Raw genomic sequence first — 72089 nt, 5'->3', positions numbered from 1 at the left:
TTTCTGTATTGGACCTTCGAAATGGCTATTACCAGATTGGCATGGCTGAGCAAGACAAGGAGAAAACGGCCTTTATCTGCCCCCTAGGGTTCTTCCAGTTTGAGCGTATGCCCCAAGGCATAACAGGAGCCCCGGCTACCTTTCAGAGGTTAATGGAAAAGGCTGTCGGGGACATGAACCTCCTGCAATGTCTAGTATACCTGGATGATCTAATAGTGTTCGGCCGGACACTAGAGGAACATGAGGAACGTCTCCTCAAGGTATTGGACCGACTACAAGAATATGGTCTGAAGGTCTCTATTAATAAGTGTCAGTTTTGTCAACCTCAGGTCAAGTATGTCGGGCACGTTGTGTCTGCTTCAGGAATTGCTACTGACCCAGACAAGATCAAAGCAGTCCTTAACTGGGAGCAGCCTACAGATCTAAAGAGCCTTCAGTCGTTTTTGGGTTTCTGTGGTTACTACAGGCGATTCATTGCCAACTACTCATCCATTGTGAGACCCCTGACAGACTTAACCAAAGGCTACCCTCCGGTTAAAAAGGGACAGAAAGCAGTTAATTCCCACTCGGTCTACCTCAAAAAATCTGAACCCTTTGGGGACAGGTGGACTTTGGCCTGTACTACTGCTTTTAAGAAAATAATACAGTGCCTTACAACTGCACCAGTCCTGGCCTTTGCAGATCCAACTAAGCCCTACATATTGCATGTAGACGCCAGCTTTGATGGGTTAGGTGCTGTGCTCAATCAGGAACATCCAGAAGGCTTGCGTCCTGTAGCCTTTGCCAGTAGAAAGCTGAGAAACTCTGAGAGAAATTATCCGGTTCATCAACTCGAGTTCCTCGCACTCAAGTGGGCTGTGGTCGACAAGTTGCACGATTACTTGTACGGAGCCAAGTTCACTGTGAGAACCGACAACAACCCACTGACCTATGTCCTTACGACGGCCAAACTTAGTGCTGCAGGTCATAGATGGCTGGCTGCACTGTCTACCTATGATTTTGGCATACAGTACCGACCAGGTAGGGAGAATATTGATGCAGACCTGCTGTCCAGAAATGCCAACTCTGAAGAGGAGGGATGGATACCTCCATCTGGAGTGAAAGCCCTGTGCAAAACTGTAAATGTTACTGGGTTTTCTGGGAACATGCGTTGTGTGGATCAACTGGGTGTGTCCCCATCTGCCATTCCTGATCTGTATGTGTACCCCATCTCTCTTGGTGAGAATCCATTGCAGCAGTTCAGCATAACAGACCTACAAAACGAACAAGACTCAGACGAAGCTATTGGGAAGATCAAAAATGAGATAAAATCTGGGAATTGGCCCTGTAGCTTTCAGACTGAACATCAGGAGGCCATTCTGCTACAGCGAGAGAAAGAAAAGTTGCAGACAAAGAATGGACTGATGTACAGGAGGATTATAAGGCCTACTGGAAAGGAAGTGTTCCAGTTGGTGCTTCCTCCGAAACATCGCATGCAAGTATTAAAGCAGTTGCATGATGAGTTTGGGCATCTCGGTATTGAAAAAAACCACGGAGTTAGTGCGGGATCGGTTCTATTGGCCGAAGATGGCTCATGACATTGAGCATTATGTCAAGACTTGTGGGGTTTGTGTGGCTCACAAGACCTTGCCTTGCAGAGCAAGTCCCCTACACCAGATCACAAGTCGAGGCCCATTAGACTTGGTCTGTATTGACTTCTTGTCCATCGAGCCAGATTCTCGTGGGGTGGCCAATGTTCTAGTTATTACCGACCATTTTACTCGATATGCTCAGGCCGTACCCACTAGCAACCAAAGAGCTACTACAGTCGCTAAAGTGCTGCTAGAAAAGTTCTTTGTGCACTATGGCTTGCCACGCCGAATCCACTCTGACCAAGGGCGTGATTTTGAGAGTTCGTTGATCAAAGAGCTCCTTAATATGCTGGGGATAAAGAAATCAAGAACTACACCCTATCATCCCCAAGGGGATCCCCAGCCAGAGCGCTTTAATCGTACTCTCTTGTCTATGTTGGGCACCCTTGCACCAAAGGACAAACAAAAATGGAGTCAGCATGTGGCCTCTATGGTTCATGCGTATAACTGTACTCGGAACGAGGCCACGGGATATTCACCATACTTCCTGATGTTTGGCCGGGAGGCTCGTCTGCCTGTGGATGTGTGTTTTGGTCTGTCTCAAGCTGGAGAAGAAGACGTTAAACATCATCAGTATGTGGACAAACTGAGAAAAGAGCTACGTCATGCTTGCCATCTTGCAATGGAGGCTTCCGACAAAAACCATCTGAAAAACAAAAGAAGCTATGATGGCAGGGTACGAGCTCAGAACCTGGAGGACGGAGATCGGGTTCTTATTCGAGCCTTGGGAATCTCTGGAAAACACAAGTTAAAGGGGAAGTGGAATCCGCAACCTTATGTGGTTGTTGGAAAGCTCCCTAATTTACCTGTGTATCGTGTAAAACCGGAAAGTGGACATGGGGTAGTAAAGACCCTGCACAGAGATCATCTGCTACCAATAGGGGTTCTGGTGAGAATTCCTGACCTCACTGAAAGAAGCTGCTTGGCTAGGAGACCTTCCTCCAGGTCTACTGACGTATCTAAACCCAAGTATGAGGTGCAGCATTCAGCAGAGGAGGCAAGAAATGAGGATTCTGAAGATGATGAAGACGTCCCTCGGCAGTTCTGCAGAGGAGTGGTCCAAGATGCCTGGTTAACACGTCCTCCAGCTGTCCAGTTATTGGCTAATGACAGTCCTGTGGTCATCACTGAAGGAGATCATGGGGGACCAACTATGTCCTGCGATGAGGAGGGATTGCTTGACCACGACGCAGTTGTAGAAGAGGACACGGGTGATATGCTTTCGTCAGAAGACCCTGTGGCGGAAACAGGGCTCAAGGTGGGAGTCGTCCCAACATCTGGTGTGCCTCATGATGAAGTTAACTCTACCAGTGTTCCTGCTACTAAACGACTGGTTAAGCCTGTCCTCCGTCTGAGCTACGATACCCCGGGACAACCTACGGACAAGCCATTGGTCATTGTGCACAGGGGAGTGAGGATATACATAACCGCAGATCCTGAGTAAGATCTTACTGTTGTTTGTCTTCAGCCTTGCAATGTCCCAGTTCATAGAGTAGCTAGCTGCAACGTTGAGAGTTGGTCGCAGGCAGAATTGTCTGATGGGGACATCTGGACATTTAACCCAGGGAGGGTGTAACCTGTTGAGTTCTCAGCTAGGAGAGTTTCTCAATTTTTCTTTTAACACATATAGTTGTCTGATGGGGACATCTGGACATTTAACCCAGGGAGGGTGTAACCTGTTGGGTTCTCAGCTAGGAGAGTTTCTCAACTCTTTTAACACATAGAGAGTTGTCTGATGGGGACATCCAGACATTTGGCACGGGGAGGGTGTAACCCTCTGGGTTCCCAGAAATGTGTGTTATTGTTGTTTTAAAAAGGACAAGGTTAACACATTCAATGTATGTAAAGTAATATCTTAAAGTAAGGTATAATAATGCTCAAGATTTATGATGGTGTTCTGTTTCTTTAACAGAGAACAATATGGTATAGTTTATATGGAGAGTACACTTCAACACGAGGTGTGACAGACAAGGGTGCTGTGTGTGTACATTTGCTATTGGGCGGTTGCTATTGGACGGTTGCTATTCTCCTGTAAGCTGATTGGCTGGGGAGGAAAAAGAAGGAGGGAGGACTGAGGAGGGAGACGAGAGAAGGAGTCGGCGAGCAGGCGCGGTGAGGTGTTGCTGGAACTTTGAGGAGAGTGGCGCGAGAAAAAAAAGGCTGGTTCACCTGGGCAACCACCGAGTGGCTGGGCAACCGTCTAAGGACAGCTGTTTGGACCAAGGACGACGCGTTCAGTCGGCCGAAGGGTTGCCAAGGAGACGGTGAACCCAGAGCGACTGCTGTCCATGCATGGTTCGACTGCTGTCGGGAGTTGGATTTTTTTTTTCCTTGTCTCCGTGGATACAGAGTGCGGGGTTCGACTGCTGTCCGGAGACAGGAGGAGCTGGGAACTTACCTTCGTCCGTTGCTGTGGGGTTGAGGACCCTGGGGTGAGTGGAATCAACAACAGGCCTGCAACGGGGGTGTTTGTGACTATTCTGCCGGCATTTATTGTTTTTTTTTCGTTTGGTGGGCCCACCAATTAAACAGTGCCAGTTATAGTATGCACCTTCATACAAATAAGAACTGTTATGTGTTTAGCAGGTTATAAATAAGTTACCTCTGAGTTATCGAGGTGTTTAACACAGAAGGAGAGTCCCTATTTATCCAACCGTAGGTGGATAAATTCTTTTGTGTTTCATTTGTCATTTGTGTTAATATTTGTAAGGGTAACTAACACACATTTTGGTCTAAATACAGTTCCCTCAGTGAAGCCTGGGGTACAGTTAATTTCTATTCTTGAGTTTGTGAATAAATTCTGTATCTTTTATCAGGTGTCTTTATTTCTGGGTCAGACATAATCAGTTTCACTGGCTGGGCCATGGGGTATTACAGTTAGCTTTAAGAACCAGGAGCGTTAAATCTAGTATAGATGACAGAAAGCGCTACACAAGTTTTTCAGCCAAGGCATTTTCTGTTAATTTAACAGTACGTCTCTGAGTTTCCCCACCAATATCCATTTGTTCAGTCTCAGTATTTTTGTTCATTTCCATGGTGCCAAGGTCCACTTGGAAGACAAACGCGCAAAAAAGCTACTAAATGAGCCTTACACACAAAGAGGCAATGCCCAATATTATTATTTAAACAACGCAATTACCAATGCACTGGTTTTAATGTGTGCACACAAAAAGAATAATAATGTACATCAAAGGTGTAGCGCTACACATACCTCGTTGGGCGCCTGTTGACAGTCCGTTATCCAATTCACAACGACTTTCAAAGACCCAGGTATCCACACAGCAATATTCTGTAAAATATAAACATCAAATAAACTTAATGCTAAAGTTGTATTATTATAAATGTATCTGATTTCTTCCTTCATAAATAATAGGGCCAGAGAGATAAAAGTCAAACACATAATTTTGTAATATTGTTTATTACTGTGCCTGATGGTTGTTGAACATCAGTTTTTTTATCGAAATAATACTAAGTGATGTGGAGTCTCAATCTTTCAAAAAGGACATATTAGCATTTTTTAGTATTCCTTATAACAATTCAAGTGTAGTTCAGCCGAAGTAGAAACCAGTGACTTTTGTGTTGTGCGAAATCAGACTTGCAGATTTGATCAGAAAGCATCTTTCTGGGCAAAAACACCAGTAAATGTTTAGAGTTTCTGAATAGAAGACGTGTCCAAAATAAGGAGTAAAATCAAAGCTGCGGCTCTGCTGGATAAAATTAACCCTGGGAATCGTACTCCTAGAGGGAGTATGATAGACTTGTTTTTGCTCCTGCATTGTCTCCTGAGCAATTATGAGAAGCAGGTAGACTCGATATAAAATCGGTGGTCCCTGTGTCCAGGTGCGGTCCCAGCCTGTTTGATGCCCTGGGCAAAAAACCCAACCCCCACCACCACAGACAAATGAAAGATACTGAAATATTATTTTAAATTATTGCATCACAACATAAAAAAACATTAATTCTGTGTAAGTTAAAAGTATAAAATACAAAAAAGAATTAAATAATACAATACATACATTAAATAATTAAATAGAATAAAAAAATAAGTAATTTTGTAAATTGTACCAATACGAAAATATATATGGAATTATATGTTCTATTGGACTTTGATAAAGATATACATTTCACTGCACATCTGGAGGAAAGCCTGAACTTTTTTCTGAAACAATTTACAGTTTTTCACATTTTAGAAAATATGAATTGCTCATTGCTGTGATAACAAAGCCCAAAAGAGCAAATTCATGTCCAAAAACATACCAAAAAATAAATAAAAAATACAACTGCCCACTCATGAACGATACAATCGACTTTAGAGAAAGACAAGACCAAAGTTGCTTATAATAAGCGGACTATGTAACACTGAAGCTCACATTATTGTATGTCTATTTTAATAAAAGCCAAGTAAACCTAGCCTACTTGCAAACATGCTGCAGTCGCTGCTATCAAGATTCAAGTTTTTGCTCCTTGCCACAGAGGAAATGTGAAGAGCACATAGGTGTCTGATTCCATAGTAAAGTCCTCTCGGTTACATGCTCATATCCAACACTGTTGTTTCCCTCCATATGGTTAAAACGACCATATTGCAAGTTATTCGGGCACAAACAAGTAAACAATTCAAGGTTGCCGCGGTTACTGAAGCAACGTGGGGTCATCCGAACACCCCCCACCCCGTCCTCCCCCCTTCTGTCACAACCTGTCAGTCAGGCAAAATCGTTAGAAAGCTACATGCACTGCTGCAGGCACAGGGCGCCAAATACCCACAGGTGGAGTGGTTCATTAGGTGCAGTGAACATTGCCAGTCGGAGGGGCGTGCTTCAGTGGCGCAGTGGTTAGCGCGCACATTTTCCTTTGCCGCATGTCTCTCCCCCTCTCTCGTACCCACTTTACTGTCAGCCCACTGTCTGAAAAATGAGCCACTAGCCACTCAAACAAAACAAAAAAAAACATTGCCAGTCGTGGAGAATCTCACGCCGCCCTGGGCGTCTACCCAGGTTGCCCATATCAGAAGTTGCCGCTGCCCTGCTGTGATTAATAGTCTATTTGTGACGGATAATGGTGCCAAAATTGTCAATTTATAAAAACCTGAGTAGCAAGACAGGAAGTGTAAAGCGGATCCGGTATACTTACAAAATAATGGAGGGAGGGGAAGGGCTGTCTGGATGCAGTTTGGATTGCAGCTGTTTGGCGCATTCTGCAATGAAAGGACAGAGAGGACAAGGAAGCCGGCTTTAAGCGCAGCATAGAGACAACTGTCCTCTGCCGCTATCTGGCTGTTGGCTGTTTTTATCAATGCAGAAGATCTCTGATGTCTTTTAAATAAAGTAGATGTTGGCTCAGACACAAGTTTGTTGGCTGGTGCAGATGTTGTTCACTCTACGAAGGAGGAACCAATGTTTTTTATGAACATTGGTCTGTGGTCCACCCATCAGCTCCACCTCCTTTCATCAAGCTGCAAGAGCTCGATTCAAACCTCAGTTTCTCTTGACTAGAAACACTCAGTGTGCCTAAATTAGAGTAAGAGTTTCCCTCTAACCCTGACGAAGGTCTGGGCTAATTATTCAAGTTAAACTGTTCCCTGCTGTTACTCAGGATTATATAAACCTCTGGTTAAACTCATTGAGGAGCGGAATAAGGAAATGGCTGCTTCTCTCTTTGTGCCCCTAATCTGGACTCTGCTGGTTTTCAGCTTCTTCATGACTGCTTCTGCAGGTAAGTTTGATCTCTGACAATAAGATGGAATAATGTGTTTCCATGTGAGATGATGTGATTTAAAACGGGTTTAACTGGTTGATTTAGTCATTTGGAAAAAAAAGTATCTTGTTTTTGTTTGTATGGAGGATGAAAAGCACTGTTGCCATGCATCAAGTAGGTCCTAGGTTCAAATCCCACCATGTTCAGATGGCTGAGTTTGTATGTTTTTGCATGCATGCATGGGTTCATGCACCAGGACAGACCTGAACATTTGAGGCCGTAGCCACAATGTTTTTAGGACCATAGGTAGGCACTCAAATCTATATGCTGTGTGCAATTATGTACCTTATGTATTACCTTTATCTATGACCATGGTGTATTATAGTTTATAAATTCAACAATATATTGCATCAGTTTATTTATTATACATGTACAGTATAGCTTACTGATCTCAACAAATCATTTAGTATCTGGAACAGAACAAAGATATATTTTACATTATGATTAAAACAAGTTGTCAGGATCAACAAGTTATTTAAACTTAAAAGCATTTCCACCACTGTCTGTCAGACGAGGGAAATGAGCAGGGCCGCCATTTGACAGCTTCGTCGCCTACAGCCTCAGCTTCCTCTTAAATGTGTGGACATCGTCATAACTGACAACTTTTCTGCTGCCTTGCACCATTTGGTTCAGATTATTTTAGTGCTGTGGAACATCCGACATAAGTGCAAGGTTCTGCAGCCTTTCTGGAGATTAAAACTCCAATATTGGCTTGCTCTTTTTTTGAATGCTTCAATTTCCTCCCACAAATCAAAGAAACATTTCAGTATCAGACCGGAATTCAGTGTGGTAATGCAGGCTAAAAAGAATGTCTTCATCATTAGGAGAAGGATGTCAATCTGACAGTGATCCAGAGATCTGGATATCAATGAATAAATGCAGCCAGTTGAGCTGCATCTGAAACACTTTTATCAATGGCAACTGAAAATGCCATAAATTTAACTTTATGCGTCATTTATCAATCTAAATGTGCAGAATGTTGTAAAATCCTATCCCCCACGGAGTTTCTTGATAGGTATATGTTGACAAAGCCTCTTGCTTTACAGAGCACATGATTTCTGCAGCTTTCAGCATGTTTTCACAAACTCAATGGTTTTGATGCCAGTACTGTTTCACTTCCAAATAGGTGGCTAGTTTTCACTGCTGGATCCATGATGTTTCAGCTATGAATAAGAAACGACTGCTGTCTTCTCCGACATAGTTTGATAGTGCTATGATCTTATTAATACACATTAATATTCAACATTAATGTCGGCTTAATGGTGTTTTGTACAACTTTACGATTAACCCATCAAGCGATCGTTCACTATAGCGCCCCCAGCTTTTCAAAAGAATAATCGCATTAATAAAATCAAACGTTTTAAAGTTATAAAATTTACTGAGCATGTCATTCTTTAAAATGTTACTTTATCAAATAATGTTTTCCTTTACTCAGGATTTGCATTGTGAATAGGTTGAAACTCATCCCAAAGCTAATTTAACTTTATTCCAGATTAATTTAGATCTGCAGTGAACCAGGATTCACTGAATCATTCTGATCAACTATTTATTTGTCTTTTTTAGGGCTGGGCAACGATTAAAATATTTAATCGCGATTAATCGCCCTGATTAATCGCGATTAATCGCGATTAATCGCATTGTATTTACAAACTCCAAGAATGAATTCAAAAGTAGTGTAAAGAGCACTTTTATTTTAATGTTCTGCTGCCATATGAACAAAAGTGTTGTAACATTTGTAGCACTTATTTTATACTGGATATTTTCAACCCATCTATTGAATTTAGTGCACTAGTTGATCTTTTCTTCATAAGAGAACAGAAAGCACTGCAGCCAAAATATGGCCTTTTTTGACCTGCTAGCCAGTCCCTAAGCTTGATGTATCATGAAACTGTTGACCTTTTGGGTTTTGTGGTTTTTATTTATTATTACAATTAAATAATAATAATAATAATAATAATAATAATAATAATAATAATAATAATAATAATGTTATGTTCGCTAATCCACCTCTTATATATTTCAATCCTTATGTCATTTTGTCTGTGTTGTGTGCACCTGCCTGTTGCTTTAATCCTATAAATTTCCCCGTCGTGGGATAAAAAAAGGATTAGCTAATGTTATCTTATCTTAAATAACACTTTTTAATATATGTACTGGGTTCTTTCTAGGTCTTAATTACATGTTATGTGTGGGCTCCAGTAACATCCATCCATCCATCCATCCATCCACTGATCTACCTGGATGTTCCCTGGAGGACTGAAACGCCTCAGTCAGAGACGTCTGTGGGTCTGTCGGGGCAATGACAGAAGTTTCGTCTCCTCTCTCCGTTTCTGGGGCTCGACGTTTTCATGTTTTTTCACGTGCTTAGATAAATTTGTTGTGTTTCCACTGAAATAAACCGGCTTTTTACAAAACATACAGCTTGATTTCATTTACGGTATTAAAATAAAGCCAAACGGTGCTACTTCCCCTGTTCATGTTTTTTCGCTGCTGCGGTCTCTCTCAGCTGTTTGTGTATTAAGTTTGTGTGAGAGCTGAGTGCGCGGGCCAGGCTGAGCCTGCGTGCTGATTGGCTGGCGCCGCTGAGCCATGTACGAGAGGGGAGGGGGAGCGGGAGAGTTCTGCCGTGACAGCGCGCTGCAGTCAGCGCGCCTGCTGACTGACACTGACTGAAAGCATGTGAGCAACATGCGTTAATGCGCGATAAAATAAATATCGCCGGTAATAGTCTAATGAATTAACGCGAAATTAACGCGTTAACTTGCCCAGCCCTAGTCTTTTTGTTTGTTTGTTTGTACATAGTTCCTTAGCTTTCTTAGCTTCTACATAGTGATGTTCTCTGAATTCTTGAACTTGAAGAGAAGTTGTCACTCAATTATTGTACACGTTTGCAGAGTTTACAGTTAAAAGATCACCAGTGATTGAATCCTCTCTTTCAACTATTGTCTTAATATCAGCTTATTATTTTGTCTTCAAACGCCTTTTATTTCTCCCTATCGAGCTGCCGCTGACATACAGCTGTTGACATCCATAGCCAATCAGTGAACAGCAGTCTGCATGTCTGCCCTGATCGATGTTAATCATGCTGTGTTTCCTTTACCTGGGAACTGAAAAGCTTAGAGGGATGTAATCTCAGAGTGTTGCAGTTTCCTGCTTGTCCAAGCTCAGTTCATATATAACCAATGAGACCACTGTTACAAGAATAGCCACCACAAAACCACAGTTCTACACTGTCTTTTGTGGATATAAGTACAAATGGAGAGCAGCATCAGTTCTACCCCAGAGAAAGACTCAAAAAGACAAAAAAGGGAACACTCACACAACAGGCTGAGTAAAGTGAAGCTGGTAGAAAAGGAGCAGCAGACTTGCTCCAATCAATCAGCCAGAGATGGAAGCAGAGACTTCTGGGTCTTCTCTGGTCTGAAACATGATGAAAGCCTGCTGAGACCTGATTCTGCTCGGATTTCATCTATTACCAAAATCATTACAATCGTTTTAAATCAACATTTATGTCAATATCTAAAGCAGAATTAGACAATAAATCCTTCTTCTAGTGAATGTTCAGAGCTCCTCTCTAACCTCTCTGCTCTGTGTTGTTTTCTCTCCTGCAGGTCAGGGAATCATCACAGCAGAACCAGGAGACAACGTCATTCTACCATGTAGACCAGCTGAGAACAAAGATTTTATAGTTGTAGAGTGGAGGAGAACTGGTCCGGGGTCAGGTCAGAAAGTTCTTCTGTACAAGGACAGTCAGTTTGATCCAGAGGGTCAGTCTCCATCCTTTAGGAACCGGGTGGATCTGCTGGATGTGGAGAATAGAGACGTGTCTTTGGTTCTGAAGGACGTGACGACTGATGATACAGGAAGATATGAGTGTCTAGTCGTCTTCAAACTCATAGTCATCGACTATGATGTAGTACACGCTAACCTCATCAGCATCATTGACCTGAGAGTTAAACCAAGTGAGTCTGTCTGTGGATCAGAAGCTCCTGCAGCTTCCTGGTTGTTGATGGAGAGAAAACAGATCAGATGTTGGTGTTTTCTGAGCTGTTTCTTAAGGTCTGCAGCTTCTGAGCTTTAGATCGATGGAAAAAATCACCAGTGATTCATGTTCTTCAGATCCCACAGAACTTAGATTTGATGGTTTATTTTTCACCTAAACCTGTTTTAGAAACTCGTCAGGCACAAAAAACACTGAAGTTATCACAGATGAATAGAAAACAATCATTACAATAAAAATGTCAAAAATGTTAATCAGCTGTTTCTAATTACCATCTACAATAAAACAAATAACCAGCTCAAACAAGTATCATCAATCCACTATACAGGGCTGCTGGTGTCTATCTCCAGTGGTCATTGGAGATGGGGGGGGGGTACACCAATGTGGATTCCTCACTGGGGCATTACAGAGACACACAGTACTAACACTAACACCTGAAGTAAATGCACTGATCTTATAGCGTTTTTCCAGTCATGCTGACCACTCAAGGCACTGTACACTAGAGCCACTTTCACCAAAGTTCTCTCACTAACACATTCATACACCAGTACGAAGCTCGGTGGGCAACTTGGGGTTAAGTGCCTTGCTCAGGGGCACATGTAACAAGGGGAAGCTGTAATCAAACTCCCAACCTTCCGATTGTAAGACAACTACTCAATCCATCAAGCCACAGTCATTTTAAAGTATCCACTTAACCTAACTGTGGTGTCTGTACATAACGAGGTGAAGAAGACGTTTTATTAATTTAATGCTGTGACTTTAATGCATGACAGTTTTAACATGGGGGCTACAGCAGTCTGTCTGTATGAAAACCATAGAACTCCACCTACTAAGTACAGTGGCCCTGTAGGGTCAAACTGAATGCAAAATATTACAGCATTAATATGTCTGACAGATCCTGGAAAGGCCATGAAAACATTTAAAAACAAAATAATTTTGAAATCAATGTGAATGTGAACCAGTAGCCAATGAATTGCTGCTAAATGTCTCATTTTCTGGTAGCAGTTAAAAGAAGAGTAGCAGCATTCTTTACTTCATCTGATGTCCACATTCAATTTTCTGTCTCGCATTTTGATTTAAAAAGCCTCGTCTCTGCTGCGCTCCTTTACCATGTCACAACAACAACCCGTCCCTTATTGGTTGATGTGAATTGACAGAAAAGTTCAAATTTTTGACCTCTAATGAAAGCGATTGCGACCTGTCCAGTTTGTACCCCGCCTCTCGCCCAGTGAATGCTGGAGATAGGCACCAGCATCCCTTGTGACCCCATGAGGAATAAGCGTGACAGAAAATGGATGGATGGATGAAAGTGATTGCAGATTCTGCTTTGCTGGTTTTTCCCTAATTCCACCAATCTCATTGCTGTGAAAACACGTCCTTTGCATCACGGACTGCTGCATCGCCCTGCTCATGATGTAATGCTTGGAGTGGAGATGAACCTGGTATTCAGCCAAATACAGTAGCAAATGCTTTTAACGGGGTTTATTAACAGAGGAGGTGATGAGTGGGAATCAGGCAGACAGAAAAGGATCCAACATGTAGTGGCTAAATGTCCGTGCTTAAAATGTTGACCATTTCTTTCTTTTGATGAATGCAAATAACCACTCAGTCAGACATAATGAACGAGTCTAAGCATGTTAAAGTTTGAACGACGGTAGAAAACAGTGTGTTCGCCCCGTCTTTATTTCCAGTAAGTAAAACACACATCAGTTTGTTTTTTTTATATTCCAGTAACGCGCGAGCTTCGCAACGTCATCACTCAGCGTCAGTTCCTATCGACTATCTATTCAAGATAATTTTAATCATTAAACTGAATGCATATTAAACTAAAAGGAAATTATAAACATAATAAATCAGTAATAGTTATAATGCAATCCTAAATATTCTATGATATGCAAATACTAAACATATCCAAAAATATTAACTAAATATGAGCATAAATTACTGAATAGAAAAATGGCACCAACACAACATATGGTACAGGCGGACATCCAGGCAACACTTGACAAGTAACAAGCATACTGAGATAAGGCAAAAACAGACAGAACAGGTTAGCTGATGGACAGAATCAAGGTGCTGGGAGGCTCTTACCAATGGTTAGAGAAGAGAGACCCGAAATGGCAACAAGTGACGAACCGACGGGGAGCAGAGAACTAAAGCAGGTTTAAATAGGTGGACCGACAGGTGAGCGGAATAAAACTAATTAATCAAGGACAGGTGGGGGTGATCAAGGAAGCTGACAGGACACTAGATAATAAACCTGAGACAAGAAACTAAGATAAAACAGAATAGACAAAGCACAGAACTAAAATCAGAACTAATACAGGAACCAGATAACTAACACAGTAAAGGGGCTAAACTAGAATCCAAAACAGAAATAAACCCAGAGGCAGGAAAGAGCTACTTAACCAAACCATAAACAGGAACCAGGACCGAATATTACACATGAAGTCACTTTTACATTTGGAAAGGTCCTTCTCTTGACCTCATAGAACCAGCTATTCCGCAGAGCCCGGGTTGGACCATTGTTAGCATTGTGGAACCTCTTGTTTCTTCCTCTGGAGACTGGTGACCTCATTTTAAAAAATCACAATTAATAACCAGAACAGGCTCTGAACCACATTGGCGGAAAAGGCCTCTTAGGACATCTATCATGTTTTGTCATAAATGTCTGACTAAATGATTTTGATTTTAAATGTTAACCGATATTTTTGTTTTAATGTCGTAAATGTATGCCTTTAATCATTGAAAGTTGTTTTTTATTCTTGCAAATTGGTAACTTTACATTAGAGAACTTTTTTCTAACAGGCATGCAAAATGTCTGTATTTTTGGCTTAAATGTGCTCCTCTGTGGCCATATTACTATTTTCCTTCGATCTACAATGGTAATAATAATATGTTGTATATATTTTTGTAGATTCCCATGGTGGGAGGACTTGAAATAAAAATACTTTGGTTTCAATGGATCGTGATATTAACACAAAAATGTTGAACTTTATCTGATGCTGCTACTTAAAACAACTGTTTCACTGTAGATTAAATCATGTGTTGATGGCTGATAATTATCTAAAACTCTGATATCTGTGAGCTAAAACTTTCTATCAGAGATGCTCCGATCAATCAGCCAGAGATGGAAGCTTCTAGTTCTTCTCTGGTCTGGAACATGATGAAGGTCTGCTGAGGCCTGGAGACAGAAAATGGTTCTGGTCGGGTTTCAACTGTTAATAATTCAATACGAAAATAATAATGATTGGTCTAATCAACTAGTGTTTCTGTTTCTAAACCAGGATTAAACATTACAGTCTTCTGAAGGCTCAGAGCTCCTCTCTAACTTCTGCTCTGTGTTGTTTTCTCTCCTGCAGATCAGAGAATCATCAGAGCTGAACCAGGAGACAACGTCAATATGCCATGTAGAGCAGCTGAGAACAAAGATGTTAAAGTTGTAGAGTGGAAGAAAACAAATCAAAACGTTTGTCTCTATCGGATCAATTCATTTGAGGAAAATAAGCCTGAATGCAATAACAGCCGAGCAGATCTGCTGGACGTGAAGAATAAAGACGTGTCTTTGGTTCTGCAGAACGTGACGACTGATGATACAGGAACATATGTGTGTCGAGTCTTTCAGAGAGGAACGTATCAGAAGCCCATCAGCATCATTAACCTGAGAGTTAAACCAGGTGAGTCTGTCTGTGGATCAGAAGCTCCTGCAGCTTCCTGGTTGTTGATGGAAGAGAGAAACAGATCAGATGATGGTGTTTTCTGAGCTGTTTGTTCAGGTCTGCAGCTTCTGAGATTTAGATGGATGGAAAAAATCACCAGTGATTCATGTTCTTCAGATCCCACAGAACTTAGATTTGATGGTTCATTTTTCACCTAAACCTGTTTTAGAAACTCGTCAGGCACAAAAAACACTGAAGTTATCACAGATGAGTAAAAACAATCATTACAATAAAAATGTCAAAAATGTTAATCAGCTGTTTCTAATTACCATCTACAATAAAACAAATAACCAGCTCAAACAAGTATCATCAATCCACTATACAGGGCTGCTGGTGTCTATCTCCAGTGGTCATTGGAGATGGGGGGGGGTACACCAATGTGGATTCCTCACTGGGGCATTACAGAGACACACAGTACTAACACTAACACCTGAAGTAAATGCACTGATCTTATAGCGTTTTTCCAGTCATGCTGACCACTCAAGGCACTGTACACTAGAGCTACATTCACCAAAGTGCTCTCACTAACACATTCATACACCAGTACGAAGCTCGGTGGGCAACTTGGGGTGAAGTGCCTTGCTCAGGGGCACATGTAACAAGGGGAAGCTGTAATCAAACTCCCAACCTTCCGATTGTAAGACAACTACTCAACCCATCAAGCCACAGTCATTTTAAAGTATCCACTTAACCTAACTGTGGTGTCTGTACATAACGAGGTGAAGAACACATTTTATTAATTTAATGCTGTGACTTTGATAGTGGCATGACAGTTTTAACATGGGGGCTACAGCAGTCTGTCTATATGAAAACCATAGAACTCCACCTACTAAGTACAGTGGCCCTGTAGGGTCAAACTGAATGCAAATTATAAAGCATTAATAGGTCTGACAGATCCTGGAAAGGCCATGAAAACATTTAAAAACAAAATAATTTTGAAATCAATGTGAATGTGAACCAGTAGCCAATGAATTGCTGCTAAAACTGGAGAAATGTCTAATTTTCTGGTAGCAGTTAAAAGAAGAGTAGCAGCATTTTTTACTTCATCTGATGTCCACATTCAATTTTCTGTCTCACATTTTGATTTAAAAAGCCTTGTCTCTGTTGCGCTCCTTTACCATGTCACAACAACAACCCGTCCCTTATTGGTTGATGTGAATTGACAGAAAAGTTCAAATTTTTGACCTCTAATGAAAGTGATTGCGACCTGTCCAGTTTGTACCCCGCCTCTCGCCCAGTGAATGCTGGAGATAGGCACCAGCATCCCTTGTGACCCCATGAGGGATAAGCGTGACAGAAAATAGATGGATGGATGAAAGTGATTGCAGATTCTGCTTTGCTGGTTTTTCCCTAATTCCACCAATCTCATTGCTGTGAAAACACGTCCTTTGCATCATGGACTGCTGCATTGCCCCGCTTAAGAAGTCACTTTTGTATTTAGAAAGGTCTTTCTCTTGACCTAATTAAATCAGCTATTCCGCAGAGCCCGGGTTGGACCATTGTTAGCATTGTGGAACCTCTTGTTTCTTCCTGTGGAGTCTGGTGACCTAATTAAAAAAAAATCACAATTAATAACCAGAACAGGCTCTGAACCACATTGGTGGAAAATGGATCTTAGGACTTCTATCATGTTTTGTCATAAATGTCTGACTTTATGATTTTAGAAAACTGCAATCAGACTTTTAAATGTTAACGGATGTTTTTGTTTTAATGTCATAAATGTATGCCTTTAATCATTGAAAGTGTTTTTTTTTTCCTGCAAATTGGTAACTTTACATTAGAGAACTTTTTTCTAACAGGCATGCAAAATGTCTGTATTTTTGGCTTAAATGTGCTCCTCTGTGGCCATATTACTATTTTCCTTCGATCTACAATGGTAATAATACTATGTTGTATATATTTTTGTAGATTCCCATGGTGGGAGGACTTGAAATAAAAATACTTTGGTTTCAATGGATCGTGATATTAACACAAAAATGTTGAACTTTATCTGATGCTGCTACTTAAAACAACTGTTTCACTGTAGATTAAATCTTGTGTTGGTGGCTTATAATTATCTAAAACTCTGATATCTGTGAGCTAAAACTTTCTATCAGAGATGCTCCGATCAATCAGCCAGAGATGGAAGCTTCTAGTTCTTCTCTGGTCTGGAACATGCTGAAGGTCTGCTGAGGCCTGGAGACAGAAAATGGTTCTGGTCGGGTTTCAACTGTTAATAATTCAATACGAAAATAATAATGATTGGTCTAATCAACTAGTGTTTCTGTTTCTAAACCAGGATTAAACATTACAGTCTTCTGAAGGCTCAGAGCTCCTCTCTAACTTCTCTGCTCTGTGTTGTTTTCTCTCCTGCAGGTCAGAGAATCATCACAGCAGAACCAGGAGACAACGTCACCCTTACATGTAGAGCAGATGAGAACAAAGATGTTAGAGTTGTAAAGTGGAGGAGAACTGATCTGGAGTCAGATCAATATGTTCTTGCATACAGAAACAGTCAGCCTGATCCAGAGGGTCAGTCTCCATCCTTTATTAACCGGGTGTCTCTGCTGGACATGAAGAATGGAGACGTGTCTTTGGTTCTGAAGAACGTGACGACTGATGATAGAGGAACATATGAGTGTCTAGTCATTCAGGGAGGAAATAATCGCTGGAAGAGATCCTTTGTGATCACTGAGCCCATCTGCATCATTAACCTGAGAGTTAAACCAGGTGAGTCTGTCTGTGGATCAGAAGCTCCTGCAGCTTCTTGGTTGTTGATGGAAGAGAGAAACAGATCAGATGTTAGATGATGGTGTTTTCTGAGCTGTTTGTTCAGGTCTGCAGCTTCTGAGATTTAGATGGATGGAAAAAATCACCAGTGATTCATATTGTTCAGATCCCAAAGAACTTAAATTTGATGGTTTATTTTTCACCTAAACCTGTTTTAGAAACACATCAGACACCAGAAAACACCGAAGTTATCACAGATGAATAGAAAACAATCATTACAATAAAAATTATAAAAATGTTAATCAGCTGTTTCTAATTACCATCTACAATAAAACAAATTACCAGCTCAAACAAGTATCATCAATCCACTATACAGGGCTGCTGGTGTCTATCTCCAGTGGTCATTAGGGGGGGGGGGGGGGGTACACCAATGTAAATTCCTCACTGGGGCATTACAGAGACACACAGTACTAACTCTCACACCTGAAGTAAATGCACTGATCTTATAGCGTTTTTCCAGTCATGCTGACCACTCAAGGCACTGTACACTAGAGCCACTTTCACCAAAGTTCTCTCACTAACACATTCATACACCAATACGAAGCTCGGTAGGTGACTTGGGGTGAAGTGCCTTGCTCAGGGGCACATGTAACAAGGGGAAGCTGTAATCAAACTCCCAACCTTCCGATTGTAAGACAACTACTCAACCCATCAAGCCACAGTCATTTTAAAGTATCCACTTAACCTAACTGTGGTGTCTTTACATAATCAGGTGAAGAACACATTTTATTAATTTAATGCTGTGACTTTGATAGTGGCATGACAGTTTTAACATGGGGGCTACAGCAGTCTGTCTATATGAAAACCATAGAACTCCACCTACTAAGTACAGTGGCCGTGTAGGGTCAAACTGAATGCAAAATAATACAGCATTAATATGTCTGACAGATCCTGGAAAGGCCATGAAAACATTTAAAAACAAAATAATTTTGAAATCAATGTGAATGTGAACCAGTAGCCATTGAATTGCTGCTAAATGTCTCATTTTCTGGTAGCAGTTAAAAGAAGAGTAGCAGCATTCTTTACTTCATCTGATGTCCACATTCATTTTTCTGTCTCGCATTTTGATTTAAAAAGCCTCGTCTCTGCCTGCTCCTTTACCATGTCACAACAACAACCCGTCCCTTATTGGTTGATGTGAATTGACAGAAAAGTTCAAATTTTTGACCTCTAATGAAAGTGATTGCGACCTGTCCAGTTTGTACCCCGCCTCTCGCCCAGTGAATGCTGGAGATAGGCACCAGCATCCCTTGTGACCCCATGAGGAATAAGCGTGACAGAAAATAGATGGATGGATGAAAGTGATTGCAGATTCTGCTTTGCTGGTTTTTCCCTAATTCCACCAATCTCATTGCTGTGAAAACACGTCCTTTGCATCATGGACTGCTGCATCGCCCCGCTTAAGAAGTCACTTTTGTATTTAGAAAGGTCTTTCTCTTGACCTAATTAAATCAGCTATTCTGCAGAGCCCGGGTTGGACCATTGTTAGCATTGTGGAGCCTCTTGTTTCTTCCTGTGGAGTCTGGTGACCTAATTTAAAAAAAATCACAATTAATAACCAGAACAGGCTCTGAACCACATTGGTGGAAAATGGATCTTAGGACTTCTATCATGTTTTGTCATAAATGTCTGACTTTATGATTTTAGAAAACTGCAATCAGACTTTTAAATGTTAACGGATGTTTTTGTTTTATTGTCGTAAATGTATGCCTTTAATCATTGAAAGTGTTTTTTTTTTCCTGCAAATTGGTAACTTTACATTAGAGAACTTTTTTCTAACAGGCATGCGAAATGTCTGTATTTTTGGCTTAAATGTGCTCCTCTGTGGCCATATTACTATTTTCCTTCGATCTACAATGGTAATAATACTATGTTGTATATATTTTTGTAGATTCCCATGGTGGGAGGACTTGAAATAAAAATACTTTGGTTTCAATGGATCGTGATATTAACACAAAAATGTTGAACTTTATCTGATGCTGCTACTTAAAACAACTGTTTCACTGTAGACTAAATGTTGTGTTGATGGCTGATAATTATCTAAAACTCTGATATCTGTGAGCTAAAACTTCCTATCAGAGATGCTCCGATCAATCAGCCAGAGATGGAAGCTTCTAGTTCTTCTCTGGTCTGGAACATGCTGAAGGTCTGCTGAGGCCTGGAGACAGAAAATGGTTCTGGTCGGGTTTCAACTGTTAATAATTCAATACGAAAATAATAATGATTGGTCTAATCAACTAGTGTTTCTGTTTCTAAACCAGGATTAAACATTACAGTCTTCTGAAGGCTCAAAGTTCCTCTCTAACTTCTCTGCTCTGTGTTGTTTTCTCTCCTGCAGGTCAGAGAAACATCACAGCAGAACCAGGAGACAACGTCACCCTTACATGTAGAGCAGATGAGAACAAAGATGTTAGAGTTGTAAAGTGGAGCAGAACTGATCTGAGGTCAGATCATTATGTTCTTCTGTACAGGAACAGTCAGTTTGATCTAGAGCATCAGTCTCCATCCTTTATTAACCGGGTGGATCTGCTGGACATGAAGAATGGAGACGTGTCTTTGGTTCTGAAGAACGTGACGACTGATGATAGAGGAACATATGTGTGTCGAGTCATTCAGGGAGGAAATAATCGCTGGAAGAGATCCTTTCTGATCACTGAGCCCATCTGCATCATTAACCTGAGAGTTAAACCAGGTGAGTCTGTCTGTGGATCAGAAGCTGCTGCAGCTTCCTGGTTGTTGATGGAGAGAAAACAGATCAGATGTTGGTGTTTTCTGAGCTGTTTCTTCAGGTCTGCAGCTTCTGAGATTTAGATGGATGGAAAAAAATCACCAGTGATTCATGTTCTTCAGATCCCAAAGAACTTAAATTTGATGGTTCATTTTCACCTAAACCTGTTTTAGAAACACATCAGACACCAAAAAACACTGAAGTTATCACAGATGAATAGAAATCATTACCATAAAAATGAAAACAATGTTAATCAGCTGTTTCTAATTACCATCTACAATAAAACAAATAACCAGCTCAAACAAGTATCATCAATCCACTATACAGGGCTGCTGGTGTCTATCTCCAGTGGTCATGGGAAGGGGGGGGGGGGGGGGGGTACACCAATGTGGATTCCTCACTGGGGCATTACAGAGACTCACATTTGAAGTTATCTTAGAGTATCTACTTAACCTAACTGTGGTGTCTTTAAATAACAAGGCGTAGCACTCATTTTATCACTTTAATGCTGTGACTTTAGAAGTGGCATGACAATCTTAACATGGGGGCTACAGCAGTCTGACTGTCTAGATAAAAACAATAGAACTCCCCAAACCAAGTGCAGTGGCCCTGTAGGGTCAAACATGCAAATGAATACAGCATTAATACACTAAACGCACCCTCAATCTTCAAAAAACAAAGAAACAAAACAAATTTAATACGTTTTTTTAATGCCATATTAAAGGTGGCATGTTTAATTTTTCTCATCGATAAAGCTGTTATTATTCAGAGAAATAAAATGTTATTTTCTGAGTCAGCAGGTAAACACGGCCCTAATCCTAACCGTAACCCAGCACCAAGTTCCTGGGGTGCACATCACGGACAACCTCACCTGGTCTGTGAACACCACGTCACTGGTGAAGAGGGCACAGAAACGCTTGTACTTCATGCAGAGCATGAGGAGAGCCCACCTGCCCCCGCACATCCTCACGACCTTCTACAGAAGCACCATAGAGAGCATTCTGACCAGCTGTCTCTCTGTGTGGTGTGGAGGCTGCAGTGCTTCCGACTGGAAGAACGTGAGGAGAGTGGTGAGGACAGCAGAAGGGATCATCGGGGCTCCTCTTCTCTCCATTAAGGACATTTTATCTCAGCGCTGTGTGTCCCAAGCCCATAACATCATAAGATACCGCCCACACCCCACCATGGATTGTTCTCCCTGCTGCCCTCTGGGAAGAGGTTCCGCAGCATCCGCTGCAGATCCATCAGGTTCTGCAAAAGCTTTTTCCCTGTTGCCATCAGCAGCATCCGTTGCAATTATCTCCTCTGTTGCCTACGATTCCTCTCTCTCTTGGTTCCTCTCCTCCTTCTTTACTAACTTTGACCTTAGATGTCTCACCTGCATGACAGTTTCTCTGATTTCAGCCAACTGAACATATTTGAAGAATGAGTAGAGGCCACAAGCCAGGTGTGCATATACAGCACAATGGGTAGAAGAAGATAACACCTTCTATACTTCATCCTAAATGAAGCATAGAAGATTTCTTTTAAATAAATACAATTTCATGTGAATACAGTTTTTATTTATTTATTAAATTTATAGTTTTGGATTTAAAATTTTACAAAGGAAATGTTCATTCACACGTCTTTATGGTGTGGGAAAAACACTGATAGACCGCCATTACATTTTTCACCTCATGCACCCCCTAGAGGCAGCACACTTTTGGAATCCCTGCACAACACTAACAGTTATGTTTTTAAACAGTGGGAGAAAGTTGGACAACCTCAGAGAGAACCCATAGATGCACATACTCTATTTTCGGGATTTGAACCATAGATCTTCTTGCTTTAATGCATCAGTACTATGAACTGTGTAGTGCAAGATGAAAACCACTGTATCAACATTTGCTTGTTTGACTCATGGAAATATCAACAGAAATGTCAGACATGCCCATCTCCTCCTATTGACCTTTGACCCCTGGACAAACATGTATGTTTATTATCAAATTGCTGTGATCGTGTCTCCAGATTGACAAGATCCATCAATGTTAGCAAACAACTAGAAGAAAACTGGACCATATTTCAGGCATTTAATGCAGAAATACTTTTCAAATTACATTTTAGAGAAGAAAATGCAGACAAAATAATATCTTATCAGACTGTTACCTGACAGATTATACTCACACCTCTTTTTCTTCTGCAGGCAACAAGATTGGACAAATAGTTCTTCTCTCCATTCGTGGGTTTTTTATTGTGGTTATTCCTGCTGTCGTTGTGTCTGCGCTCTGTCGAAGGCCCAGAGATTCATCACCTAGATCTAACCGTCCTCCAGCAGCAGCAGCTGATGCTGAGGAAACGCTGACAGGACTGGATGAGTAAAATCCTCCATGCTGACCTGGGAGAAGCTTTCAACACATCAACATGGAGGATAAACTAACTTCTAGCTGATGGTGTTTATCTGCTGCAGTCAGAGATTTTCATTTTTACTAAAATAGTATTTTTTTTTTTTTAATAAAACCAGAGTTAGCAAAGCTTAAACATTCTCAGATTTAATCAGCTGCATTTTAGGAAGCTTCTGTTTTATTCATATTCATTTTTATTGTGATTTTGTGCCTTCATCATCAGGTCACAGAGTAAAGTTTATACTCTGAAGCTTAAATTTACAGTTCTCAGCTAATTGAAGCTCATTTTTCTACTGAGTGCTTTTAAGAGCAATAAAATATTATAAAATGTTGTTTTTGAGACCTTCTCTTCCTCAGCCTTACTGCTGAGCAGATGGATTTATATCATCAATATTTACTGATAACTGATCAGCAACATGTCACCAATATGTGGTTTAAAGGCGCCTCCTTGTGACCGTTTAATGATGTTACTTTGCCTTTGAATATCCCTCAGTCTATTTTTTTGTTAATATGTCTGTTTATTTACAGCTAATTTTATTCTGCTTACCAATAATGTAACTTTGGAAACAAGTGATTTTTGGTTTTTAACTTTTTTTTTGGAATAACCTATGATATATATTGCATTTGTATTTAGAGGCAGATAAATCCTGATGAATTACAATCACCTGTTCTTGTTACAGCGTGTGAATCAATAAAGAGGGTTAAATAAATCCCTGAAGTAGCTGCAGTCTTTCTGACACTTTGTGCTCCCAGCATCCAGTAGATAACAGAGAGCTGGGCTTCAGTCCTCTGACCTTCACCAAACTCTGATCCCCACAAACACTGGACCCACTTAAAATGTCTACATGCTCCCTGGAAAACTGGGTAAAATTCAGCTGACTGCTGCATCAAAACTGTAACATGAACCTGAATCATGTAACAAGGACGCTATGCATAGATGGATGCTGACTAGGAAAATCCTATTGTCAACACTAATATACTTAACTTAGTTTAACTGAAACCTGTAGGACACTTACAGTGCAACCATGTGGTGGTAGAAGAGAAACACACCTTGCAGACTATTTTCAACTAAAACACCTCTGAGGTTAGAAATGTTGTTACCGCTATAAGACACAGGAGCTGTCTTTGGCCAAAAGGTTTTATCAACACCCATTAAAAACATTCACCTGGGGCGTTCAATGTCATCTTGTAAATATTAGTACTATTGAAAACAAGCCGTCTCCACCACCCCCAGAAAACAAGTGCAGGCTACGTGTTAAGAGTTTAGCACAAAGACTCTGTGTCAAAACCAAGAGCTGACCAACACTTGAATGTAGCAACACTGCTGGACACTCCTAGACACCTCCACAAGCCTTTAGCTGGTAAAGGTAAACATGTAAAAATGAGGGACATCCTCTTTATTGAGGTTGATACACAGCCTCCTCCAGGAACAATCAGCTTATCAGAAACAAGGAGAATAGCTCTCAGCAGTCCGGCTGCATTTCCATTACTGTTTCTTCCAGGAACCATTTTTTAGTCCCTCCTAAGCTGACACCACTGGAGTGAAATGTGAGGTGAACAGAATGCTGTTCACTGATTGGCCATGGGAGCGGTCAGCTGGAGCAAGCAGAAAAACAACAAATTACCATTTTCTAAACTTGCTGCTACGGAGTAGAGGGAAGAAATGGAATCATCAAAAGCAACAGGGAAGTCTAACCGTTGATGCTTCAGTGAGATCCTACATTTTGTTAAACTGCAATATTCAGCAGCAGCTCTATAGAGCTACTAGAAATGAAATGGTGCTTATTAAGGCGGCAGAGAGAATGGCCATCCATGGATTTCACCAGATATCGTAACGTCCATCTGCAGCGCTGAGTTTTATTTTACTTTCTACATCAACAGTGGCACCTCTTATTAGTTCATTAGTGTAAAAATGAAGACGTGTTAATCTGCAGAGTAAAAATAAATGAATCTAGAACACAGTAGTTAAAAAAATACCTAAAAAAGGTTATTTCTCATGTGACTATCCCTTTGTAATATACAGTAACAATCTAAACCATCTAGCAAACCCCAGTAGAAGATCTGACCATTAACTGTAAACAAACTCATGCAAAAAAGTCGATTATAGAAGTTTTAGACAGGTATTAGTTTATAAACATCCAAGTGAACCTTCTGAACTATACATTTTTGCACCCTGTTTACCTTTATAAATGTCTTTGCTTTTTCCCCTCACTTTTATCTCACCATAAATGATTGTGTTTTTTTTGTGTCCTTTAGGAAAGTTCTAGGCCTTACAGGCTCCTCTTTCCTCGCTCTTTACTCATTAAAGTGCTGCATTCAGGCAGTCAGCCATTTTAAATTGTGCAGGGCAGTTTCTCAGCTTCCATTTGGATGATGGACACCTCTAGCTGTCAGAATCACAAGAATTCAGAGGTTATGAAAATGTTCAGCAGCAGAAAGCAGTTAACAGATACAGTAAGTGAAGTGCAGGTGCTGTTGTTGAACCAAAACGTGATGGTCTGCCAAAAACTGATCAAGTGAGATTAGATGTCGTTTTGAGTGTCTTTCTCTGTTTTACTTCTAAGAGACAAACAACATTACTGATAACAGCACAAATGTTGATTTACTTTCATCTCCACTGCATTAAGTTCTTCCTTCACACTTTTGCCAAACTGGTCCACAGTCCACTCACCTCTCCACTTTACACTTTGACTTCCCTGTCCTCCAGAAAACTCTCCATAAAGTACAACTAGAACAAAGTCAGCAGCTTTCATCATTACATCATCTACTTCACACCTGAACATTAAATCCACTGACTCCCTGCCACATTCAATAGAAATCAATCCTATGATCAAACACAACCTTCTTTTTCCGTAAATTTCTGACTTCATATCTATTCAAGTGAATGAAAGTTCAATGTATTTGCTATGCTAGATGCTTTTTATTATTTTATTCAGTACCATGTTCATCCATAGGGTGATCTTAAGAGGCTTAAAAATAAAATATTATGTTACAATAAAATGAGCAACAGTGGCACAGCGGTTAGGGAGTTCATCCTGCAATTGCCGGTAAACAATTTTGCTAAAACATGTATAAACATAATTTACATGTAGTCTCATTTACAGCTACTACTTTATGAAGTTCTCTATGACATGATTGCCAGGATACACAGTAAAACCCCTGATGTACTTTGTATTATAACACGACTTTATGAAATAAAACATGACTTCAGACATGTGTCCCTGATGGATTCAGAGGAATGTGGTGGAGACACTGAGCAATCTGCACAGTTATAAATAACTGGAAAAGAGACAGCCTAGTTTTTTTGCTAAAATATATTCTTTAAATTCTGATAACTGAGTGATATTACAGTTTTTCTCAGTTGCTTTGGTTCCACTGCTAAGGCGTTAGTCAAAACAATTAGTGCAAACTGCAAAACATGGTAGATAACATGTAAAAGTGATTCACTTTATTAAAATGGAAAATCAATTGCACAAAAGCAGGTCAGTTAATAAAACACAGGTAGTTCATGCTTCACAAGCAAGTCCCTTAATCAAAATGGATAATTGTTCCTCAAAAGCAAGAATTCATGTCAATGAAAGTATTTTCTAAATGACAAGTTATGAGGAGTTGTGTGTTTCGTACGGAACAAGACGGACAATATGGGAGTACACGCCGTTTTCTGCGTTGGGCTAGGACATCATTGGTGGCTCTCTATCCAGTGTGATTTCTTCCACGCCGTCTGCTTTTTGCCAGATTGAATTCATCTTCTTCAAGGTATACAAACGTGTGCAGTGGTTCCCTGGCCTCCAAATCCAGGATAAGCTATACAGAGGATGAGGGGAAAAATGTCAGTGGAACAGAGCATTTGGCACAACAAATTTCACATCATGCACTGTAAATATGGTTACAGTAACATGTGATACTGTAATATAAGTGCAGTGCAAAACAAAAGATTTACAGTAAATCACGGAACATATACCATTGAAGTTTTAGTCTTACAGCTGTTGTAGATATTAATACTGGCCTGCTCCTGCTTCTCTCTGAAGGCCCGTCTTACCTCAGTTTAAGATTTAGCAGTAAAGGAGAAACAATGATCAGAGGCAAAGATTTAAAATATGCATATTTAATTCATTTGGAATTCTCAAAGAAGACACAAAACTTACATTCTCATTTCTCTCTATTCAGTATATTACCTCCTGCCCCATGGTGATGCAAGTGATTCTGTCTGGTTTACACTACTCTGAAGACATTTTTTAAAAGACTGACTGCCACTCCTGCTTATTTTTTTTAGGGGGGGGGGGAGACCCCAGACATGGAGGATCTGCTTCTAAAACAAAAAGGCTCTTCTTCTCAGGCTTTTCTTCAGTAAAGCTTGATTTAGTACTAAAACTTGTCCTATCAGGGGTCAAGCCAAATGACCTCACAGCCATAAACCCACTCAACACATCCTGCGAGCTGCGTGTTTACTTTTCCTCAAAGGGAGACACAGTTTTGAGGCCTGAGGAGTTCCTTTTATTATTCTCCATACAACTGCCTGATTAACAAAACAACTAAGATATTTTCCTCAACAATTCCCTCTGTTTGATCTTTTTATAAAGATCAAATCAATAACTAAGCTAGAACTAATTTAATTTCTTGAACTCCTTAAATAAAGCGCAAATGATGAGATGACATTTTTTAATCCACTCTCCCCTCTGTTGATTATTAAGAAAACCATAACAAAACAGAAACCTATGACCTAAATGAAATATTATACATATTTTCTTTACACAAAATTAAGCTAGAATTTTTGCCTTAAGAGTAAGACATACCAACCTATAAACTAAAAAGTTACTTAGCTATTTGAATCCTAAAATATACTTGAACCAAATAATAGAAAGCACCTTCATCAGTGATGTGTTATCCTGTTATATATGTGCAACTACCAAGAAACTGCTAATCCTACACCTGAAGAGGGGTCCTCATTTACCAAACTGAAAGATTTCCTACTAAATGTATGCTCCACCATATAATAACTAAATAGCAGCTTCAGTAGGGAGGCCCAGACGTCCCTCTCTCCGGCCACTTCTCCCAGCTCCTCTGGGGGAATCCCAAGGCGTTCCCAGGCCAGCAGAGAGACATAGTCCCTCAGTACAACAAATGTGCTGCACGCTATTTACTTTTCCTCCTCTGGTTATTCATTGCTTAATGTTATTGAAGTCCTTGGCTTCATGTTTGTTTCTGTTTCTTTAAACGTAAACTTTTATTTTCAAGCTTTTGTTTTTTGTTGTTGGGTGCTTCTATAAATCAGATTGTTTAGTTTTTGTGCAAATCTAATTTATTTTTTTTGCAGGTAGATTACTTTATTTGGAAGAACAGAAGCAGAAATCCAACTGAGCACAACTTTATAATGTTTACAGATTGTAAAAGGAAGTGGTCGGGCTTATTGAATCTATAGACGACAATTTATGTTTTTTCCTTCTTCAGTGAAGCTAGTTTCACTCACAAAAACATTTTATTGTCTGTCCAGGAGTAAAGATTAAATTATTTTCTTCTTCCTTCATGTCGATGTACAGAACAGTAGTGAAGCACAGCTGCCTGGAAGCTGTAGACAAAACAGAAGAAAGGATAAAATTACTCAAGGCAGAATAAGCTTTGATAGCAGAGCCTGTCAGTTCTCTCTCATTTTTAACTAGACATGAAAGAAGAGATGTTTTGATTTTGTTAAGAAGTTAAAGAGGATTGTCGACACTTTCTTGTTCAGGCGGTGGGTTAAAAAAAAAAAGTTCACCTGTTATTATTTCAACATACCGAGACTGCCTAATGTGAGGAGAATTATTTCTGTTTAATATCAATTCACAACATTTATACTCAATATTTCACCTTCCAAACAAGTAAACAGCTCTGTGGTTGTTACGTTACCATTACCTCCTGCATATGCAGTACTGGACCGTACCGGCTTACCTTCACCACTGGTTAAGACCAAAATTATTTATAACTCTGATTATAACCCAAACTACAGCAGGAATTACTGATGGCCACAAGCTGTGAAAGAAGCTGAAACAACTCAGCAAAAGGTGGGTTTAGACTGAGCTCTGGATGGACAGAGCTGTTAACAGATTATCCACAGCCCATATGGCCTATTGTTATTTTATGAGTGAGAAATGCCATGTGTGGCGTGTTTTCGTGTGAAGTCAGTCAATATTATGTGTTTTTCAAAGCTGAAATCCAACAAAACCCACACAGCGTTCTTATCATTACTGCATTATTGTCATTGGCTGAAAGGCTTAACTTCTGAATGTTGAAATTACTCCTCTTAACTATTATACAATCCAGTATGATTTGTGATCAGTACATTACTGAGTCAAATTGTCCCAATAACTGCTATGAACCAATGACTAATGATGAAATAATGACCATTACTTTCAGTTTTATCCAGGTCTTATTTACGTTACAAAACTTGAAGATAGTGAACCTACAACATCAACCAATCATGAAAATGAACCAAATATCTCATCAAGTGTTTTTGCCTCAGTGGACAAGGAAAATGTTGACAGGGGATAAAGACAGCGTTCTCAAAATATTAAATCTTCTGGTCAATTCAAAGAAAAGTCCAGAAATGGTAACATTTAAACTTATTGATCATGAAAGTATCAGTCCAATCCACTTTATTTATATAGCTCATTTAACAACAGAAAAAGTTTCCAATGTGCTGTACACACCAAAAAAAAAAAACTAAAACAGAGGCACAGAGGATGACACAACTACACGTTGTTAAAAGCCAAAGAATAAAAGTGAGTCTTAAGACGAGATGTTCGTATATGGAGGGGCAACGAATTCCAAAGTCTGGGGCCAACTACAGAAAAGGCTCTGTTCCCTCTGGTCTAAGCCTCGTCTTAGGCACCGTTAGCTGAAGATGGCCCTCAGGCCTCAGAGCACGTGCCGGAGAATAAATCTGGAGGAGGTCAATAATGTATTGAGGAGCCGTCCCATTCAAGGCTCTAAACTCAAATGATAAAATCTTAAAATCAATTCTAAAACAAACAGGGAGCCAGTGCAGAGAAGCAAGAATTGTTGGAATATGTTGATGTTTTCTGGTCCCCGTTAAAAGACGAGCCGCTGCGTTTTGGACCAACTGCAGACGGGAGAGAGCTCGTTGGCTAATGCCTGAATAAAGTGCATTGTAGTAGTCCAGACGGCTAGAAATAAAGGAGTGTAAAACCTGCTCAAAGAGTTTAAAAGATAAAAACGGTTTAACCTTAGATAAAAGGCGAAGATGATAAAAACACAATTTTAAAATACCGTTTATTTGTTTGTTCAGTTTTACTTGAAAAATGTCACATTGCCAATTTAGTCCAACTTTATTTATGAAGCACTTTAAACACCAGGAGACCAAAGAGCATGAGTATTAAATTTAGTAATACTGATGAAAACAATATAAGAAAATAAATCTAAAAAAATAGCATAAAATCAACAAACACTAACATCCTCTGTAGTATTAAAAGCAATGTTAAAAAGTGGGTCTTTAAAGGAGATTTTAAAATGGTCAAAGAGGAAGCCTGCCTGATATACAGTTGCAAATCACTTCAGAGTTTGGGAGCGGCTACAAAGAAAACACGCTCCCCTTTGAGTTTACACATGGTTCACCTATAGTTTGGTGCCCTCCAAGGCCTGTTGTCTGCTGTCCTTTGGGGTTGGTAGTCCGATAGTCAGTGGCCAGCACCATCCTTAGTCAGTAGCCACCTGTCTCCTAGGGTCCTCTTCTGTCACCGGCCCCTGAGGGACTACCTCCGCTGCTGGCTGCACCAGACCCTGCCGTTTCAATGGGGGTCGCCCACCGCGACGCCCACCCCTGGTTCTGCTGTCCCGCTGCCAAGGTCATCCTCAGGAGCTCCCTTCTGTTCATCAGTCATCGGCCGAGCCTCCTTCTGTTCTCAAGCCACCACCACTCTCAAACCACCGCTGCACTAAAGCCATCACTGTCCAGCACACTTGAGCTGCCACCGTCCAGCGAACTGAAGCTGTCGTACGAGCACCCTGGCCTGCCGTCCCAAGCCTCCCTTTGTTCACCCCATTGGGGTAGATTTTTGTTGACTCTTATCTCACCATCCAGTGCCTCCCTCCGCCCACCCTGGGTGGATCGATTTTTGTTGGATTCTTTCTGGAAGCCGGCCTTAGGGAGGGGGGGTGGTGATGTCATGGTGCAGCATGGACATTTCATGGCACTCTCCACGTTCCATACAGCTCCTGATTCCACGCTCCATTGATCAGCTACACCTGTCGTCCTTAATCAAGCCCGGACTCAGCACACCTTTCAACACTCCTACATAAACCTCCCACAGCCTGCTCTTCCCCGTCGGATTGTCTGCTCACCTCTGCTCACCTCTGCTCACTGCTGCTCTAGTAATCTCTACCTCCTCCATGCCTTGTCACACGTCTGCGCTCCCTTCATCTGCCTGCCCTGTCTCCCTGCCTCCGTCGGCCTGGGTTTACTCAAGCCAGCCTACTCCAGCTCCGTCTTGCCTGTCAGCTCCTGCCATCACCATCCTCTTGCTCCAGCCCAGTACGGACTCTTGGTTTCCTCCTACACTATCCATCTCATTCAATAAAACTCAAACAAAGCTCTGTGTATGGTTGTGTTCGGGTTCATCTAACAAAGCATGAAAAAGGCAAATTTATTTATAAAGCATGTTTCAGTAACAAGATGAGTCAAAGTGCTGAATGAAAGGGCTGAAAGGTAACACGGTTATCCACTTTAAAAACTCAGGTTTGTGGCCACAAAGCATAATTAAAGTGAGTTTTTGTTTTAAATCAGAAATTATAATAGCAATCACATTGCAAGACTACGTAGGGAAGTGATACACAGCCAGGACGGCGGAACAGAACAACGTTTGATTGTATAGTAAAGGGACTCAGAGAACCAAATGAAGTCTGTTCAGCAGAGATCACACAGCAACAGGTTTCTGTCGACTGAGTCAGTCTACAAGCAGCAGATGAACTTAAAAGGCAACAAAACAACCAGGACTTCCCTGAAAGAAACTGTGAGGACAAACTGAAGATGTCTGATGAAGAAAACCCTTTCATGAAAAGTTAATTCACTCATTGAGTTCTGTAAATGACACATCCTGTTAAATATGAGTCCCTCCTTGGAGTCCTCACCTGTTTCAGACAGGGTCATTATGCAATGGCAGCCAACATCCAAACCATATTATCATCAAGTCAGAGCTTCAGATGAAGACACTGACACTTTGTGCTTTTCCTGGTGGGTTTAATCCTTTTGGTGCTACCTCCTCACCCAGTTCTGCTGTTTGCACCCAGGAGAACAACCGAGGAAACCCAAAGTAAGCCCCAGATTCCACATTCTCCGTGATTGCTCTGTTCCGTTCATGTACGTGCACGTCATACCGACAGAGGTATTTTATTTAATGGGAACAGTTACACATTTTCCGTGACTACATTACTGTCAGTCGATAAGCTCTCCATCGTTCACAGTCAAAATACAGACGTAAGATTTTCTGCTCCATTCCGGTCTTTAAGGACCTGGTTAGTTGCAGCACCACGATTGCAATCATAGCAAAAAAGGAAGATAAAGAACATCAATAACCTCTGGTTTGACAAAATTAAATGGTGTAGAGATCATCAATTAAAGATTACATTTTTTAATGTTCACAATAGTATTAACTCTTTTATTTAAATAGTAAGAATAAATCCTTTTTGTTCTGTCTCTCTTTATGTCGGTCGTGTTTTTTCTCTCCTCTCCAGCTTTCACCCCCCCCCCTCTCCTGCTTCTGCTGCTATGTCTTGTCTTTCTCGGCACTTTCTTCATATCACCCGAACTCTGAAAACCATGGATCTGGTAAGCTGGTCTCTCAATGCTATTGATTATGGAGGAAATCATCAGTATGGTACTGAAGAGAACGGTTTGATGTTTTATTATTGCCGAGGTTGAATCCTGTTTGTATTAATCACTGAAAACACTTTCCAAAAACTGATTAGTTCTAGAATGTTTTTACTGAATCACAACAGAGGTAAAGTAAGGCCAAAGGAACTTTAGTTGAACTATTCTTTGCTCCTGCTTTGTTTCTGTTTTTTTCCAAAAATCTGTTTATAAGCCTTGCCAGAAATGGAAGAGCACACACACACCATTTCACACACACACCCTTCCAAGTAGGGAGGGAGGGCTTTTGGTCCGGAGCAGCGCCTGTGCACAGTAAGATATCATGTTCCCATTTACGTCACACTGTATCCCTATAAAGGCTGAAAGTTACCCCATATTGTTGGGATTGCTGTGAAATGAAGATGACTGTAAGTGTGGAATAAAAGAATCCCCCTGCTGGTTGCTGAGAGAAGTGTCGGTGTCTTGTCTCGTCTGTCTGTTTTTTAAGGTTCAATCCTCTCCCACATGATCAAATTTTTTTCGACAGGTAGGCAGCATAAAGGGGACCTGTTATGTGTCCGATTGACTCATTTTGTGGGATACACCCTACATTCCTGGATGGAAAACGGTGTGTCTTTTCGACTTTGTCATTCCTGAACGTGGAAACATTTACATTTCGATTCAGGATACTTGGATTTCTACTTATTGGATCTGGTGGATTTTTTTATGTATCAGCAAATACAGCATATGTCGGTAGCCATTTGGCCTTGATCAAGCTGCCGGCTGCATATGACGCGCTCACTAAGGCGGTGAACGGACAGTTCTGGAAGGTGGAGGAGCAGAGCCAAAAAGCTGGATGTGCTGGAACGCAGACTGGCTTCAGTGGTTGAACTCAAAGGGAGATGGGATAAAATCTGGAAGTGAAACGTGGAACAGCCCAACAATTTGGAAAATTGGATTCGCTATTTGGAGCAAGCAAAAGACTTAAAGCTGACGGGTAAGTCAGAGCAGCTTGTCTCATAACAAATAAAGTATTTGGACTATGCCTCCCCTATCTATTCACTCCCTGGATTGTTATGGCAGAGAATGCTCAGAACTCTTCCCTACTGACACCTGCGGATGTTTTCTGAACTGATGGCCGGCTGATAACATCAAGGACAATGGCCTCTGGAGAGTGTTCACGGAAATATAAACACTTCACCCATACAGACACACATAACTGATGCTCATAAAAACTGATGAACTTACACGAGACTAGTCTAAAATGTTTACCTTCTGCTATATGTGTCTCGTCTTAGGTTTTTTTTGTCGGATATCTCACACTGTACCGTGAGAGGATAGGGTGTGTTTTATTTTCTCTTTTTTTCCTCTTCTCCCCTATGTGGCATCTATCTTTCCACAGAGTAATGGCAGCGCCCTGTGGGCACCGTAGTGTCCTTGCCAGCATGGCCTCAGTAAATCGTCCCCCCCCCCAAAAAAAATGTTTGTGATGTTTGTGATGTGATAGGGGTTGTACTGAAACAGCAATTTCCCTCTGGGATTATTAAAGTATTTCTAATTCTGATGGCTATTTATATAAAAGTACACAATGTCGCTGTTGCCATTGTAGCAAGAAGGTCCTGGGCCCTGGGTCTTTCTGCATGGAATTTGCATGTTCTCCCTGTGCATGTGTGGGTTCTCTCCGGGTCATCCAGCTTCCTCCCACAGTCCAAAAACATGATAGATTAGGTTTTCCTAACAGTTATTCTCTTTAGGCATGAGTGTGTGTGAATGGTTGTTTGTCCTGTCTGTCTCTGTGTATCCCTGCGATAGACTGCTGACCTGTCCAGAGTGTACCCCGCCTCTCATCCATTGACAGCTAAAGATAGACACCAGCACTCCTCATGACCCCATTAGGGATAGACGTGTTGGAAAATGGATGGATTTAAATATCGGATGCAAACCCCTTTTTTTGCACCATATAAGGATTAAGATTTGTTATCTCAACATTTATTTTAAAACGCGGGGATCCTCTCCAAATAGATTTGCATTCTGCTTGTAATGACGATTTTTGCACATCAAGAAACTTTGGAGCGGAGCTAGATGTAGAAACCTCGGATGTAGCAGGCTTTCCTCTTCACAGATTGACAGAAGCGGTCTGGAATGTAACACATTTTTACAGGAGTGAAGGATGTGGAATTACTGGGTAAATCATAGTCAGAAACAGAGGTACTAGTAAATGAGACAGGATGACCAGGTAGGTTATATACACAGGGAGAGTGAGGAGAGAAGACATGGAGAGCAGGTGTGAGTAATCAGATGATTATGGGTAACAGCTGAGAGCAATGAAGGGAGATTAGAGACAACAGGGGGTGAACAGTGTAGTGGAGAGGATGAGGAGGACGTGATCGAGCCCATAGTCAGAATACCCACTGCCTCTTTTTATTTACAATTTTAACTGCATAGGATCATGTTCATGTGTTTCTATTTTAGTCTGACACAATTTCAAGTTTTTATGGTATATTTTGTAAAATATACAGTTTGGGGGAATCTTTAACTGTAACCAGTGATCTGACTGTGGGCCTGATCACCCCTGTATCTAACTGATTCTACTTACCTACTTTGACACCTTCTTCTGACTTTTGACTATTGAGCCGATGGGACAAGTGAATTTCTCCACTGTGAGATCAATAAAGCTTATCTTATCTTATCTTATACTTTGATTTGGAAACACATTTTTTTCAATATGATTCCACCAGTCGAATTTTATACTTATATTTTCTGGAGAAATATTCAATAGGTAAGAATATGGAACTCTCTGTAAATTAAATTTATGGAAACATTTTGAATGTATTTATAATTTATTACTCCACAACATCTGTGGTGCTGTGGGGAAAGAAAAACTGTAGCCTAAACAAAAGGTGTGAATTGCTCTGATCTGCTGGGTGTGACAGACGTATTTCTGCCACTCATGCTTTATGCAACCAGCCTCATGGTGCAGAAATAAAGCAAATAGGGGAGCAAAGTAATTGTAAAATCCTGCACATTTATCTGTTCTTACACCATTTAGATGGTCTAAATCCTATGAAATATAAGTCCAATATAGGACAGGCACATTTTCTTATTTTATATTTAACACTTAGTGGAAAATCAGCGGGTTCACATTTGAAACACAGAAACAGGAAACCTGATGACCACAGAGTGTATTAGAGTCTTTTAGCAGAAAAACCACAAACTGCAGCACAAAGGGTGCAACTTTAACTGAGATCTGCTGAAATCTCAACAAAAAATGACTGATAAAGTTTAGTTATTTAATAAAGGCATCATCAATTAAAAATGGACATCTAGAGACAACATAGTTTTGAACAAAGTAGGAAAACCTCTAAAATAACTGAAAATCCCTGAGAAGAGCTGAAGGATGAACTCTACAACAGAAGCAACCAGCAATGTCTCAATAATCGATGATCTGGTTACAATCTGAAAAAACTCTGCAGAGCTAGAATCTAAATCCAGTCATAAAGTAGAAAAACTTCAACATTTAAAAACAGCGATATGTTAAGAATAGACGTGAGGCATAAATGCAGCTTAAAAAGCAGCCAGATTTAAAGAAGTTTTGACAAATAACTATTATTACATATTACATAATTTCATCATATGCCTTAAAAACCATCCTAGAACACTTGCAGATGTTCCTGTTTACTCAACGCTTCAAATCTTCAGTTACTATTTTAGCTCTGACCCAACAGAACCTCAGAACCAGTTTCTGAGGATTGGTTCCTGTTAACCAACTGAGTGAATAAAATAGAAATCATCACAATAAATCTACAAGACAAGAAAATAAACCAAATCTAACCTTTGTTGACTTTGTTTTTCTGTTGATGAGAAATGTTGACGTAGCTGTCAGTGATGTTGTCCTCTCCTCCTTCTGGATCACCTGAAGAGAAATTAACTGAATCTAAATTTGAACAGAACGGGTTTAAAATGTATGAATTGTTGCAGAGAACAAGTTGTGCATTTAGATCCAGAAGCCTGTCTCACCTTCAGACTTTCTCTGAACACATCGTCTCACCATCAGAACCAGAACCAGCAGCAGAACCACAACCATGACAAATGGAAGAGACAGGAGCAGGTAGGGAGGAGATGGATGGGAGGAAGGTGAAGGAGAAAGGAATGTGGTCGGAGCAGTGGTTGATGGTTTCACTAAAATAAAGATATTTATTAAATTATCTCCACAGTTCAGATATTTACTCTAGAGAGGAAGGACTTCTGGTTTTACTTCCTGACCTGAGACAGAGATCATGCTGGATGGAGACTCTCCATGAGCGCTGATGCTACACCTGTAGAGGCCTTCATCAGAGCTGGTCACATGGTGGAGGGTCATGTGACCTGCAGGCTCAGTCCTGATGAGGGAGCCATCTTTATAGAAAGCAGCTGGGAGGTTGGAGGGAGTGGTCTTTGTGTGACAGCTCAGAGTGACGTCATCTCCCTCCATCACAGGGAGGACAGGACTCTGCAGGATCACTGATCCACCTCAACACAGAGACAAACTACAGCATTTCATCCATTTCCACACAGCTTCATCAACACTAACTCCACAGTCTGATCTTACCAGTGACAGTGAGCTGGATGCTGCTGCTGCTGGCTGCTCCCTCTCTCCACTCACACCAGTACACTCCACTGTCATGTGGCATCAGGTAGTCTATGTTACAGCTGGAACCAGCAGCTTCTCCCCATCCACCTCCACACTGAGTCCTGGTTCTTATGGTTGTGTTCCTCCTCACAGTCCATCCAGCAGAGCTGTTGTCCTCCTCACAGCTCAGAGACACAGAGTCTCCTTCAAAGAACTGAGATCTGCTGGGACTCACAGTTAGACCAGCTGCGAGGACTGAAATGGAAAATGATATTGATTTAAATTGTTTTCAAAAAGATTGTGGTTAAAAGTTTGTATTCTTCTGCTTGCATTTTACATTTCATCTACCAAATGTTAATTGAAATAATAAATGTATTAATGTTGATAGAAATTAACCAACCTTCATTTGTTTGGCAGCAAACCAGCAAACAAGGAACTGAAGAGAAATTAAACTCATTGGTTACAGTTTAACATATAAAAGTACATGAGAACTTCACAATTGAGACATTTTATCCTCCAGAAACATTTAATATGTCACACTGATCTTCATTACATATTTTTTTCTTTCCTCAAATAAAATAGTTACTTTATTATTATTGTTTATCCATATTTGGAATTTACATCTAAATTAGTTTAAACAGTTTATTCTCTTTTTCCTCATCTTCTCCATCATTATCCTGTAATTTCATATCTCAGTCATGTTCAGTGTTTTCAGTTTATCTGAGGTGTGTCCATGAAAGCCAGCGCTGTGTTACTAAGAGCTACAAAGAGGCAGTAAAGTCACTTTTCTTCCTGCTTGATGTGTAGAAGCTCTTTCATCTGAATTCAGTCTGAAGTTTTGGTCCAACTCTTTGACTCAGGTTAGAACAGAGCAGGCAGTAAATTTACTTTGCCTGAACAATAACAGGTTTTGTACTTACAGAGCAGATATTGTAGAGATGTTTCCATCATGGTGCCACTTCACGGTCTGACCTCTGTTGGTTTTCTGTTGGGGCCTCAGAATAAAGACCGCCTTCTTCCTGAAAATAGAAACCAGTAGTTGGTTCCTCCTTCTTTCTAACATACAAGTGATTGTTTTCTCTGTTTAAAGCTACAGAAATAAATCTGTCATAGAAACAGGACAGCAAAAATTACCCTGGTCCCTTTTTCTTGTTTAAACATATTTAAACATGTGCAGCTTTCTGGTTGGTTGATTTTCCTCAATAATAAATCTGCATTGACAGCTCTTTGGGTGGTCAGCACGACTGGAAAAGCGCTATATAAGTTCAGTCCATTTACCATTTACCATTTGATCCTATTGATAGAAGTATGTTAGCTCACAGCTGACAGAGAAATGATGATTGCTGCCAGTTTATAATCTGCAGGAATCTTTAGATGAGGGAGGAACAGCTGGTTGAACAATAAGATGCTGCTGGAGGTTACAGACACATAGGAGCAAACCAAGAAAATGTCCCAGTTACACAGGAGACCAGCAACATCTTTTTAGTTCTATCTGTTCATAGCAGGAGTCATAAACTACAAGAGAACCAGAACCAAAATGATCCAGAGACTAAAAAATTAAGGCAGACCTGGTAGGAAGCTTAGTTCCCGTCATGGTCCAGACAAAACTGAGGCTGAACATCATTATCTGGTCATTAAGAGCAAATATATTTACTCTTTATCAAATAAATTTCCCATGACACAAATTATGTGAGAAAACCCAAGAGAGGAAGAATAAAAGTAAATCCTTATGAAAAAATTATTTTGCAATTTATTATATCATATAATGTAACTTTCACATAATCCTCTTGCTAAAGTTGCATTATTAGATCTGATTCATTCTTGGAAAGTTAAATGCTAAACATGTCATTTTGTAACATTGTTTATATGTTGCGTACGTTGTAAATCTCATTAACATTAAGTGACTTTAAGTGTGTTTTGGTGTAAAGCTGCTCTCTAGTGACCGTACTTGGAGATGATCTAAAAGGTGCTCTGTGACAGAATCAGACGGAAAGTTGTCAGTTTGTTACCTGTTACCGAACCGGGACCTATGCGCTGACTCTGCCTTGGATATTCCTCTGGATTTTCATTGGACCTCGGATCACACGGCTCTGACTTTGGAACTCATCCAACGTCAATTTCTATTGATTCTGTAAAACCCCTCTGTACCTCCTGCCTCTCTTTGTCTTCACGTTTCTGACCCTCTGCCTGTTCCCTGACCACCGTACACCAGCCAGCGCCCATCTCAAGGTTTCCCTGATCAGAGTGAGCTTTATTATCGCACCGATCAACCTGCCAGAACTGGCACTCACGGTTCCCACCAGACTACGGACTGTGAGAAGGTTAGTGACCATATCTCCTGTAACTAATTCGTCCCATATAGATAGTGTGGTCACTAACCTGCGGTCTCCACTTCCAGCGGTTCCTGCCATAGATGCTGACGATAATCCCACAACCTGCTGCAGTTTACCCTTAAATAAACTGACTGAAATAGTACACTGTTTGATTTGTCTAAATTCTGGGTCCTCCGTTTCTGAGCGTTACAAAATGTTTTGTAAATTTACAGAGCTTTAACTAGTCCGACGACCCTAAAGTGCTTTACACTACAGTCATTCACCCAATGACACCCTGAAGGTGGTGAGCAATGTTAGTAGCCACAGCTGCCCTGGAGGAGACTGACAGAGGCGAGATGTCCATACATCGGCACCACCAGGCCCTCTGACCACCAGCAGCATGCAATGTGGGTGAAATGTCTTGCCCAAGGACACAGCGACTGAGACGGTCGGAGCGGGGGATCAGACCGGCAACCCGCCCGTTACGCATATAAAATGTTTCCAGATATAAGCCCTGTGTGAGAAAGTTTGACTCCACCGAGGCTACACTTTCATATAGCTATAACTTTGCTCTGAACTACAAGAGTACTGGTGTGTTCAGGGTAACATGAGCCACTCTACCTATAAGCTTTGTCAAAAAGGAAAGTTTTAAGATTAGTCTTAAAAGTAGACAGGGTGTCTGCTTCACGAACCAAAACTGGGAGTTGGTTCCACAGGAGAGGAGCCTGATAGCTAAAGGATCTGCCTCCCATTCTACTTTTAGAGACTCTAGGAACCACCAGCAGACCTGCAGTCTGAGCGTGAAGTGCTCTGTTAGGACCATACGGGGTAATCAGATCTCAGATATATGATAATGATGGAGCTTAGGCCCGGTCATACCCACACCAGTGTGGGCTGCTAGGGGCGGAGCTACGCCCATTCTTTGTCCAGCTTTAAAGTTAGGTCAAACACTGTCACTTTTTTCTAAATCTTTCTAGAAAAAGAGGCTTTAAGTTTCTAAAATAAGTCACTATTTTTTTCATAAATTTTTTTGGTTTTACAGCACTCTAAGCACAGGACATGCCACTTAAATGTCAATCAGAAATGTCCTACTCTCAGAAAAATGCTTCACTGCACGGACATGTTCCGCCCCATCCCACCATGGCTAGTACTGTTGCAAGAGACTCTGGCCTTTCCAACAAGGTATAGCACATTTTTTTCCCGATATGTCCCGATAAGTTTGTTCGGTTCCTGCTTCAGAGGTTTTCTAGACCAGCAGCAAATAAGGGTAGACTACATTCAAAGGCAAAGCTAGTTTATTATTCAGCACTATTCAACAGTCCAGTTCAGGTGAGATGCTTGTAGCTCAAAGGTGCAGGAAAGAGAGGACAAAGCTTTTTCTGTCATGTTCCCCCCAGAAATCTTGACATTTTGCTGTCTATTGTCCCCCCAAAAATAATCCTTCTTTTATTATTCGGAAATTTAGCAAATAAAAATAATTTAAGTAATTCTAACAAACCTAAAGTAGGAATAAAAAATTCTGATAAAGAAACATTTCTGGCATTTAGATTTCAAAACGTTCACAACTTACTGATGTTAGAACCAAAGGATTAATAGATTATGGGACGTAAGAATAGGATTTATTTATCCTAGAGGCTAAACTCTGCTGCCACCTAGTGGACAAATACTGTTAGTGAACTGACATCTTTGAAACCATAAAAACATAGAAAAGCAAGATTTGTTCATTTCTATTTCTTGTACAAATTATCAAAATTAATATTCTATAACAGAAACGTATCTCAAATTTTCATGCACAGATTCACTTCCTTTAGTTTGTCTCAAATGTGTTCATAATGATCTGACTCTCCATCAGCTCACCTGCTCATATATTTAACAAAAAAGCAGGAAAATGAATAATTCAGGGAACTAAACATCCTCCTGAGCAGTGAGAGCCTCCATGGCTGAACAGAAACAGGAGGGGGCAGCACCCAAACCAGCTCCAACATGAACAAAACAGGATGACAAAGTGGCTCCATGAAGTCCGCTGATCTCAGAGCAGTGAAGAAATGTCAGAAGAAGCTCTCAGCAACAACAAAGGAGACATGCGAAACTGAAACTGAAGACATTTCTACCAACTGGACCTCTCAGCCATCAATTATTTCTCACTGTCACCAAAGCAATGCAGAGGACTGAACAGGCCCTTCTAGGAGTGTTTTAAAAAGAAGTGGGTCAAAAAAAGGAAAAAGAAATGGGTCACGATTTTCAGTTTTTTCTCATCACTTTATTGATTTATGATGGGCACAATGGTACATGTTGATGAAACACAGGGAACATCTGGTTACCAAAGGCTTTGTCATCTGCAGAAGGAGTCCTACAAAGGAAATCGGCACTTTAATTTGACCTGCTTCCCTTTTGTAAAGTTGAAAAACACATTTGACATGTTTGGATAAATTGTGCCAAAATCACAGGTCCGCATGACACACTGACCAACTAAGACCCATGTGAAGATGAGATAAAATAAGATAAGATAAGATAAGATAAGATAGGCTTTATTGATCTCACATTAGAGAAATTCACATGTCACATCGGCTCAGTAATCAGTAGTCATAGGAAAGAGGAGTCAAGTAGGACGAGGTGCATCAAATATATACAGTGTGTCCTCGTTATACCACGGATCAATAGGAGTAGGTAAGAAAAAGAAAAAGAAAAAAGAAAAAAAATACAAAAAGAAATAAGGCAGAGGATGTCTTCTGTACATTCACTGTGGCTTATACGCATGTGTATTGACATATATTCAGGTGTAGTAGCAGCAGAAGTCACTTCTTTCAGGATTATTGCACAGTGTATAAAATAGAATTGCACATTAGTTATTGCATGTTGGTTCTTACAGTTGCAGTTATAGTTACGGTTGTGGTTATAATTACAGTTATAGTTACGGTTATAGTGCAGCATTGTATAATCTGATGGCAGCAGGAATGAATGACCTGCGGTAGCGCTCCTTATTACAGACAGGATGTCTAAGTCTGTCACTAAAGGAGCTGCTCAGCTCCTCTACAGTCTGGTGCAGGGGGTGGAAGGTGTTGTCCATGATGGATGTGAGCTTGGACAACACCCTCCTCTCAGCCACTTCCTCCACAGAGTCCAGAGTGCAGCCCAGGACAAAAGTGGCCTTCCTCACCAGCTTATTCAGCCTCATTCTGTCCCGCTCTGTGCTGCCAGGAGCCCAGCAGACGACAGCGTAGAGGAGGGCTGAGGCCACCACAGAGTCAGAAAGGTCTTAAGCAGAGGCCTGCTCACTCCAAAGGACCTCAGCCTCCTCAGGAGGTGTCTTCCTTATATTACAAAACTTGAAGATAGTGAACCTACAACTTAAACCATTGATGAAAATTAACCAAAAGTCTTATCAAGTGTTTTCGTCTCAATGGATAAGGAAAATGTTGACAGGGGATAAAGACACCGTTCTCATTATAGTGCCTCTTGTGGTCAAGTCAAAGAAAATTCCAGAAATGGAACATATGAACTTATTGATCATGAAAGCTCTGGTATATTTTGTACTAAAGTTTTAGCAAAAATGCTCAATCTAACAGGCAACAAAGCCAAAGATCTTTCTTACCACTATGAATAAAAGGCCTGTGTTAATAATTACATGTTGACTGACCTGGAAGTGAGTGGTTTGGGTTTATGTATGTTTATTGACCTGCCAAAAGTTTTCACACAACAGGAGATACCGGTGAGCAAATCAAACATCCCTCTGGGGGAATATCTGGATAAATGGCTTTACTTGAGGATGTCATATGGCAAAACATTAACTTTTAATTAGAAATTATAATAGCAATCACATAAGAAAAACGCCAATGGAGCCTTGGAAAGTGATAAACAACAGAGGCCAGTGGACCAGACACAGTGAGAACACCACATGGTCGTAAAGATTGTAAATGGACCCCTCAGAGAACCCAATGAAGTCTTTTCAGAGCAGAATGCAGCAACAGGTTGTTGTCAACTGAGTCAGTCTGCAAGCAATAGATCAACTTAAAAGGCAACAGAACAACCAGGACTTCCCAGAAAGAAACTGTCAGGACAAGCTGGAGATGACTGATGAAGACAACCTTTTCATTAAAAGTTAACTTCCTCATTAAGGGCCTCTCTGCTTTTCAAGCTCCTGAATTTCAGGAGCCAAACATGAAGAATTGGGTTCTAGACAGGAGAAATGTCTGATGAATTTCAGAATAAAACCAACCCAGCAACTTATGCTAACTTGACTAGTGTACAAAAATGGCAAAACATAAACATGAGGATGTCCCCTGGGTACTTACCTTTGGAGGTTTTCTGGACACATCCCACTGGCAGGAGACCCCAGGAAAGACCCAGAACTCGCTTGAGGGATTATACATCCTGTCTGGCCTGGAAATGCCGTGGGGTCCCCCAGGATGAGCTGGAGGATGTCACTGGGAATGGAGATGTCTGGGTTTCCCTCCTGGATAGTTGCCCCACAAGCAACTAATGCAAATGACCAGACCACATAAATTTATGGGAGGGGGGTTTTCAAATGTAAATACCATGATTTATTAAACCTGAAACTGATTGCAGGCACAGTATTTGCATCTATATTTAGTACGTTTGAAAGGCAGGTGCAAACATGTCTGCGGTCCTTGCAGTCAGAAATGAGGTTGCAGTATAATGACAGATGATGAAGAGTCTGTTTGCATCTAAATATATTTGGACTGACAGAAATAACAATAGTAGAATAATTGTTTTTTGGTGAATAAGACATCTGCCCTAGACAGATTAATGCAGTGCCCATGGCACCGTGAGGATGGGGCGGTGGGCCAGGATGTTGTTCAGGTCTGATGGTGTGCGTGTGAAAGGGGGGGGGGGTGTTGTGACAGAGCTCTCTCCTTTTTGTCTGCCTGTAACACTAACAGCGACAATCTACCATGACAGTTGTTGTTGCTTTAGTTCTCATTTATAAAACCATGGAATTGGGGACAGTTTAACCAGAGGCAGGTTGTCCAAAACGGGGACTGTCCCTGTTAATGGGGGACCTCTGGTCATGCTAGGAAGAGCGGGGCAGAGGGAGAAGAACAGCTGGAGTGTGGATCCATAACTTGTGGCAAGGTGGGTTTTTCTACTTCCCTCATTGTTCCTATATACGTGTTCTGTACCTTATCCATTCATCCATCCATCCATAATCTACACCTGCATGTCTGTGCAGGGTTGCTCGGGTGGTTGTGCCTTTCTCCAGCGGTTAATAGGAGAGAGGCGGAGTCGACCCTGGACAATGACTGGGGGGAGGTTTTTAGTTACCAAGGCTGGAGAAGCTGTGCTTAGCTGTCACATTTGACATGGTCACCATCACTGATACACAAACCAGTGGAATGATGATAAACAGGGATAAATCTGATTAGTCAGTTGTAATATTTTATTATCAAACTCAGACATAAAAAATATTGTCTTGTGTCTTGTTATCATGTAGTTCAACAGTGTTTACAGAACTTCTCCTGACAAATCAAAGATTTATTCATTTAAAAGATATAGTCTTTAATAAAAAAAAAAACGGTTAAATAGCACAAGTTCTCCATTCATTAAATACAGTTTTGTGGATACTGGGTGTCTGGAGAGATTATGCGATGGCCGCTTCTGATTGGCATTGGATTCTGAAATTCAAACGTTGCTCAGAATTTCATCAACCATCCTAATGTATTCCTTTCTCCACTCTGCAAGAAGACGGCGCTTGGCAAAGCTGCGGCTGCAGTTTCCCATCCACCCATGTATGTCTTTCTCCTGATGGGCTGCACTCTAACTAAATCGCCCACACAGGGTACCAATAAAGAAATCAAATTCTGATACAGCAAACTTTCAAACTGCCAGTAGTACACAACTTTGAAGATCACTTGCAACACGTCCCGCTATTTTTTCTGCCCATGCTATTTAATGGTCCTTGTTTTGAATCTTTGAAGATCAGCCCCCCAGTTGCTACATTTAGAAACTACAGACTCCTCTAGTGACTTTTGTCCCTGAATGACATACTGTTACAGGGTGCTAACCTTGCTAACTCCCTCATTTAAGTCCTCATTCATTTCAGGCAGGGTCCTATTGCAATGACAGCCAACATCCAATCAATGTATCATCCAGTCAGAGCTTCAGATGCAGACACTGATGCTTTGTGGTTTTTATGGTGAGCTAAAGGACAGTTCATAAGACACCTAGAAGAAGACAAGATGGTTTTCCATCCTTTTGCTGTTACATCTTCAACCAATTAACAACTGAGGAGAACTAAAGTAAGTCATCCTCAGAAACGGTAAAAACTCTATGAAATAACTTCTATGATGATGACTATATGAAGGAAGTGAAAGCATTGAATTAAGTTAACTTGATTTGTGTCACAAGACTAGCAGTAATGCGTTTCCTTAAATGACATGTTGATTATTATCGTTGTTTTCATGGTTGTAGAGGTTGAAGCAGAACAAAAATGCAGACAGAAAACCAGAGATGACATATTAACAGGCTTTATTAAAATAAAAGAAAAAAGAACAACAGAAGAGCAGGCCTCAGAGGATTGATGAAGAGCTGAGGTACATTGCAGGAAGTAGCAGCAAAACAGAAGGGATGACCAGGCGACTTAGGTACACAGGGAGAGTGAGGAGAGAAGACATTGGTAACAACTTAGAGTAATGAAGGTAGAAAGCTGAGGGATTATAATAGACAGTGGAGGACAGGGAGGAAACAATGGAAAAAATCTAAATAAATAACACAGAATCAAGAACCTATTCAATAACCAAAATGTAATAACTGGTCCACAAAGATAATAACCAATATAAACAAGCACGTAAGAAAACATAACTATAGAAAGTTTGATTCAGGAAGCTCAAGTAACTCAAAAGACAAACACCCACAGGATCATGACATAGTTGTCTACATGTAGAGATAAATAGCATTTAAACAACGCTTTGCAGCCCGGTGTTTAAAAACACAGCCCTCTTAAAATACAGGATCCAGTCCTTATGATTGAGGAACTCTATAACAGATGTGTCCCATGCAGAGGCTGATGAGCAGAACTAAAATTACTTTAAAGAACTGCGTTAAACATCTTGGGTGAGACTCTGAGGGTATCATTGCTGATTGGCTGGTGCCCTGGAGACGAGGGATCTGGAGCCGTGGTGGTGGTGTGTGTGTGTGTGTGTGGGGGGGGGGGGGGGGGGGGGGGGTTACAGCCAGCAGTATGTGAATTGTTCTAATCTGCTGGGTGTGACATACATGTTGCTGCCACTCATGCTTGGTACAAACAGCCTCATGGAGCAGAAATAAACGAGGAGAGCAAAGTAGTTGTAAAAATTATCCTACATGTTTATCAGCTCTGATTTAACCTTTGGACGTTACAAATCCCTGAAATGTAAGACATGGACATTTTCTTCTTTCACATTTAACACACGTAGTGGAAGGTTAGGAAGTCCACATTTAGCGTAAACACAAAAACAGGAACCATGACGAGCTCAGAGTCTATTAAAGTCAGTTAGCAGAAAAAACACAAACTGCAGCACAGAGGAAACAACTTTAACTGAGATCTGCTGAAATATCAACCAACTAAAGAATGATGGAGATTCAATATTGAATAAATTCATTATCACTGGAAAACAAAATGGACATTTGGCAACAACATGGATTTGAAAAAGGCCAACAATGTATTAATAGTTGATTATGAGATTAAAATTTGAAAATAGAAACTCTGTTGAAAGGAAATCAAAATAAAACCATAAAGCAGAAAACCGCAATTTAAAAAGATGAAACCTACAAAAATGTGTTCAGATAGAGGTGAGGAGAAGAGAAAGAGAAGAGAAATTAACTGAATCTAAATTTACTGAGTCAGAATGTTTTTATAAGAACAATTTCATGTTTCAGTTTTATGTTGTCGCTGGAAAACTTGTAAAAATCCAACAGAACTGGTTTAAAATGTATGAATTGTTGCAGAGAACAAGTAGTGGTTGATGGTTTCACTAAAATAAAGATATTTATTCAATTATCACCACAGTTCAGATATTTACTCTAGAGATGAAGGACTTCTGTTTTTACTTCCTGACCTGAGACAGAGATCCTGCTGGATGGAGACTCTCCATGACCAAGTGGTACCAGACCGATATATCTGGACATAGCTTCACTCTCTTGTGTTGGAGATTTCCCTGTTGAGAGTGTCGCCTCTTTGCAGCTAAAACAGAAAATAGTCTCCATGAACCTCTGTAACTTCTCTTTACTAGCGTCACCTGGTCTAGCTTTACTCCATCAGACCTACTATTCTTCTCTGACCTTCTATGTCATCTCCACCTGAACTCTTACTTGAACAACTTTTGGTATTTAATTGATTTCTGGATCCTTCTATCTAACTGAAATGTGACTGCTGTTACCAAAAATGTTTTAATAAAAAAACATCTGGTAAATGGGTAAAAGTCAGAAGAAAATATTTTTAATCAATTTATTAATATATCTAACCTTTTTTGAAGAGGCATTATTACACAAACAGAACCAGTTGATCTGAAGTTATATAAAGCTCAGTATCATCCAAACAATTCAGGTCAGATTCAGACACAATTGCATCCAGTCCAGTTCAGTCAGAGTCTTAAGCCCCATTTACACTACTTTCTTTGTTAAACCGTGATGTGTAAACGGTCGTCAGAACCAAGTTAGAATTAACTGATCCATGCGGAGCTCCAAACATGGAACTGGGCTGCATTTAGCGTGGTCCAGTTATGTCTGGCTCTGTTCAGTTCAGTTTGCGTTCCATTTACACTTGATAGTTATCTCGGTTACCGAGCTTGGACTGGTCTCAGCTCGGTTAAAAAAGGGTTATATTAGAGTAAAGTCCAGTTCAGATGGTCACTTCCTCCCAGTCAGTAAATGTTGGTGATCTCAGGAAGTCGTTATTATGAGTTCAGATGTTTTCCAGACTGGGAGAAGAAGAAAACACCCAGGAGGAGAAGAGTGATGAGATGATCAGTTCAGAAGGGATGCTCTGTGGTGACATCATCATAGTCCTCGTCCAATCCCTGATCAGCCTTGGTGGGCAGAGTCATCACCATGGCAACAGGTAGGTAACTTCCTGCAGTCACAGAATTATTATTATTATAAAATAAGGAAATGGTGAAAATGGATCAACATGGGGAGATTTTATCCATACAGCACTTGATCTAACGACCGACCGACAGAAAGGTCAGAAAACATAGATGAATCAGACTTTTACCTGTGATTCTGTGTTTATATAGAGACACCATGAGGAGAGTGGAGATGAAGAAGGGACAGAAGACCATCAGGTGGCAGACCAGCATGAAGACAAGGTGAGAAGATGAGGCAGGAGGAGGAGATGTAATGAAGGAGGGGCTTGTAGTTGTAGGTGTTTCTGCAGAGACAGTGAAATCTAATCTGGTTAATATCTAGATTACACATTTTAGACAAATGAACACAAATTAATTAGATTATAACTCCTCTTCCATGTCTCTGTTAACAAAAATCATCACCACATTCTCACTCACAAGTAAGAAGATCACTTGTAAGCATTAGAAGTAGGAACAACTCTGGCGTTAAACTAGACAACAATGTCTGAATTGTGCAGCAAACTATAATTCAGCACTAAGCCTGCTATGATATCAGGAGGAGGGTTTCTCTAAAATAAAGATATTTATTAAATTATCTTCACAGTTCAGATATTTACTCTAGAGATGAAGGACTTCTGTTTTTACTTCCTGACCTGAGACAGAGATCCTGCTGGATGGAGACTCTCCATGAGCGCTGATGCTACACCTGTAGAGGCCTTCATCAGAGCTGGTCACATGGTGGAGGGTCATGTGACCTGCAGGCTCAGTCCTGATGAGGGAGCCATCTTTATAGAAAGCAGCTGGGAGGTTGGAGGGAGCGGTCTTTGTGTGACAGCTCAGAGTGACGTCATCTCCCTCCATCACAGGGAGGACAGGACTCTGCAGGATCACTGATCCACCTCAACACAGAGACAAACTACAGCATTTCATCCATTTCCACACAGCTTCATCAACACTAACTCCACAGTCTGATCTTACCAGTGACAGTGAGCTGGATGCTGCTGCTGCTGGCTGCTCCCTCTCTCCACTCACACCAGTAAACTCCACTGTCTGATGGAAACAAGTAGGAGATGGTACAACGAACAGATTCTCCCCATCCTTTACACTCAGTCCTGGTTCCTCTGCTTGTGTTCCTCCTCACAGTCCATCCAGCAGAGCTGTTGTCCTCCTCACAGCTCAGAGACACAGAGTCTCCTTCAAAGAACTGAGATCTGCTGGGACTCACAGTCAGAGCAGCTGGGAGGACTGAAATGGAACATTGTGAAAATAATTCTATGTTTGACAGTAAGAATCATCCTTCCATCTTTTATTTATCCTCCCAAATGTTTAAAAAATTATGCAATTATGAATGGGTTTTAATGTTGATATAATTAAACAAACCTTTTGTTTTACAGCAAAGCAGCAAGCAAGTAACTGAAGAGAAATAAAACTTATTAGTTACAGGTTAACATATGAAAGTTAATGAGAATTAAACAATTCAGACATTTTATTCTCCAGAAACATTTATTACATCACACTGATCGTCATTAAATCTGTATTTATTTACTCAAATAAAATAATAACTTTATCCAGACTGAGCATCTACATCCAAATTAGTTTAAACAGTTTATTCTGTTTTTCATCAGCTTCTCCATCATTATCCTGTAATTTCATATCTCAGTCATGTTCAGTGTTTTCAGTTTATCTGAGGTTTGTCCATGAAAGCCAGCGCTGTGTTACTAAGAGCTACAAAGAGGCAGTAAAGTCACTTTTCTTCCTGCTTGATGTGTAGAACTTTCCTTAAGAAAGTTTTACCTGTCATAGCGTCTGAGTTGACTCAGATAATAAACACGTCCCTTCTGTCAGGTGTTTTCCCCCAGTCCCTAAAAACAGCAATTATCAAACCACTGCTGAAAAAGAACAATTTAGACAAACTTCTACTCCAGAACTACAGGCCCATCTCAAACCTCCCCTTTATCAGTAAGATTATAGAAAAAGCTGTATTTCAACAATTAAACACCTTCTTAACAACAACTAGCCGCTTTGATGTTTTCCAGTCAGGTTTCCTCACCACAGTACAGAGACCGCCCTTATCAAGGTGTTTAATGACATCCATATAAATACAGACTGTGGAAGAACCACCGTGCTGGTTCTATTGGACCTCAGTGCAGCATTTGATACTGTCGATCACTCCATTCTGTTAGAACGCCTGGAGAACTGGGTCGGTCTCTCTGGTACAGCTCACCACTGGTTTAAATCCTACTTAAAGGACAGGGAATTTTTTGTATCAGTAGGTAACTTTACATCAGAAATGACAAAAATCACATGTGGGGTTCCCCAAGGGTCAATCCTGGGTCCCCTCCTTTTCAATATCTACATGCTCCCTCTAGCCCAGATAATAAAAAATAACAACATCAGCTACCATAACTATGCAGACGACACACAGCTCTACATCACCATGTCCCCAGGTGACTATGAACCAGTTCAGGCACTGAGTAAATGCCTAGAAGAAATCAATACGTGGATGTGCCAAAATGTTCTTCAGTTGAATAAAAACAAAACAGAAGTAATAATATTTGGACCAATAGAGGAAAGATCAAGAGTTAGCACACAGCTTCAGTCACTTCAGCTAAAAACCACTAATCAGGCCCGAAACCTGGGTGTAGTGATGGACTCAGACCTGAACCTTCAAAAGCATCTAAAGACAATTACAAGGTCGGCTTTCTATCACCTGAAGAACATTTCTAGGATTAAAGGACTGATGTCTCAGCAGGATCTGGAAAAACTAATCCATGCGTTTATCTTTAGTAGAATTGATCACTGCAACTGTGTTTTCACAGGCCTGCCTAAAAAGTGGGTCAGACAGCTACAGCTGATCCAGAACGCTGCTGCCCGCGTCCTCACTAAGACTAAGAAAGTAGAGCACATAACCCCAGTTCTAAAGTCCTTACACTGGCTCCCTGGATCTCAGAGAATAGACTTTAAAATCCTTCTGTTAGTCTATAAATCCCTGAATGGCTTAGCTCCTAAATACATCACAGACTTGTTATCAGTGTATCAACCCTCCAGACCACTCAGGTCTTCTGGATCCAGCCTGCTCTGCAGAACCAGAACTAAACAAGGAGAAGCAGCATTTAGTTCCTATGCTCCACTTATCTGGAACAAACTTCCAGAAAACTGTAAAAGTGCTGAAAGCCTGAGTTCCTTTAAATCAAGATTAAAAACACATTAGTTTAGGATTGCCTTTGACTGTTCTAGTTAACTGAATCACCACTTTTTTGTTCTATTTTCTATCTACATTTTATTCCTACTTGCTTTTATTCTGTTTTATTTTGCTATATTTTAATCATGTAAAGCACTTTGCATTGTCTCTGTACTGAATTGTGCTATATAAATAAATTTGCCTTGCCTTGCCTTGCCTTGCCTAGAAGCTCTTTCATCTGAATTCAGTCTGAAGTTTTGGTCCAACTCTTTGACTCAGGTTAGAACAGAGCAGACAGTAAATTTACTTTGCCTGAACAACAACAGGTTTTGTACTTACAGAGCAGATATTGTAGAGATGTTTCCATCATGGTGCCACTTCACGGTCTGACCTCTGTTGGTTTTCTGTTGGGGCCTCAGAATAAAGACCGCCTTCTTCCTGATAATAGAAACCTGTGGTTGGTTCCTCCTTCTTTGTTTGTTTTCTTTGTTTAAAGCTGCAGAAATAAATCTGTCATAGCAACAGGACAGCAGAAATTACCCTGGTCCCTTTTTCTTGTTTAAACATATTTAAACATTTGCAGCTTTCTGATTCATTTTCTATGGGTTTATTTCTCTGACAGAAACCCTGCAGTCAGAATATTTTAACAAGTTAGTTTAACATCCAGTAGCTGTCTGCTACTCCTTGGTTCTGGTCTGGTTCTGTCCTCAACAACACAGAACAACAACAATTATAACACTTTATTACAAAATACTTTGATGAAAGCAATACATCTGTTATCATGTGAATGAGAGGAACTGGAAAACTGGAACCAAGTAGGAAATACGAATCAGAATCAAAATCAACTTTATTCACAAGGTGTGAGGGTAAAAACAATGAATTTGAATTCTACAGGCAAACAAGTAACAGAAAGCAGACATGACTACAATCTATAACAGAAAAGTCATTTTCAGGGTACAAAGGTAGGAACAGTAGCAGTACGAAGAACTAAACCCAGCTGAGGTCAGTATTATGTTCCAGTGGGACCTAAGCTGGTCAAACAGGCTCAGTTCAGAGCTTCATGTCTGCATTTAACTATTATTTTATTGTTTGGACTCATGTGTAAAAACCTGATTATTTAAATCAAAGTGAAAACTGGAAACTCTTCCTGATTTAAAATAAACTCAATATGTTAAATCTTTCATGTAATACAGTTTCCTCCAACAATCAGCTTTTATTCCCTGGTATGTAGATGTGTTAAACAATTTAGCATAAATCACTGCTTGTATCACAGCACAGCATTTTTATCTGAGCAAAAGTAAAGGAACAAATAATCTTAAAGTGAATAACATTCAATATTTGGTGGCATAACCCCTGCTTGCAATAACTGCCTCAAACCTGAGACCCATCAGCACCAAACTGCTGCATTCTTCATTTGTGATGTGTTAGAATTATTTTTACTATTTCTATATGTTTTATTTTATCTTCCATATTCATCATATTTATCACATATTTACTCATTACTATTGGAAAGGTTTTAAAGTTTGAGCTTATTCAGACATTAAAGTGTCTTTCAGACTAACCTTTTTCTCCTATGTGACAGAGTAAAAAAGTCTCATGATATAAAGTTGTTTTTGCAGCACTATCTGCAACTGTGAGGAATTGCACCTCGCCATGTGTGTTAACTCCTTTCTCTGAGAACTGAATGCTCAATTGTTCTGTGTAACTGAACTGCTAGTTATGATGTTGATGGTCACATTGCTGTATGCCTCCCCTACACTCCTTAGAAAATAATAAAAGTAAGAGGCGACAGGGATGTGTTTCAGAACGGGTAGAAAAAATGCCACTGAGCACATTTCCTGGTGTTCTCTTTGCAAGTTTAAGAATTAACTGCTGTGTCTTTCTCTTTTGTGTTTGTTAAATGACGGTTTTAGGTGTTTGAACCTGACATGATGCTATTCCAGGCTGTCGCCGCAGCTCCTTTGAGCTCTTGTTTGTTTTCAGGGGATTCTCCCTTCAGTTTCCTCTTCAGGAGGTGAAATACGTACGATATTCAGCTTATTCACTCGTCTATAGTCACATACTCTCTGGGTGTTCAAGTCCTGAATTTCTTTTTTTAGGCTTTTCCGAACATCATTGATGTTGTTGTCCTGCAGCTGTGACTCTGAACACCTACAGGAAGAAAATGGAGGTGCAGCTGCAGGACAGCAACATCAGTGATGTTTGGAAAAGCCTAAAGTTAAAAACAACCTGGAGTCTGTTTAAAACCACCATGGAACCAACAAGTCCAATTGAATTTGATGATGACTGAAATAAAATAGACATTAGACTGACAAAGACATAAATTCATGTAATGTTAATTATATACGTTTATTTAATCAACATCACCTCAACTCAACAGTTTGTTACATTTTATAGGTTTATGTCTCAGCACTTCTAGATAAAAACAATCTAAAGCTACTTGATTTGGTTTAACTCAGACAGGGTTTTCTGCAGGTTTAACAGTTTGATTTAGTTGTTTTGGTTTAGGTCTTTTTACAAACTGCTTTGACGAACAATTTCTATGTTTAGCCTCAAACAAACATGAACAACAAGTTTTATTAGTTAGAACCAGCCTCCAGAACTTCAGTTAAACCTGTTGAAGCTGCTGAGGAACCTCCATGCTGCTGTGGTCAGAACAGTTCAGCTAAAACATTTAAAATGAAAAATAACAGTGAAGTTAATGTGAACTTTTCTCAACACATTGATAAGGAAACATTGAAACACACTCAGGAGACGCTGTGTGCATCTTGCTGAGCTCTTTAACAGAGAAAGAAACACATTTTCACCAGAAGTAGATCTTTAGAAGCAGAATGTAAATGAGCTGACAGCTGGATTTTTCTGCTTAAACTGGAGGACTACCTCAGTGGAGAAAAGATAACTTCTGCTGGAAGTTTAGAAAGGAACTGCGAACATTAAAGTCAACCAATGACAAATAAAAATAATATTTACTTTAGTAAAAACATATGTACTGCTCTCTAATTACTCTTCCTCCTGGTTATTCATTGCTTAATGTTATTGAACCTCTTGGCTTCATGTTTGTTTCTGTTTCTTTAAACATGAACTTTTATTTTTTTAAGCTTTTGTTTTTTGTTGTTGGGTGCTTCTATAAAAATAACTGATTAGTTTTGGTGCAAATCTGAGTTTTCTAGAAGGTGGATTACATTATTGGGAAGAACAGAAGCAGAAATCCAACTGAAAGCCCAACTTCATAATATTTACAGATCGTAAAAGGAAGTGGTCGGGCTTCTTAAATCAGTAGACGACAGTTTATGTTTTGTCCTTTTTCAGTTAAGCTAGATTCACTCACAACATTTTACTGTATATCCAGGAGTAAACATCAAACTATTTTCTTCTTCTTTCATCTCGGCGTACAGAACAGTAGTGAAGCACAGCTGCCTGGAAGCTGTGGACAAAACACAAAAAAGAATAAAATTACTGCAAGATGAATAGGTTTTGATAGCGGATCTAGTCAACTCTGTTTTTTTAACCGACTAGACATGGCAGTGGAGATTAGGGATGGGAATCTTCACCACCAAGGCGATACGATACACATCTCTATACACAGCCAACGATTCGATACATTCACGATTCATGGAATTTCTAGTGATAAGATTCGATACGATTCTCCAACCTCCTGCGATCCGGTGTGATACAGAACGATCTAAATTTAAAATGCTGCGATACAGTGCGATACGATGCGATGCAATGCAGAAGAAAAGTACACCATGGACTACATAGTTCAAGTTATGGCACGCAAGCTAACTGTGCCTTTTATTTTGAAACAAAGGAAGTGCAAATTAGAGAGTGATTGTCTCTCTGAAACTTTATAAGTGTAAACTTCAAACAAAAATAAGATTTCTCTGTAGTGCATGTTGTCCAACAATTAAAGCAAAGGCACAAAGGCACATTTTCCAGTTAAGCCTTTAAAAAAGTGTTTGAAGTTTATACATGAGGTAAAACAAATAAAATGCCCTTATACAAAAGGTGCAGGCCAGGATATTCCATCTATTATAAAAACTAAAAGAAAAACTTAACACAGGGACACATCCCATTTTCCCCCAAATATACAATGCACACCATTGACAAGTACACCCCATTTGAAAAGCAACATTTTGAACAATATTCTAATAGGCACACAAGTAATTTCCAAAATGTGCATAGGTAAAAATGGTATGTCCAAAATGTGCATACAATATCTGAAGAGCAAACTAAGGTTAATAATCTAACTGAAATGTCATTTTCCATTTACTCAGTGCACATTTTGAAAATAACATGTCTACTTATTGAAATATAGTTCAAAATGTTACGTTTCAAAAGGGGTATACTCATTACCTCTGTGCCTCTGTAAAATGATTAATCATTCTGAACAAATGATCATAACAAGGGAGTAACAGTTCCCCATATGGAAATTAAGACAAGTGAATCCCAACATTTAACCCAGATGGGTCTTTTTCAAATTCTTTTTAAGAAAGATCAATTGATCAACATGGTCAGGGTGCAGGAGACTACATTGGGCAGTGACAATATTCCCTGCACTGCTAAAGACACGCTCAGAGCTCACACTAGTTGCTGGAATGGACAAGTAATCCTTAGCTAAAGCTGAAAGGAGTGGCAGGTCCACCTGCCCTTTCCACCACTGCAACACATCACCGCCTAGTTCTAAGGAATCTCTCTCTCTGTATTTTAAAATTTCATCCTTAGCTTTCTCCCTCATGGTCTTCAATGGCATTCTTGTGGTGATGAACTCTCCAAACAGCTGGTCCATGGCAGTCTTCTTTTTAGGAGAGGGCGAGGCATCATCATCTAAGGAAGACATGTACAAGACTATTAGTATATTGAACAATATGAGCAGTCAACACAACACAAGACTACACACTGTTTAACAATGATAACATACGAGTCAACATCTGTTGTGCTGTATTTAAAAGATTATCTCCATGCCCATGGACCAATAAATAAGTATTTTTTGTCTCTGTTAATGAACAGTCAATTACTCATACACAGTCAACACACACCTCTCCGTTCCCTGCTGGGGCTTCCGTCGCTGCCTCCCTCATCTGCCTCTCCTTCATACAGTGCAGCACTGTCTCCTGCCTGACAATCCAAATCAAAAAGAGTATTTTGTTGTCAAAATGTAAATAACAAGTCTTAGCACAGAATATAATAGCATTTGACCAGACTCCAAATCAAACATAACACTGTACATATTATACAGACAAATTGAACATAAAAATGTAGAGATCTATTGTGTGTGTGTGTGTGTGTGTGTGTGTGTGTGTGTGTGTGTGTGTGTGTGTGTGTGTGTGTGTGTGTGTGTGTGTGTGTGTGTGTGTGTGTGTTTGAGTGTGTGTGTTTGAGTGAGTGAGTGAGTGACAGAGACAGGGAGGGAGGTGGTCACATTCTATAGGCCTAAAGTAAAAGGAAAAAAAGTCAATAAATTACCTGCTCGTTCATCTTCACCACCTCAGATGTTATTTTCATGAAGATGAGGTCTCTGGAGTCCACATCAAGGAAAGCCAGGTCTTTGAATCTGGGATCAAGGCCCGATGCATTGTAGAGGAGTTCTTGGAGATCCAAGTAACGATCAAAAAAATCTTGTCTGAAGCACTGCTTCATATCTGCAATGATTGGCAGGTCAGTGTTGTCTTCGGAGAAGTGTTTGTGGAGTTTGGCTTGTATTGGGGCGATCATTGAGATGGTTGGGCTTTTTTCTTCACTCAAAAGTGTGGTGGCCACTTTGACAGGGGACATCAGCTTGATGATTTCCTGGATCAGAGTCATGTCGTCCTCATTCACTGCTAACAGGCCCTCTCCCCTCCTGATCCTTCTCGACAGCATAGCGTTCAACAGAGCAGGATGTTGCTCCCAGAATCTCTCCAGCATGTCCACAGAGCTGTTCCATCTTGTACAGACATCGTGAATAAGTTTGTGGTTGGGTAGGCGTAGCTGGGACTGAATTTCCCTCAAAACCTCAGCTGCTTGTGGGCTTTTATGGAAGTATGTAACAACCTTCCTCACCTTCACCAACAATTCGGACACCCTGTCCACCTTCAGTGCCTTTTGCGAGGCCAAGTTTAATGTGTGGGCTACGCATCGGACATGGGGTGTTATCTCTGCGCCAGCCCCTGCCACTAGCATGTTTCTTGCGTTGTCTGTCACCAAGGCAGGTTTTTTTTCCACGAGGTTCCACTCGCGAAGTACATCTTGCAGCAACGCAGCCAAGTTGACCCCAGTGTGAGACTCATTAAACACTCGCGTTTGCAGGACGTGAGACTGCATGTCCCACTCTTCGTTCACATAGTGTGCCGTAACAGTAATGTAAGAATCAGTGGCACAGGAGGTCCAACCATCAACCGTTATTGACACCCTCTGTGCACGACCCATTGAGCTGAGAACATCCACTTTCACTTTCTCGTAAAGCGCAGGAACTATTCGGTCCGAAAACACCCTTCTGTCTGGTATGCTATACCTTGGCTCCAACACTTCAAGCAGGTATTTGAATCCCTCGTTTGCTGTAATGTTGTACGGTTGGATGCCTTTGCAGAGGAAGAAAGATAAGGCGTCCGTGATAGAATTCGCCCGGGCAGAATTGCTTGCAAGTGGCGCTTGAAAAAAATGAGGTATTCGTGGCTCACGTGAAGTTGTTGTAGTAGCACTGCTAGCTGACGTCTCCGGGGATTGGACTACTGTACTGTGGTGCCGCTTCAGATGTTGCGACATATTTGTTGTGCTGCCTGTATATCGTACCTCTGTTCTGCAGTGTTTACATATGGCCATTGTCTTGTCCAACTCTCCATCTCGTTTGTAGAAGCCAAAGTCTTTCCATACCGTTGACCTAAAGCGCGTAACCGAATGTATTCTCTCTGTTTCGTTTTCCTCCATGCTAACGTGGTTTCTAGCTTGCCGCCTCTGTCCTCTTCGAAAGCAAGTTTAGACCCTCCTACTCGCGCGAGGCTTCGGGCGAGACTTGAGTGGCAGAGAGACTAGCATGCACGCAGTAGGCAACAACAGGGATGGAAAGAAACGCAACTAAAACTCAAAGACACGTTTCTAAAAAGTTATAATAATAGAAGATAATAATCGGTTTGTATCGATGCAGGTAGTTTTGATACGATGCATCTAGAGTTTATGTGCGGTTTTTACCGATGCAGACGTTTGCAAATCGATGCAACCGTATCCAACAGGTCGTTCCGATGTTCCGACACGCATCGGTGAATCTTGCCATGCCTAGTGGAGATATTTTACTTTTGTTAAGAAGCGAAAGAGGAGTATTGACACTTTCTTGTTCAGTTAGTGGGTTAAAACAGAAAAGAACTGTTCTCCTGTTATTTTCCATGTTTTCCCTGGGTTCACTCAGGATGCCCTAACTTCATCACACAGTCCATCATTGTGGTTGATAGGCAGCAGCAAAATAACCTTTTTTTTTTTTTTTTTTTTTGGGGGAGGGAGGGCATAATCAGCAAAACTTCAGGAAGTGATTTCTGGGGGGAAGGCTATGAAAAAAGGCTCTCTTCCTGTCTTTTTCCTGCACTTTTGCAAGTTTTTTTGTGGGGTTGAGCCCTTAGCATGTTAAGAATGTTATTAAAATTAATAAGAGTAGTTATGGCATTATTATTCTATTCTTTCTACCTGTTTAACCAGTGATGTCAGTAAGGTGGACGATAGCAATGGTCCACCTTTATGATCACATCTAATATTAATTTGTGTGCAGCTGTAATTTCCACTACACTCCGTCAATGATGTTTTAGAAGAAATTTAAGTTCAAACTAAGTTCCAAAACAATAAAGGAAAAACCTTCAAGAATAATTCAACAAAATTAAACTCCTTTTTCAGAAATATATATTTACTTTAGTATCAAGAAACAAAAATTCAACAAAATATTACAACTATTCCACAAATTATGGAAACGTATACATCAGGGGTCACCAACATGGTGCCCATGGGCACCAGGTATCCCCCAAGGACCATATGTGCCCCCTCCCCCCCCACCCCTTAGAAACGTCATATGGACCAAACCACTTTGTGGGACAGAGGTGTCATGATTTTTAAAAAATTAGGAAACTAAATTTACAGTTATAATGTAGATCTTTTGGGTGGTACTTTTATATAATAGTAGTATATTAAAGCAAAAATATTTGCATCTACAATTATGTTTGGGGGGGAATTTTTTGGAAGGGGGGACACACCCTTCATCCCCCCGTGGGATTTCCACCTGTACTGACAGGTTAATTGGTCTCTGTTCGTGTTTTGGGGTGAATATTTCTTCTTTCATGGCTGTTTGTTGTGTGAGGGACAAGAGAGACATTTTTGTTGTCCTGTGTGTATCTGGGCCTCAACCCCTGGTTTTAAAAGTTGTACAATTATTTTTGGGGAATCATTTTTATTTGCTTAATTACTCTGTTTAATGCTTTCTTTCTTTTCCTATGTACAGGCGCAATACACGAGCAAGACGGAATAAAGTGAATAGTGAAGCAACAGGCACGATTTTGGCAATTAAAACAAAGCTAAAGTGACACAAAACATCTGACAGACACGAAGCAACAGTAGTTAGAGTTGTAAAATCTGAACTTTTATGTATTGTCCTATCACAATAAACCAATCAGGAACTGGATGTGGCTGTGACATGTGGTGAGGGCTGCAGTGGAGACAAAGCTGTTTTAATTCAACATGGAGGAAAAACTGATTGTGGCGGTCTGCAGTTTGTCTGAGTTATAAGACTCAACCAAATATTACTAGAGAGACAAGTCCAGAACGGACCAAGCCTGGAGAAGAGTGAGTGAGGAGGCTGGAGTGGCAGGTCAGTGAAAGTGTCACTAGCAGTGTTGCCACATAAGGTAAAGGTTTTCCAGGCCAGAAATCTGTTACAAACTGCCAGAATACACAATTTTATATTTACTGTATAGATGGGCCTGAATTCATATCAATACTATGTGTTTTGAAAAGCTGCAATCCAACAAAACCGACCCAGAGTTCTTACCATCACTGCATTAGTGATGTTGGCTGAAAGGCTGAACATCTGAATGTTGAAATTACTCCTCTGAACTATTTTACGATCCAGTGTGATTTGTGATCAGTACATTACTGAGTCAAATTGTCCCAATAACTGCTATGAACCAATGACTAATGATGAAATAATGGCATTAATAGGTTAACTCAACAACTGTTACACCTTAACTCTCAATTTTCTCCAGGTCTTCTTTATGTTACAAAACATAACATAAAAAATGAACCTACAACTTCAACCAACATTGAAAATGAACCAAAGGTCTCATCAAGTGTTGCGTCAGTGGACAAGGAAAATGTTTTGTTTTTTTGTTTCTGATTGTTTCTGGGTGTGTGGTATCCACCCTTGGGGGGTTCTGTCATAGTTTGAGTTTCTTCCTTAGTTTAAGTTTCTGCTTTTGGTTCTTTCTTGTTTGATTTCTGTTATAGTTTATGTTCTGTCTCAGTCGTGGTTTGATTTCTGTCTGGATCTTAGCACTGAACCCTGGTCTTATTACCTATTGCAGACACCAGCTTAGCTCCGCCCTGTTTCTCATTTCCATTATATAATCAGACTTCAGACAAGACATCAGTACCAGATCACCATGAGCCATTCGATGAGAAGATCAGTGCCAGATCATTTATGAGCCATTCGATGAGTTTTGTCCAGCATTCTCTGTCCTGATTGACCTGTCAATATTACCCAATTGCCTCCGTATTCTGAGCCAGCCTGAACACTGTTTTGCCTGACATTCCTGTCTGTTTTCTGTCTGTCAACCTGTGTGCCCAACCAAGTCTGATTCAGGATTGTCCAAGCTTGCCTGACCCCCTGTCTGTTAATCCTGCTAATCTGTGTACTGACCAGGACTGTTGTCTTACTGCTGAGCCCACCTGTCCTAGTCCAGCCTGTCAGTCTGCCTGTGTACCGAACCTTATTCTGTTCCCCGACTCTGAGCCCGGATTCTGTCTTGGACTATCTTGCACTTCTGGTTTACCGGTTTTTGACTAAAGACTGTTTGTGACCATGAACTCTGTCTTGCCTTGTTTAGTTTTTAATGTCAGTCTGTCACCCGGTTTCATATTCAGTCCCTACCCATAAATAAACCTATAATACACTTTTCATTTAACTGGCTGAAAACTGGGTTCTTCTGTCCTAGTTTGTGACAGAACTAGTAAATGAGACAGGATGACCAGGCAGCTTACATACACAGGAAGAGTGAGGAGAGAAGACATGGAGAGCAGGTGTGAGTAATCAGATGATTAAGGGTAACAGCTAAGAGCAATGAAGGGAGATTAGAGACAACAGGGGGTGAAGGGTGGAGTGGAGAATGAATGAGGAAGAGGTGGTGATCAAGTCCATGGTCAGCAATACCCACCTTCTCTTTTTATTTATTATTTTATCTGGATAGGATCATGCTCGTGTTTCTACTATTATTTCTGTCACAATTTTAAGTTTGTATGTGGTAAATATACAGTTTGGTGAATTTCTAAGTATAACTACTGCTCTTTAATGAAACATTTACATTAATGAAACATTAATGAAAACATTTTGAATGTTTGAACTTATTACTCCACAGCATCTGTGGTGCTGTGAGGAGAGAAAAACTGTGGCCTAAACAAAAGGTGTGAATAGCTCTGATCTGCTGGGTGTGACAGACGTGTTTCTGCCACTCATGCTTTATGCAAACAGCCTCATGGTGCAGAAATAAAGCAAATAGGGCAACAAGGTAATTGTAAAAATGGAAAATCCTGCACATTTATCTGCTCTTACACCATTTGGATGGTCTAAATTCTAATGAAATAAAATCAAATATAAGACAGGCACATTTTCTTATTTTATATTTACCACTTAGTGGAAAGTCGGTTCACATTTGAAACACAGAAACAGGAAACCTGATGACCACAGAGTGTATTAGAGTCTGTTAGCAGAAAAAAACACAAACTGTAGCACAGAGGGTGCAACTTTAACTGAGATCTGCTGAAATCTCAACAAAATAAAGACTGATCAAGTTTAGTTGTTTAATAAAGGCATCGCCAATTAAAAATGGACATTTAGAGACAGCATAGTTTTGAACAAAGCAGGAAAACCTCTATGAAATAACTGAATTTCTCTGAGAAGAGCTAAAGGATGAACTCAACAACAGAAGCAACCAACAATGTCTCAATAATCCATGATCTGGTTACAATCTGAAAAAACTCTGCAGAGCTAGAATCTAAATCCAGTCAAAAAGTAGAAAAACTTCAACATTTAAAAACAACGATATGTTAAGAATAGAGGTGAGGCATCAATGCAGCTTGAAAAGCACCCGGATTTAAAGAAGTTTTGACAAGCAATAATTATTATTAAATATTACATCATTTCATCATTTGCCTTAAAAACCATCCTAGAAAACTTGCAGATGTTCCTGTTTACTCAACGCTTCAAATCTTCAGTTACTATTTTAGCTCTGACCCAACAGAACCTCAGAACCAGTTTCTGAGGATTGGTTCCTGTTAACCAACTGATTGATTAAACAAGAAAACATCACAAAAATATACAGAACAAGACAAAAAACCCAATCTAACCTTTGTTAACTTTGTTTTTCTGTCGTTGATGATGAGAAATGTTGACGTAGCTGTCAGTAATGTTGTCCTCTCCTCCTTCTGGATCACCTGAAGAGAAATTAACTGAATCTAAATTTACTGAGGCAGAATATTTTTATAAGAACAAAGTTTCAGGTTGTTGTTGGAAGACATGTAAAAATCCAAAAGAACAGGTTAAAATGTATTAATTGTTGCAGAGAACAAGTTGTGCATTTAGATCCAGAAGCGTGTCTCACCTTCAGACTTTCTCTGAACACATCGTCTCACCATCAGAACCAGAACCAGCAGCAGAACCACAACGATGACGAATGGAAGAGACAGGAGCAGGTAGGGAGGAGATGGAGGGGAGGAAGGTGAAGGAGAAAGGAATGTGGTCGGAGCAGTGGTTGATGGTTTCACTAAAATAAAGATATTTATTAAATTATCTCCACAGTTCAGATATTTACTCTAGAGATGAAGGACTTCTGTTTTTACTTCCTGACCTGAGACAGAGATCCAGCTGGATGGAGACTCTCCATGAGCGCTGATGCTACACCTGTAGAGGCCTTCATCAGAGCTGGTCACATGGTGGAGGGTCATGTGACCTGCAGGCTCAGTCCTGATGAGGGAGCCATCTTTATAGAAAGCAGCTGGGAGGTTGGAGGGACCTTTCTCTTTCTGACAGCTCAGAGTGACGTCATCTCCCTCCATCACAGGGAGGACAGGACTCTGCAGGATCACTGATCCACCTCAACACAGAGACAAACTACAGCATTTCATCCATTTCCACACAGCTTCATCAACACTAACTCCACAGTCTGATCTTACCAGTGACAGTGAGCTGGATGCTGCTGCTGACTGCTCCCCCTCTGGACTCACACCAGTAAACTCCACTGTCTGATGGCATCAGGTAGCTCATGGTGCAGGTAGAACCAGCAGCTGCTCCCCATCCATCTCCACACTGAATCCTGGTTTCTCTGGTTGTGTTCCTCCTCACAGTCCATCCAGCAGAGCTGTTGTCCTCCTCACAGCTCAGAGACACAGAGTCTCCTCTAAAGAACTGAGATCTGCTGGGACTCACAGTCAGAACAGCTGGGAGGACTGAAATGGAAAATTACATTAATTTAATTTTTTTTCAAAAAGATTGTGGTTAAAAGTTTGTATTCTTCTGCTTGCATTTTACATTTCATCATTTGCTGATATAAATGAACCAACCTTCATTTGTTCTGCAGCAAAGCAGCAAACAAGGAACTGAAGAGAAATTAAACTTATTGGTTACAGTTTAACATATAAAAGTTCATGAGAACTTTACAATCCAGACATTTTATCCTCCAGAAACATTTATTACATCACACTGATCTTCATTACATCTGTATTTATTTACTCAAATAAAATTGTAACTTTATCCAGACCTAGCATCTACATCTAAATTAGTTTAAACAGTTTATTCTCGTTTTCATCATCTTCTCCATCATTATCCTGTAATTTCATATCACAGTCATGTTCAGTGTTTTCAGTTTATCTGAGGTGTGTCCATGAAAGCCAGCGCTGTGTTACTAAGAGCTACAAAGAGGCAGTAAAGTCACTTTTCTTCCTGCCTGATGTGTAGAAGCTCTTTCATCTGAATTCAGTCTGAAGTTTTGGCCCAACTCTTTGACTCAGGTTAGAACAGAGCAGACAGTAAATTTACTTTGCCTGAACAACAACAGGTTTTGTACTTACAGAGCAGATATTGTAGAGATGTTTCCATCATGGTGCCACTTCACGGTCTGACCTCTGTTGGTTTTCTGTTGGGGCCTCAGAATAAAGACCGCCTTCTTCCTGAAAATCAAAACATACACATGATTGATTTCTCTGTTTAAAGCTACAAAAATAAATCTGTCCCAGAAACAGGACAGCAGAAATTACCCTGGCCCCTTTTTCTTGTTTAAACATATATTTAAACATTTGCAGGCTTCTGATTGGTTGATTTTCCTCAGTAATAGCATTGACAACTGATACTATTGATAGAAGCATGTTAGCTCACAGTTTTCAGAGAAATGATGATTGCTGCCAGTTTATAATCTGCAGGAACCTTTAGATGAGGGAGGAACAGCTGGTTGAACAATAAGATGCTGCTGGAGGTTACAGACACATAGGAGCAAACCAAGAAAATGTCCCAGTTACACAGGTGACCAGAACCATAATTGTAGTTCTTTCTGTTCATAGGAGGAGTCATAAACTACAAGAGAACCTGAAGCTGAATTCCCCTCATGGAATTAGAGCATGCATTAGGAGCAAAGAGATTTAGTCGTGAGCAAATTAATTTCTTATGATATAAATGTCACAAAACCCAAGAGAGGAAGAATAAAAGATAACACTTATGAAACAAAAGTATATTGCAGTATAATGTATAATGTATAATAACAATGCTTTTCTTAGCTGAATAATCATATATTAATTTTTCCTCTATATTTAATTATGGAACAGGAAACAAATCAGCCAAACATGTTAATTTAAAACATTGTTTATTACTGTTTCTGATTGTTGCCATTCACCTATTGTATATTTATCATATTTCACATGTCCTGACCAGCTAGCAGGGTCTTTATGGACCTCTCTAACTTCTCCCTGCTGATCTCAGCGGTTCCATTCTGTCTGAAATCCTCCGTTATCATGCCTGTTTCCAAGAAACCAATCATCACCTGCCTCAATGATTATCATCCTGTTGTTCTGACCCCCGTCATCATGAAGAGCTTCCAGAGGATCCTCCTAAAGTCCATCAAGGACACCGTCTGCTGAGCACTCAGCTCTGACTCACCTGCAGCAGAACAACACCTGTCAGGATGCTCTTCATGGACTTCAGCATTTAACACTGTCCTCTCAGACATGCTGCCTCTGAAGCTCCACAACCTGGATTATCCACACCCCTCTGCTCCTGGATCAGTGACTTCCTCACCAACAGACTCCAGGTGGTGAGAACAGGGAAGGAGGATATCTCTCTCTGAGCTTTTAGCTGGATTTAAATCATGATATGAAAAATATCTGGTCCTTTATTTCATTAAACATTTAAGTATTTATACCTTAAGTAGCTGAACACATTCAAAGTTTCTTCAGATGATGAAGTTGCTTCTCATTCCTGCAGCAGGTCCAATTCTACACGTAGACAGAAATAGTGTTGCTCAATAAACCAGGAAAACGAACTTGCCTGGCCAATAAAATTCTCTCCACCTAATAAAGGTCACTCCCTCTAATATTTTGTTGGAACTCCTTTAGCTTTAATGTACCACACATTCACTGTAGCATTGCTTTAACAAGCTTCAGCCAATGTCTCCAAACTTATTTTCATTCAGTATTTCATATATATATATATATATATATATATATATAGATATATATATATAGATATATATATATATATATATATATATATATATTTATATATATATATATATATATATATATATATATATATATATATATATATATATATATATAAATAATTTTTTCCCCTTATTCTCATATAATTTTAAGTATTTACAGCATGTTTTCTGGACTGTCATGTTTGGTTTTAAGTGTTTTGCCCACATGCAGAATGCACTCGGTACACAGGTGGTGTTCTCTACGAGGATTTATTGATCAAGGAAAGAAACACGGGTTTGCGGGAAGAATCTGCCACAGCGACGGTATCACGGGAGGGAGAGCGGAGCCAGAGGTGCCGGGTCGGTCTAAAAGGCAAGAGAGGTGATTTAGCCTAAGATAATGATTTGGTGGAAACACTGAAATGCGCACGCTTACCACAGAGTGCGGAAACCCAGACCGGGGGGAAGGCGATCGCGGACTCAGCGTCTGTCCGGTGGTGGTTGGTGACCGTCGGAATGATGGGCGAGGGCAGCAGTGGGGGTCCGAGCAGCACCAGGGAAGATCCAGAGATCCTGAGCCAGCGGGAGGAACCAGGTGAAGCCGGGAAGAGCCCTGGACCGCGAGATGAGGCTTCAGACTCAGAAGGGACCAGAGGAGCTCAGGTGGAATCCGGCAGGTAAGCAAACGAGGATCACGAGAGGAGAACCTTGGAGACACAGAAAACTGGTTCTTAGTTCAAATAGAGGTTCAGCTAGTAGAAAGCCGAGGCCGATCTATCATACCACGACGGTAACAATCTGGCGTCCTCCCGCTGTTCATGCGCCGTTCTTATAGTGCAGCCCCTGGCGCTGCTGAACCACCTGCAGGTGTGCGTGCCCCGCCCACCAGTCGAACAACAGACACCTGTTGGACACCTGAAGGAAGCAGAGAGGGCAGGACCGGCAGCGAGCTGCACGGTTCTGCCGGCTGAGTCCTGACACCACCCCCCCCTCAACGGTCGCCTCCTGGCGACCGCGTGGAAGACGTGGAGGGGCGAGAGGATAGGAATGCATCAATTAGGGACTGGTCGGGGATGGAGGAGCCTGGGAGCCAGGACCGATCCTCAGGGCCGCGACCTACCCAATCGACGAGGTATTGATACCCTCTACCCCGCCGACGGGAGGCCACGATCCGTTGGATCTGGCGTCCATGGTGGTCCTGGGTGGGTGGAGGGGGTTCGGCAGGAGGGCAGAAAGGACTAGTGATCACGGGCTTGATCTGTGACACATGGAAGGTGGGGTGGACGCGGGAATGAGACGGGAGGCGGAGGCGGACGGTCGTGGGACTGATGATGGAAATAATTTCATAGGGGCCGGTGAAACGGGGTGACAGTTTTCGTGAGGTGGACCTGGAGGGGATGTCTCGGGTGGATAGCCAGACTCGCTGACCGGGATGGTAACTGGGGGCTGGGATCCGCCTCCGGTCAGCGAATCGGCGGTTCTGTTCAGCGGTCTGTTTGAGGGTCTGGATGGTTTGAGCCCAGAACTGTCTACATCGGCATATGTGTTCGTTGACAGAGGGGACAGTGATCTGTTTGTTTTCCTCGGGAAGTAATGGGGGCTGATAACCAAGGGAGGCCTCGAAAGGGGACATGCCAGTAGCTGAGGAGATGTGACTATTGTGGGTGTATTCTACCCAAGGAAGGTACTTGCTCCAGTCTGAAGGGTTATTGGATGTGAGACAACGGAGGGCGGTCTCCAGCTCCTGGTTCAACCGTTCTGTCTGACCGTTGGTCTGCGGGTGGTAACCTGAGGTAAGAGTGTACCGGGCCCCGAGGGCCGCGGCAAACTCCCTCCACACCCGCGAGATGAATTGAGGACCACGGTCAGACAGAACGTCCTGTGGGATTCCATGCAGGCGAAACACATGTTTCACCAGGAGCTGGGCCGTTTGGAGGGCTGAGGGGAGTTTTCGGAGAGGGATGAGGTGACAGGCTTTGGAAAATCGATCAACTATGGTGAGAATTGTTGTCATTCCTTGTGAAGAGGGGAGGCCGGTAACAAAATCCAGGGCAATGTGTGACCAGGGGCGTTCGGGGATTGGGAGGGGCTGGAGGAGGCCTGCTGGGGGTCTGTTGGATGGCTTATTCTGGGCACACACAGGACACGAGAGGACAAATTGTTTAGTATCTTGGGATATGGTGGGCCACCAGAAACGTCGGGAGAGGAACGTGAGGGTACGATGAATGCCTGGGTGTGCAGAGAACTTTTCACAATGGGCCCACTGGAGGACACGGGAACGGGCAGATGAGGGGACGTAGGTGCGGTTTGCCGGGCCGGTACCTGGGTCTGGTTCTGAGCATTGGGCACGAGTAATCAGATCTTGGATCTCCCACTGGAGGGCTCCAACAACACAAGAAGGAGGGAGAATGGGTGCTGGTTCCTTCTCTGAGTCAGTGGGGGCATAAAGGCGGGACAGGGCGTCGGGTTTAAGATTCTTTGAACCGGGACGGTAGGAGATGGTTAGATTGAAACGAGAAAAGAAAAGGGACCAGCGGGCTTGTCTAGGGTTCAGCCGCTTGGCCGTTTGGAGGTAAGCCAGGTTCTTGTGATCGGTCCATATTAAAACGGGCTGCTCGGACCCCTCGAGCCAATGGCGCCACTCCTCTAGGGCGAGCTTGATGGCCAGGAGCTCTCTGTCCCCGACATCGTAATTTCGCTCAGCAGGGGTCAAACGTCTAGAGAAGAAGGCACAAGGATGTAACTTTTGGTCCTGGTCCGAGCACTGAGACAACACTGCACCAACTCCGGTGTCAGAGGCATCGATTTCGACAGTGAACTGCTTCGCAGGGTCAGGGTGAATGAGGATGGGTGCTTGGGAGAATCTCTTTTTTAGGTCAGAGAAAGCAGTATTGGCCTCGGGATTCCACTCGAAGGGGACTTTCACAGAGGTGAGGGCATGGAGGGGGGGCGGCGATCTGGCTGTACTTTCTGATGAAACGGCGGTAAAAGTTTGCGAATCCCAGGAAACGTTGTAGCTCCTTCCTGTTTTCAGGTGCAGGCCAGTCGAGAACAGTCTTAATTTTCTCAGGGTCAGATCGTACCCGCCCCCCTTCCAGGATGAGACCGAGGAAGGTGACTGAGGGTTTGTGGAATTCGCACTTCTCCGCTTTGACGAACAACCTATTCTCTAGGAGACGTTGGAGAACCAGGTGTACGTGACGTTGATGTTCGGTTAAGTTGCGTGAGTAAATGAGAATATCATCCAAATACACGAAAACAAAGATGTTGAGGAAGTCACGGAGGACATCATTCACCAGAGCTTGGAATACAGCGGGGGCGTTGCACAGGCCGAAGGGCATGACTAGATACTCAAAATGTCCCAGTGGTGTCTTGAAAGCCGTCTTCCACTCATCCCCCCGGCGGATCCGCACTAAGTGATAAGCATTACGCAGGTCTAACTTAGTGAATATAGTAGCTGACTGGACCGGTTCAAGGGCGGAAGAGAGGAGTGGGAGAGGATACTTATTCTTAACAGTTATCGCATTTAAGCCGCGATAATCTATGCAGGGACGAAGGGATCCATCCTTTTTGGAAACAAAGAAAAACCCAGCACCGAGAGGTGAGGACGACGGACGAATTAGCCCTGCCGCAAGAGACTCATTGATGTACTTTTCAAGGGCCTGACGCTCACTCAGAGAAATATTATAGAGGCGACTGGTCGGCAGCGGGGCGCCTGGCAGGAGGTCAATTGCGCAATCGTACGGGCGATGCGGTGGAAGCGAGCTGGCCTGGGTCTTACTGAAAACCTGCCTGAGGTCATGATAACGCTCAGGAACTAGTTTTAAAATCTCAGGATCTACCTGAGGAATCTGCTGTGCGGGAGTCGCGCAGAAGGGAACAGCGGACTGCAGACAGTTAGCGTGACATCTGGGGGACCAAGTTTCAACCCGTCGGTCAGCCCAATTAATCTGCGGGTTATGCTGCTGTAACCAAGGAAAACCTAGGACAATAGGAGCGTGTTTAACCGGAAACACAAAAAAGGTAATCAGCTCCCTGTGATTACCTGAAATCACGAGTTCAAGAGACTTAGTTCTGTGAGTAATCATGGGGAGAACCCCACCATTCAGGGCGGACACCTGGAGGGGGGTGCACAAAGGAACAGTCTCGAGTCGTGCTCGGAGGGCAAAGGACCGATCGATTAAATTAAAGTCGCACCCCGAGTCAACTAGGGCGGATAACTTAAGGGTGTCTCGAACAGAGACGATCGCTGCTCGTAAACAGAGCCGTGGAGGAGAAAATAAGGATAACTGAGATTGGTCCGCCGGATCCTCCGCTAATACCGACGGACCTGATCTTTTGGCCGCTCCGGGCAATCTCTAATGAAGTGGGCGGGAGAGGCGCAATAAATGCACAGCTTAGAATCCATGCGCTGTTGCCTCTCATCTGGAGTGAGCCGAACCCGGCCCAACTGCATGGGTTCCGGGGGTGAGGGGGGCGCCGCAGCGGGTCTAGGGAGATCTCGCTCTGGCGGAGGTGGCCGGTAAATGGGTGGTCTGTCGGGTCGATTTCTGCCTCGAACCCGTAGTCTGTTATCTAACCGAACTGCCAGCGCAATATATTCATTAAGAGTCGGCGGTTCCTCCTGACGCGTCAGCTCGTCTTTAAGAGACTCGTCAAGAGATTGAAAAAACACTGATTTCAGTGCGCGCTGTTCCCAGCCAGCAGCAGCCGCCAACGTGCGGAACTCTATGGCAAAGTCGGCTACACGCCTTCCCCGCTGCCGAAGGGCTAAGAGTCGCCGAGAATCCTGCACCTCATCAGATTCGGCAGCGAAAACCATTTTAAACTCGGTTAGGAATTCACTGAAGGTAACGCCAAACTGTTGGCAATTTGGGAAGCGGGATTCCGCCCATCTGAGTGCTCTACCCGTTAGTAAACGTAAAATAAAAGAAATCTTCGCATCATCCTGAAGGTATAAATGTGGGGAGCAATTGAAAACAAGGGAACACTGAAATAAAAAACCCCCACAATCTCCGCTGTCACCAGAGAACTTCTCAGGATTAGGTGAGGGAATCCCGGGGACGGGTGGTGACGTCTCCGCTGACGCGGACCCGGGGGAGGGGCTAGGAGACTCGGAAACCGCTGACTGAAGACTGGCGTTTAGCATACCCGTCAGCTGATTTATCTGGGCCGAAAAACCCTGTAGTTGACTCTGAAGACCGA

General features: G+C 41.3%; 2 protein-coding genes and 1 long non-coding RNA gene across 3 annotated transcripts; all 3 read right to left on the bottom strand.

Moving 5' to 3' along the window:
* Window positions 1-28307: 28307 nt before the first annotated feature.
* Window positions 28308-49492, bottom strand: LOC118558381. Its single transcript, XR_004928332.1, has 4 exons — window positions 49451-49492; window positions 36835-36996; window positions 36650-36730; window positions 28308-28545 (listed from the first exon to the last, which is right to left on the bottom strand). It is a non-coding gene; the product is annotated as an uncharacterized LOC118558381 (long non-coding RNA).
* A 5806-nt stretch (window positions 49493-55298) lies between these two features.
* On the bottom strand, window positions 55299-59225 carry LOC118558377 (zinc finger BED domain-containing protein 1-like). Its single transcript, XM_036128917.1, has 4 exons — window positions 57442-59225; window positions 57015-57093; window positions 56509-56802; window positions 55299-55402 (listed from the first exon to the last, which is right to left on the bottom strand). The coding sequence occupies exons 1-4, from the start codon at window positions 58879-58881 to the stop codon at window positions 55299-55301; spliced, it is 1917 nt and encodes a 638-aa protein (XP_035984810.1). The 5' UTR covers window positions 58882-59225.
* A 4840-nt stretch (window positions 59226-64065) lies between these two features.
* On the bottom strand, window positions 64066-65361 carry LOC118558380 (Fc receptor-like protein 5; the record flags this gene model as incomplete). The annotated part of the gene is made up of 4 exons (XM_036128919.1): window positions 65266-65361; window positions 64759-64794; window positions 64372-64644; window positions 64066-64292 (listed from the first exon to the last, which is right to left on the bottom strand). Coding segments are annotated over exons 1-4 (567 nt in total), but the record flags the coding sequence as incomplete, so codon positions are not given.
* Between the last annotated feature and the right edge of the window lie 6728 nt (window positions 65362-72089).

This window comes from Fundulus heteroclitus, unplaced genomic scaffold (assembly GCF_011125445.2).
Source record: "Fundulus heteroclitus isolate FHET01 unplaced genomic scaffold, MU-UCD_Fhet_4.1 scaffold_125, whole genome shotgun sequence".
In the NCBI taxonomy this organism is placed as follows: Eukaryota; Metazoa; Chordata; class Actinopteri; order Cyprinodontiformes; family Fundulidae; genus Fundulus; species Fundulus heteroclitus.
This window is presented reverse-complemented; position numbering and strand designations above follow the sequence as displayed.

Bases quoted from the DNA above. Each gene is read 5' to 3' on its own strand.
- LOC118558377 (XM_036128917.1), bottom strand. From the start codon at position 58,881: ATGGAGGAAAACGAAACAGAGAGAATACATTCGGTTACGCGCTTTAGG. The intron at 56,803-57,014 runs GTGTGTGTTGAC...TGTCTTCCTTAG, and splicing joins CCCCAGCAGGGAACGGAGAG to ATGATGATGCCTCGCCCTCT. The intron at 55,403-56,508 runs GTAGTCTCCTGC...TTTTGTCCACAG, and splicing joins GAATATTGTCACTGCCCAAT to CTTCCAGGCAGCTGTGCTTC.